The sequence below is a fragment of the Varanus komodoensis genome, unplaced genomic scaffold (assembly GCF_004798865.1).
Source record: "Varanus komodoensis strain SLA01 unplaced genomic scaffold, ASM479886v1 scaffold67, whole genome shotgun sequence".
NCBI lineage: Eukaryota > Metazoa > Chordata > Lepidosauria > Squamata > Varanidae > Varanus > Varanus komodoensis.
Genome location: NW_025336308.1, coordinates 2321127 through 2392052, shown reverse-complemented (window position 1 = coordinate 2392052; position 70926 = coordinate 2321127). Strand labels below are relative to the sequence as shown.

At 52.7% G+C, this 70926-nt stretch overlaps 1 protein-coding gene across 1 annotated transcript; it reads right to left on the bottom strand.

Annotated features, from left to right (window-relative positions):
• Window positions 1-14675: 14675 nt before the first annotated feature.
• Window positions 14676-64345, bottom strand: INSYN1 (inhibitory synaptic factor 1). Its single transcript, XM_044450640.1, has 2 exons — window positions 64181-64345; window positions 14676-15353 (listed from the first exon to the last, which is right to left on the bottom strand). Exons 1-2 carry the CDS (start codon window positions 64343-64345, stop codon window positions 14676-14678), a joined length of 843 nt encoding a protein of 280 aa, XP_044306575.1.
• Between the last annotated feature and the right edge of the window lie 6581 nt (window positions 64346-70926).

Below are 70926 nucleotides of genomic sequence, written 5' to 3'. Positions count from 1 at the left end.
AGGCTGTGTGGGGGACAGAAAGCAGCTTGCACCGTGCCCCTTTGATCCGGAAACACCTCTGGCCCTTCCTACCACCAGACGAAGTGACCAAATAACCAAACTTCCACGTGCTTGTCCAGACCCGGACGGCTTAAATGGTAGAAGCGGAACATCCTGTATGACGAACGCACCCTTGCTCAGAGCCAGGCATTCAAAGGCAGAGCCCCAGTTGTCTATCTCAGGCACCCCACATGATTCGGCCGGAGCGGCTCATAAACAAGGCAACCGCAATCACCGCCACCCATCTTCTTGGACAAGATGGAGAGCCAAAAAGCCAGCCGCTTGTCAGTGTTAAAGATACTGCTTAATCCAACTGCAGCTTCATTAGCTTGCTTGTCCTACTTCTCTTAATTGTGTTTTACCCCAGTTCTTTGTATCTGAGATTTCCAGCGCCTGATCCTGCCGAATCTTGGAAGCTAAGCGGGGTTGGGTCGGGTTGAAATCCGGATGGCTGACTTGTGTCCTGCGCTGAGCAGGCATCTGGACTCGACTTCATGATTCTCTGTTTATGCCTGAAAAGAGACTCGCGACCACGGTTTCGGTCTAGGTCAGGAATGGCCAAGTGGGGAGCAGGGCCAGCCCGAGATATTTTACCGGCTGAGGCAAAAGCACGCTCGCTTTCCATGTCCCCCTTTGTTCAGAGGGTGCAAAAGTCACCCTCTGAACCATGACCAAAAGTCAGTCCGTGCAGCTCGCAGCCCTCACCTCGGGCACCTCGTGGACACCCCCGGGCACCCGCTGCCTGAGACGACGGTTTCACTCACTCTACCGGCAGGGCCAGCCCATCCAGCGGCCGCCAAAACTGCGCCATCGGCCCTTCCTTCGGAGTAGCGGTGGCTCCGCGGTGTGCTGAATGACCTTCGGCCGAGGCTGAGCAATCAGCGACTGCCTCACGGTGCTGCTGAGAGCAAGCACACGAGAGACAACGTAACGTACCGAACTAGCCAGCCTATTATAGCTTCAAGATCTTCTGGCCAGGAACTGAGCCTTAGGAGAGAGATGTCAGCTTTGTAAAACTGGGAAAACTGCTACAGATTCCTGAACCATGTGATCGGGGTGGCGGCAATGGATAATTTTGGGCATGAGAAGCTGATAGATTTTGTAGGCTTGCAGGTTTCCTTAAATCTACCATTCCCTCCATAATTCAGTGGAGGCAACCTACCTCACAGGGTTGTTGTGATAAGGCTCACGCGGGGACAGAGTCATGCACAACTTGTGGAGAAAAGATGGGCCTAAATGAATAACGGCAGTAGCCGGATGAACCATCACGCCTGTTTTCCCAGCCTTTAAGCGGCCATTTAATTTGGCAATATTGTGGAAAGCTTTGCTCTGATGGCCGCTCTCCTGTTGCTTTTGCCCCTTGGTAAAGGCATTTTTAAAAACTCAGGCAGGCTTTTGTCTGCAAAGTATCTGCTGTTTACTGTAAAGGTTATGCTTTATCTCTGGTGTATGCTTGTGCTGTATTTTTATTAAATTTTATTGTATTTTTAATGTCTTTTTATTGCATTTCATGACACTGTGATTTGAAAGTGTTGCAAGCTGCCCCAAGCGGTGTGCAGGGCACCAGAAGGGCAGAGCAGAAATCTTAAACAAAATAAAATTGCACGGTTCGAGTTTCTTCTAGATTTCTATAGGAACACGAGAAGTTCAAAACCCATCTTCACTCGCTCTCTCTCTTCCTCTCGGATGAAAGCTGAGCACCTCTCTAGGCTTTGCAAGATGCAACAGACGAGGTAGCACCAGCTGGGTTCAATTATGCATAGTGGGATCACGAAGCCACGCAGATTTCTAGCCTAACTTCATGAAAAGGCATGTTGCCCACCTTGCGAGGAGATCGATACGGGGACGGTGGCACCGGCACTGAGAGTCTCCGGAACAGCAGCTGCATCGGAGAAGGGACTGAGCGGGACTCAGGTCCCTGCAGCAGGAGGACTGGAGCGGCCCTTCTCCAGCTCCGCGGGCAGCGCTGGAGGTCCCCTGTGTATCCCGTCTTCAGCTCCTGGGAGTTCATGAAGCAGTGCTTCATAGCCCGTTGCAAAGGTGTCTTTAATGGGTCGGGTTCAGGCCAGCCCATAGCGCCAGCCGGGACACTCCTGCCACTAAAGGACGGCAGCTGATTTTGGCAGCCGCTTCAGGGCTCGCCCCAGCTGACCGTGAGCCTCGCCGCACAGACGGACCGCTCCGGGGTCCAAGTGCCAGCCAGCCTGGGGAGGTCCAGGCTCGGATCCGGACTCAGCCATGAAGCTGCCCGGGGACGCTTGTCCTTGCTCAGCCTGGCCCACCTTGCAGGACGGTGCTGAGGGTGGCCCAGGGGTTGGGAGAGCGATGCCCCCGAGTCCTTCTCCCCACCTTTGGTGAGCCTTTGACGGCCGTGTGGGAAAGGCGTGTGCGGAGAAGGACCTCTTGGCAATGTGCGCATTCTTGATGTGCTTTTGGCAACCGAGGTGCTCTGAGCTGCCACCAGCCCGGCCGGCATGGGCCTGGCATCACCATCACCCCTTGGATGGAGGGAGGTTGCCCCCCGCCTCCGGCTCTGTGCACTCTGCCCTCAGCCGGCCTCTCCCTCCGCACCCCGCCGCTTCCCCGTTCACCTTGGGGCCGGGAGGGAACAGAGAAGAAACCGTTGTGGGGAGTCGTGGCTTGATTTACGGCCGACTGCTGCCCGGCAGGCCGGGGTGAGCCAGTGCGCAAGGAGAACGGCTCCTTGGCTGCCTGCCCCCCACATTTCTATTAAGAGGAGATTTACAGCGGCGCGAGCCTCGTTTCGTGCTCTCCAGTACATCCTGGCAGCGCGCGTGGCGGAGAGGGGAATTTCATGGGCAGTGCCAGGAGCGCTTGCACGAGGCTGGGGCGAGGAATCCGGGGAAGGGCACCAGCGAGGGGGGGGGGCTGCCCCCCTTCTTGCCCCTCAGCTTCAAAACGCCAGGCCGTCTCCTGGCAAAGCGGGTTTTCATTGGCACCCCGCAGCGACAGCACAAAGCTACCCGAAACCCCCCGTAGTGAGTTTGGAAGCCTAGCCTCTGCTCATGTCGAGAAAGCGGAACCAAGCTGGGGGCCTCTCTCCAAAATCCTTGCCTTTCGGCTGCTCTGTGGGCTCCCCATCAAGGTGCATCAGTGAAACAGGGCAGTTTGCCTCTCCGGACTCCTCATTCTGGGGTCGGGGCTGGGAAAGGCAGCTGCTCCCCCGCTTGGGTCCCTCCCAGCACACCCTGCTCTTTGGGGACCCGGGGGCAGCTGCCCTGAGGCTGCAGCAAGGACCCAGGCCTCTCCCTGGTTCCCAAAGCTCCCGTCGCCGCTTCTTCACGGTCCTCTCTCCTCCTCGTCCAGAGTCCCAGTCGTGATCGCCCTGCGACAGCTGCCAAGGTGGCCGCCAGCTCGACTTACCACAGGAAGAACCTTCTCACGAAGAGCGCGAGCTGCTCAGAGAAGGCGCAAGGCAGGGGGAAGGGACGTGGCAACCCTCTTCTCGCCTCACGAGCCGCTTGCTCCTCCTCACCCGCTCTCTGAGGGCAGCGTCCCAGCCTCGGAGAAGCAGCCGGCCTGGCACTTCCCACGCCAGCTGCAAGAAGGAGAGGGGACCCCCTTCCATTCCTTTTGCTCTCCTCTGAATTGCCCCCTCAACACTGCTGCCCCCTAGAAGTGGAGGTGGGGGGAGAAATACACTCAGCTGACATTTTTATGAATGTATTTCATGTCACACTTTCCGAAGAAGACGTGAAGCGAAACGCCGTTCTCCTTTGAAATCCACGGTTCTCCGAATTTTGCAGAAGGCTTCCCCAGTCAAACCATGCATGCAGAAAGTGGCTGCCAGGGGAAAACACAGGCACAAAGATGCGTCTGAATGGAAAGGACATCAATATGCCGCCTGCTCGGAAAATCGCTTGCAAAGTGTCATTATGCAAACTTGCCTACCGAACTGCAGGTGTTATGAGAAATGTAAATTTCATGTGAATGCTAAAAGAATGCTCTAAGGTCGAGACAAGAGCTAATTAAAGGTGAGAAAGATGGTCAAAGTTTGGGACATGTTAAGATAGAAAAATGAGAAAGAGAGGGAAGCAACATTGATAGAATTGTCAATGCTTACACAGAAGAAGCTGTTTCCACCCTGAATTTGCATATTAGAGAGCATTTGGTTCCAAAAATTTGGGCAGAGTGACCTGGCAACAGCTGAATGGCAGCAACGGACTGTTAACGCATGCAAAATGCTCATGGGCGCCATCTTGAATCAAAGGATGAATGTGAAAGAACAGGATTTGTTTGCTTTTAAAATTCCTCTTCATTTTTATTTTGTGTCATTGCACCTCATCTTTGGAATTCTCTTCCAAAAGAGCTGCAACGGGCACCCTCATGACTTGTTTTCTTGTTATTTAGCATTTTTAGAACCATGCTTTTATTTGGTTTTTGCTGCTGGTTTTATTGCTGCTTATATGATTGTTTATTATCCTCTTGTTTTGCACTTGGTATCAGTTGGATTTTATGTGGTTTTTAACGGCATGGCTTTATTTATGATATTCGTGCCGACGGAGCCCTGGAGCTGCCCAGATCCCGACAGCAGGTGCTTCAGGATGCCCTGCCCTCCACAGCAGCACAGGCTCAGCTCTTGCAGCTCCTTGTGGCTGCCCCGATGGCGTCCATTCGTGTCCGAGTCGGCTTCCCTCTTCCCCAGCTGCCTCCGACGTTCCCCAGGGATCGCGATTCTCTCCTCCGGGGAGCCTTGCCTTCTCAATGCAGGAGGGCTCTGGTGCCGCCGTTTTTGCTCCTGGGGAAAGTCTCGGGGGATTTGAGTCAGGACCCTCTTGTCCGTCGCTCTCGCAGTCCAGGGAATTTGCAAAGCTCTCCTGCAGAAGCACATTTCAGCCTTCACATTTCTTATTGCCCAAGAGTCTTGTCAGATACCGAGTGCTATAACAGTCCTGTAAATCGATCAATCAGTCCATCCATCCATCCATAACGTGTGACACTGAAAAGCATAAGAGCAGCAAAAACTGGGAGCGAAGACATTACGAGCGCCAATATTCTCAAGCTGTTGCATTTGCTTTTCATTCCATTTATGGTTTTTATTCTGGTTAAATGTTTTTATCTGTAAACTACCCAGGCAGCCCCATGGGCTAAGGGGTGCTAGGCAATTATTTCTTTATACTTTATTAGAAGCTTTTCTAACCCGTCCACTGCAGACGTCTCGGGACGGCGTTCAAAAAAATACAAATACAACAAATAAATAAAAATAAATAAGTCATGGACGTGGCCACGGAATGGGAAGCCTTCCCTGACATTTGGAGCATGAAACCCTGTAAGGACTTGCCTGATTTTTAGACTGTGCCAAAGAGGAGCCCCTGTCTTCAAAGGTGGGGCCATGTCAGTGGTCGTATTTATGGGGTGAAAGGGATCACGATGGACTTGAGATGAGTCCATTCACCAGGGCATTTAATGACTGGACTGTGTTTTCCTTCTCTGTTTCATTTTGTTCTTCTGGCCACTGGCTGATATTTCTTTCGGGCTTTCAGCAGCTCTATTGATCTGCTGGTGATTGCTTCAGCCACTCGATTGGCTTTGTTTGCCACTGTCGCCTTGGCACATTGTTTTAAAAACATGTCTGCACGAGTCATTTGGGGGGGGGTGGGTTATTGCGGCAGGCTGCTTTGGGTGCCGCTAAGCGGGGGTCTGTGGACCCCGAAGTCACTCCACTGGCTAGGCTGGGCTCAATTTCTGCCTGGCCCCTCCTCCCCTTGAACTTCCTCCTTCCAGAGTTACTCATCTGCCGGCACCCGAGGGAGAGGAGGAGCCCCGGCAGCCCCGGCAGGGACCCCTCTCAGCTTCTCCTCTCCGCCAGCCGTCATTCCACCCGGCTGCAGCAGAATGGCAGGCAAGACCGCTGAGAGCGGAACCTGCAGCCGTCTCCCCCTCATCCCTCTTTGACTGGCTCCTGCACCGATCGCGGGAGCAGAATGTGCGTCTTCCCCTCTGCCCTCCCCATCGCTTTCCCTTTCGATCCCACTCCTGTGAGATCGAACGCCATTGTGTTCCCTCGCAGTGGGCCTTGGATGCCGTGGCGGAGGAGCCAGGGTGTGCCTCCGGACCCGGCGTTCCAAGGAAGCTCCCAGGGTGCCGGCAACCGGGCCGGACCGACTGTGGAGGCTCCCCCTGGGCCATGCGTTGACCCTTCCCTGGTGCTCTGACCAACCCCGCCACCTTGCTCTTATGGCCGCTTTCATTTCCCGGCATTCCCCAGAGCACCTCTTCATGAGGATAGGGGCATTGTGGGAACTTAGCATGATGGTTCGAGCCATATATTTGGCCATGCCTGGGCCCTTGGCTCTCGTGAGGGGAGCGGAGCTGCACCAGGTGTCCTTTGCCCAGGCCAGAGCTGGCCCAGCTTAAACGCAGGAACCAGCTAAGTAAGGTTTGTTCTGGGGGAAGGCGGGGTGTGTGTGTGGGTGTGTGTGTGGGTGTGTGTGTGTGGCACAGGGGCAGCCCCAGCCAATGATCTCCCTGCCTTCTCTCACCCTCTCTGGGAACTGCATGCTGAATTTTCTCATCTCTTTCTGTGACTTGTTCAGCCGAGGCAGACGTATTCCTCTGATGTACTTTTTGATAAGGTATCTGGAAGGGAAAGGAGAAGCAAAAAATTTATCCTCCTGTGTACAGGCAGCGGTCGTGAACTGCCTGTCCTTGCTGCTTCTGTCAATCTCGTTTCTGCTTTGAGGAATTAAGCAAAACAACAGGGCCCGGTTAAGGGAAACAAATTGGCTTGAAGTGGGACCAGCCCTCGTCCCAAGCACTGGATGCGAGAAAGCACGGAATAAATAGATTCCCAGTTTGGGCAGCTTTTGCCTGGGCGTGTTTATTCACTATTTAATTCATCCACGAGTTTATGTTCATATATCTATATCTCTATCTCCTAGGCAGTGTTGCTACCATGTCTTCAAGGGTGGGGCCTGAGAAAAGTTCTCTTCATGGACAACCCCCTGCGAAGCTCACCCCCCTCCCTGATGCCGGCTTCTCTTGCTTCCTCCTTCGGACCCGATCCACATCCCTGCCTAGAAAAGAAGACGAGGCAAATGCTTCTCTTCTCTCTCATCGTCGCACATACACTTGCAGGTGGCAACTGAACGGGCAGGAGGAGGGAGGAAGAGGAGGGCCAAGGGGCTCTGGGGATCTACAGCGCCTCCCCCCCCCCCCCCCTTGCCCGGGGCCCCGGCGGGGGCCCCCCCAGGCCCCGCGCTGGGACCCCGGGGGGCCCCCCCCCCCCGTGCAGCAGGGGCAGCTGGGTCGCCCCGTGCAGAGTGCACCCCAAGCTCCAGCGCTCGGAGACGCACGTGGACCCAACGGCAGCGCAGATGGAGCAGCCGGTCCTCCCCAGTCCTCCTGCTGTGCGTTTTGCCGGATGGCTATTTTTGGCCGCCTGGTGGTGGCACTGCAAATGCGAAGGCGGTGGGTGCACTTTCAAGACGCCTCTGCATGAGGGGAGCGGGGAGTCAGTCGTGACCCCGGGGTTGCCGTGCTCAGAGCCGAGGGACGGGGGCCGTGATGGGCCCCGAGTGGGCGCCTCTCGTTTTGGAGGGTGGTTGAATCGCAATGTTCAGTCCTGCTTTGTTGCTTTGAAAAGCCTTTTGTGCGCTGGGTTGCTGAGACATCCAATAATTCCCAGAAGGGAAGGCAACGACAAAGCAGCTGATAAGAAAGCAAGCTGAGTGATGCCTCTCTGGCTTGAAGGCCAGAATCCTCAAACAGCTACCGGCGGGTTGTTGACTTGGCGAGAGTCTGTTTCCCCACGGCGTTGGGGCACCTCGCACTGTTATGTGCATGCACGCAACACACACACACAGACATGGATAGCGGCATGTGAGGAGCTGGCCTGGGGGCTGGGAATCCACCCGGCTGCCTGGACTCAGCAGCGCAGACTTGGGTCTGCTCGGCTGCAGCTCCGCGTGCGAGTCCCCGGCGCCAGACGACCGAGCCCCACAAGGACTGCCCGAGCGGCCCCGCTCCCACGACACGCGCAGCCACCTTGGTGCGGGCCGCGCATGGGCCAGCGCACGACGCGGAAGGCTCTCGCTGGTCCCGCAGCCTCGTTCGGCGAGCATCCGCGGGCGTCCGTTGGCTCGCTTTCTACGAGAGGGCCGGGCACGAGGGAAGCCCACCGATGCTAGATGGACTCGGAGCCTGCATTTTGGGGCCCTCTTTGGGGTGGGTCCCGAGACACGGCTGCATTTTCCTACCAGTTGGCCCTTCCTTGGACTGGACTCCAGCAAGAATGGCGCAGGGTGTTGGCAGAGAAACCGGGGGGATTTTGAGCTGGACCCTGGACAGAGCAGGAAGTCGGGCAGTTGGTGGGGGTGGAAGAAACGCTGATGCTAATGGTTCATTTTGGTTCTAAACTGAGACTGTTGCTAGGGTTCCTGTAGGCTCCCCCCCCCCCATAGTATCAGTTGAGTCATCCACTGGCATCGATAGGAAGGCTTGCCCGTTTCAACCCTTTCTCGATTCTAAGCAACACCTCACCTGCCAAGTACCTCCAAATGTCTCAATCGCTATCCTGGCTGATAGGTGTACCTGCCAAACAGTAGATAAAATGCTTGATTGAATTTTGTCAGTGATCAGAATTTCTTCTGAGGTTGCAGCCAGCCTCTCCTCTCCTCTCCTCTCCTCTCCTCTCCTCTCCTCGCCTCGCCTCGCCTCTCCTCTCCTCTTTTTTCATTTGCCATGCACATGAATATTTTATTTTCCCTTTCGAGGTGGAATCCATACCCGCCCCAGTGCTGCAGCTGAACCCTCATCCGCTGTGGGACATAACAGCAAGGAAAGAGACGTTCCCTTCCGGATTTGGAGCAGTGAAGCTAAATGCTGGAGAGAAGAGCTTCTGGGGCAGTGGCCATGACCACTGGGAATACAAGCGCTTTACTGGTCCTTGTCTTAGCCTTCTTTCAAACTGAGCCACCAGTCTTGGCTTTGGCAAGTGGAAATGAGAGCCAGGAGGGAGTGGCGACTCCTTCGTTGCATCTGTTATTCTGGCTTTTACCGGAGTGACACACGGTGCTCTGCCGCAGTGGACCTAATCTGGGGACTGAGCTCGGCACCACGGATAGATCAGGTGTAGCTCCCGACCGAAGCTGCCGTGGATAAGGAGCCCGGCCGACAGAGGCTGCAGCAGCTCCCGCGACCAGAAAGACACCTGGGTAAATGCTGATCCCCACAGGAAGGGCCCTCGTACGTCTGGGGGGCTTGCAGGTGCCTTGCACACGTCCGACGATCCCATGATAAAATAGGTGGCCGTGCGGCGCCACAAGCATTGCAAGAGCTCTTCAAACCAAACGGAGGCCAAGCGCATTGAGCATCCAATGTGCTTGGGAAGGACAGGGACGCTTCCTCCTCATTAGCGATGCTCTCCATAAGTCTCTCTCTTAGCACACCTTTCCTTTGTCCTCCAGGCGGGAAGCAGCTTCGGGGGCGTCGTCTTGTTTTCGCTGACATTTTCCATCAGTCAAATGCTGTCAAAGGGCCCTTTGCTAAATGCTGCGAAGGGAAAGATCGCCACCAATTTGTTTCTTTGACAAGTCAGCCTGCCTGGGAGATGGCAATCTGACATGTTGTTTGTTGCAGGTCTGGGGGAAAAAACACACCACCACCAAAATTCAGCCACGGCCCCTCCTTACGATCGCTGCTTGTCAGCTCGGCTTTGCTTCAGCCGATTCCTTCCAGAGCTCTCAAGGCGCTGAAAGAACCAGTGGACACGTTTCCCCAAGACTCTCCTGGAGCCTGCGCTTCTTCACTGCCAGTGCGTGAGGCAGCTGACAATTAAAGTGAGCGTCGGCAGGGCCGAGATATTCAATCCACAGATCCTCATTAAAGCTTCACACCAATAAAAGTTGGCAAAGGTGAAGTCAGTTTTACAAGAGATCGGCTACAGGTCAACCGAAAGCACAACATGGAGAGCAGGCGATGCATAGAAATGGCACATTCAGCCTTAAAAAAAGGTTAATTTGACTATTAATGAACTGACAAACTTGCGCACAGGTGAAACACCACCTCGTTCCTTTGGACGTAGGATTTAACATGGTTCAAACAAAAATGCCCATCTTAGTGTAGTTTACATGGATTTCATTATGAGCAAGGGCTGGGTTCGGTTGGGAACTTTTTGGGGAACGGGGAAGGCAATAAATATTAAAGGCAAGGCGCTAAATCTACCTTCTTTCAACTAACGTTGAGAGAGCAGCTCGATCTAAAATTTTATTTTCCAAGAAGTTGCCCCATCAGTATTTTATAGAATTTGATGTGTTCAACTCTATGTGAAAAGTTGCAGCTGAGAAACCCCTGGGAGCACATGCAGATCAGCCTCTTTTCAGAAACCATCTGACTGCCTGGGAAGTTTGGTGGGAAATCGTAAATACATATTAAGAAGAGACACAAAACCAAGAAAGCATCTTTCCTTCCTTCCTTCCTTCCTTCCTTCCTTCCTTCCTTCCTTCCTTCTGCTTTGTAAAAATATCATATGCTAAATTGTAGTGAACTGGCTAGAGACCATTGACTGGTAGGCAGTATATACAGGGTTACAGATATATACAGATATAAATACATAAATATCTGTACATCGTCATGGTTAGCTTTCTGCATCAACAAACTCTGGCTTGTCTTGCAGGGCATGGGATGATAAGCTGTAAGTGAATTGTTCAGCTGTTGAGTTTCATAAACAACCCAGACAGCTTTGACGATTGGGCAGTACAGAAATGAAATTAACAGCAGTAGCTTGTTTTTCTTTCTGTTGGAATAGGTAAAGTATGCATTTGGTATGGGAAGAGTGCCTGCTTTCCCCCTCATGGGCTAACGTGTGAAAATACTTTTAACAAAATCACTTTAAAATGCACATTAAAATGCGCATTTTGGAATGAGATGGCAAATTCAGGAGCACGCAATTCCCTCCACACACCTCACTCCTAAAAATGGTCTTACTTGTATTTGCACTCACGATTACGCCGGGGACAGGCTTGTGAAGTGAAGCAGCGTTCCTTAATGATATCTTTTGGGCCGGGCTGAGAGTGTTTTGACTCCATAAAGACTGGCACCTGCCGAACGGGTTTGCCATCATAATGAATATTGCAAAGTGTCTTGCATCGAACAGATGTCAACAGATACTGTGCAGGTCTGTTTCTGGATCCCTGTTTTGCCACCTGCACTCTTGAAGATGGATTGTGAATGCCAACTTGGCAGCCATCATAATGAGCTTTTAAAGAAGGCAGCACTACTAATTAATCTCCCATTTAAGCAGGCCACCTGGTGTCATGGGCTGGCAGGAGCAGCCAGGTGTTTTGACAAGAGAGGTTGCAGTGACTTATAAGAGAATCACAACATCTGGGGAGGCCGAAGTGACTCAAAATGGGAGCAAGCAACCCACCGTCTTGGGACTCTACAATGTCTGTTGTTCTCCAAGGGACACGCTCCACCAGATGCTCAGAGGATGAAATGGTCCCTTTTGTTTCCCCAAGTTCTCTCTCTCTCTCTCCTGAAAAGGAAGAGCTTGGCAAATTTTGATAAATTCTCACAAAGAAGTGAACGGAAATGTAGCCCTCACTCTCTGCGCCAGCCAGATTCAGTTGGTTTCCCGCATGGGGAGAACCCCAGCGAACCTTTCCGCTGTTCGGCTGACGAAGAATCAGCCAGAAAGAAAGATGGCTTCCTCAGTCACAAGCAGTAGTAGAATGGAACAAAAAAATTGAAAGGAGAGATGCATAGATCTAAGAAGTGGGGTGCTTCCTATCTCACTGTCCCCACTATTTCCTGGTACACATTGAGAAGCCACTTTTAAATGTCCTCAGAGAGAGAGAGCTGAGGGGTGTCCACAGATATCACAGAGCAGAGAAAAAGTGGTATTATTACAAAAGTGAAAATAAATTTTACACTTGTATAATTGTGCTATTTTGCCACACCACAGTGCCACCTAGAGGTCATGTGGTAGAAAGTTTCGAAAAAACATGTTCATTCAGTGCCTGGATCTCAATTCTGCAATGAAACCAAAGGCAGTTACAGCAGTTTAACAGCCTCGCTCAGAAAACTCAGTCTCCATTCAACACATAATTTTAGATAACTTCTAGGTAACTCTCCCGTGGGTGATCATCCCATTAATGAATTAGTCTGGTGGGTGACTTGGGTGACTTCAGCTCAAGTCCCCCCCCCCCCGCACTGAATCATTCACTGTTTCACAATCCTTCAGCCTCAGTTTCCCATCCAAAAAACTGGAGTAAAATCAACTTCCTTTACTACTTTTGTCAGAATGAGAAAAGAAGAGAAGAAGATTGTATAAAATGAACAGGCATTCCCCTAATTACTATCAGCAGTCCTATGCCTCCCGCATCCCCTGGGGGTTTCTACCTGGCTAATTTTAAATCAGTCTCCTGTGACTATTCTCCACCACCACTATCTGGAAAGACTTCATTTTGGGTCAGCTACAAATACATGTACCAGATGTCACTTATTTTAAAGGGAGAGGAATCCCCCACCTTGCTTCCTTTAAAGGCTATCTGTTCTTTCAAATCATTGCATCTCTCCATATGGCCAAAGTCTCGCCGGCTTTTCTTTTCTTTTTTCTTTCTGGGTGACATCCAGAAGAAAGAAAATGTGTGTGTGTGGGGGGAGGGGTTATTCCAGTTTTTTCTCCCCCCCCCCCTTAATACACTGAACTGAAGGGCATCCCCCAGAGCAAAGTGAGCCTGAACGATGTCCGGGGAACGGTGGGAGTAGAGGAGGAAAGGAGAGGGCCGTATGTGCCCAGCTTGTAGATCCACAGTGAGAAGGTCGGAGAAGCATCTACTAAGAGAAGGTTGTCTCCTGGGCAGTCTAGCTATGTAAACAATCCATGACAATAATGGTGACATGAAAATTTAAGCCCTTGGGCATGGAGCCAACAAGAAATCTTCCAAGCACCACTAATCATGTCGGTGGCCTTCAGAAAGGTTTGTGGATCGAGAGAGCCGAATCCTCTTTGCAGCCCCTCAGCTTATACGGTGGGAGACACTGGGGTGTTCCCAGTCCAGTGAAGTCTCTCATCGTGATCATCTGGTAAATTAACTCATCCATCAGCTGGGGAAGTGGGGGTCCCTGGAAAGCAGCCCCCCTGCCTTCCAGCTAGAACATCACAGCTCAGGAGAGACCAAGCCAGCCCTGAGCATCTTCCAGGGAAGGAAGAAAGGCAGACAGTTTGTTTCACTCTTCCCTGGCAGAACGGCCATCTAAAAGAACGAGGAAGTTAAGAATGGGAACCTGTATTTTGCTTTTTCCCTCCTCCCCCAATCCCTTTTCCTGTTGTGTCTGCTCTTTCGGATCATGAGCCAGAGGGTAGGGAATGCCTTGTTTTACTGAATCATTTCAAACCGTTCCAGGAGCCCTTCTTGGGGCTGAGGAATAGCAGGAATAGGCTCAAAATGAAGAAAATGAGGCTGACTGCCCCAGATCGCTCCTCACTGTACCAGATCAGTTCCTGTGTACCAAAGCTTACCTTGATAAATTGCATTGGTGCTGCTGCCGCTGTTTCATTATTAATCTTTATAAGCTTCTCCGAGAGCTTTTCTTGGGTGAAGAACAGAGTAAAAATACTGTACATAAATACATCTCCACATACGCTCCAGGAGTCCCAGCCAGATGTTCAACACCTGCACCTTTCCCAGTGCGGCAGCGCCAAGCTTTAGAACACGCTGCATTCACCAGCCATGTTGGCTGAGGAATGCTGGGAATGTCAACACTTCCCCCCCGCTAAACATGCATCAGTAGAACCGGCTTTCTTTGCCCATCACCATGTTTATCTGGCCTCAAAGGCAAATCCCATTTCCAAGGGTTTTTTTTTTTGGAGAGGACGGTTTGTTTCGTCAAACACCCCACTTGCAGGCGCTCGCATAATCATGCTGAATGTATTAAACAGTGAAAGAAAACAAGAAACAGGAAATCCTTCAAAAGCAAAAGATATGAGATGAAAACAGAATTAAGGAAGAAAACGCCCAAACCAGGACAAGAAGGCCCCTGAAAAGAGCACGAGTGCCGTACCATGAAAACAAGAACTCCCAAGCGTGTCTATGCACACACACTCATGGTAAGCCAGCAAGGATTCTTGCGAGCAAGCAAGCAAGCAAACACGAGCATTCCCTTTTAGAAAAGGCAACTCCCAGAGTGCCCCTTGCTTTTGCCCTCTGTGGGCGCTGTGTGTGTTTCTGGACACTGGCATACAGGCCTGGCATTGACCGAGCTGGTGCAGGAATGAGGACCCTGATGCTGGGGATGATGGAAGGCCAAAGGAGAAGGGGGCTGCAGAGGTTGAGGCGGGTGGGCAGGGTCACTGGGGCGGTGGGCGTGGGTGGACTCCGGGGAGGGTGGAGGACAGGAGAGCCTGGAGGACGGTTGTCCGGGGGGTCGCGACGGGTCGGGCACGGCTTTGCGACCTAACACAACAGCAGGAGGGAGGAAGCTGCTCAGAAAATGGAGCTCTGCGGACTCCCCGAGTCTGGCCGTGATGCGCAGGGAGCTCGCAATGAGAACCTGCCACCGCGCGTATCATATCAGTATTATTTATTGACTTAAATATAGGGAGCGATTTATATATCTACCTGCAGCGGCCCCACGTTCCCCGCCCCCCACGCCCCGCTCGCCGTCGGCCCTCAGTTCTTGCTTCTGGCCTTCTGCTCGCCGGAAACGTACGGCAGCACGGTCTGCGTGCTTTTGTCCGACACGGTCTGTGTGCTGCTGTTCCGCATCAGCTTCCGCTGCTGGGCGCCGCTGAGGTGCGGAGGCCGCCGGGGCGCCACCTTGGCGAGGGCCGCGGCCTTGTGGGCCCCCTCAGCGGGCTCCTCGGGGGGGTCCTCGGGAGGCGGGCCCCCGTCCGCGCCCTCCTCCTCCTCGTCGTCGTCGTCGCAGCATAGCGCGTGGTAGAGGACCTTGTCACTGAAACGGACCCGCTCCCTGGCGCCCGGCGTCCTCTGGTGTTGCGCTTTGTGGCGCGGGGCAGCGCCAAAGGCCTCCTCGCTGGAAGAGTCCGGCGTGCCCACCCGGGGCCCGTTGGGGACCGGGACCCCGCCGTTCATCAGCCGGTAGTCGGGCTGACGCCCCGGCTGCTCGGAGCCGTCGCCGGAGTCAGACGGGGTGGAAGCCTCCAGGAAGGAGCAGAACTCCCAGCTGTCGGAGAGGATGTCCATGCTCATCAAGTCCAGGTGGCCGAGGTCAAACACGCCGCCTCCTTTGTCGCTGCTGGACGTGCTGCTCACGGTGGCCGTTGTCCAGTCGTCCGGCTCCAGCTCGAACTCGAAGTCGGACGTCAGCTTGTCGATCTGGCTTACCACCTGAGGGGGAAGGCCAAACAGCAATTACACACAGGGAGTGTCGGAGCTCGGCGTCCCCTCCCCAACGAGCCAAGCGCTTGGGCAAGTATGAAATGAGGCTTTTTTCAGAATACAGAAACAACGTGTTCACAAGCCTCACAACACGCACCCCGGGTGGAATGCTGACCCCTCGCTCTGCCCCACTTTACCCAAAGCTCTGCTCATGGACCCTTCCGGGCCAGCCTCTGGGGGGAGGCATGCTGTGGAACCTGGCGCACCAATGCTCTTCCCATTGAGCCCCTAATTGGTCCAGCCGGTGGGTGCGTCGACGGGCCCTTGTGTCCACGTCTCCCGGGCGCCAGGGTCTCCTCCCGAGAACCCTTCCCCAGCTTGTTCCCCGCTGGCTTCTTCCCCACAATCCGGAGTGGCCACTCTCCCCTGCCAGCACGGCCACCGCACCGCGTATTTCGTACAGTACAGCTGCCCTCCTTAGTGAGAACATGGGTCCACCAGGCACAGCAACTGTCAGCTCTGGGAAGGACAAAGGGGCCTTGCTGGAGATGGCCTGGATTCCCGGAGCCATGGGTCACCTCATCCCTGATCCGATAGCCTTTGCAACGGTTTCTTACTCTCCAGGATGTAACTCACGCAGCAACCGAACCGGACATTCGCCAGTTCCCCTAAAAGAATGCCCATTCCTCACTTGTGCAATTCTCCACCATACCCTGACCCAGGGACTGATTCTGTCCACAGAGACAATTTGTGGAAGCTGAACTGGGGATCAGGAGCAAGACGAAGGCCGGCACATGTTGGCTGCTGGCTTGCGCCGCTCGGACACTCGGTTGCCCCCGCGTTCCGCGCTGGTGGCACGCTTCCGTGTGCGGTGGGGAAAAGCCAAACGCTCATCCGCCTCTCGGTAAGGCTGACTTGTGGGCCTTCTCCAGGATTATATAAAGGGTTCTTTGCCAGCTGTATCTACTGATGGGGCGGACCCAAGTTGTGGTAGCGCGGCATCTCTGAAGGCCTTCCGATTCGGGAAGGCTGCTCCAGACAGCCACAAAAACAGGAATAGCTCAGCTCCAGAAGTTCCCCTGCCTCAACCAGCACCGTTGCCTGGGGAACAGAGCTGGAAGGAACAAATGCCACCCGCACGCAGCAGCAAAGGCTGCGGAGGGAATGGACGGGAAGGCGGCTCCCCGGCTCCTGGGGTGAGAGACCCTGGGGCCTTCTGCAAGCCGAGCCGAAGCTCCGTGCCGAGCATGCTCTGTCCCCATTCTCTGGGGCGGCTTTTCGGCTTCAAAGCAAACAGTGTGTTTTTGTGCAGGTGCTTGAAACCCAGGTGTGGCATGGTGATGGGGAAAGGTGCCATCAGAGGCACCGCACTTTATCCAGATCCGAAAAGGCAGTGACAACAGGGAGAGATGGAGGAAGGGTGGCCCTGGGAGGAAGCTGGCCTGCACCGCGATGCTCGGCGTGTGTGTCTGTTGAAGAGGGAAGACTGGCGGGGGGGGGGGGGGTCAGGGGCAAATCTCATGTTCACCCCGTGTAAAACTGCACCTCCCCCCCCCGAGGGACAAGAAAACACAGTGGTGCTGGGCTGAAACCCACCGCCCTACTGCAGCCCCTCAGTTTCCCTGTGAAAGAGGCAGAGTTTTCTTCTGCCACTTTTGGTAGAGAGAACAAAAAGAAGAGAGAAATGGGGTGGCACAAAGGGGGAGAGGGAGAGAGGAGGAGGAGGAGGAGGAGGGCCTGACCTCAGCCCTTTTATTTCTGACCATGCCCAGTTTCATCTGCTTCCACCGCCACCATAGAGCTCTTGACAGATCCTCCCCAAGGGAATGTAGCCTTTGAGTGGAAAACGGTGCCCCACCCCAGTTTAAAGAAACATGAGATTGCCTACAAGCCTGCAATCTGATCAAGGCCATGATGAAATCACAACTGAGGCTGAAACGATGAACAGACCAGTTGCAGGCCGAGCCGTAACCGAGCTGGGGAGCATCCCCTCCCCACCTCACCTTGGTCCCTTCACTGGCCTTGGATGTCCCACCCGTGAGGGAGAGAAGCACCCCAAACGATGGCCACCGAAGCATCGCGACCGGCGGGCGCCCGTGCAGCTGCATCCCTCCAAATACCCAGCAGATGGAGATGTGATATGGCAAGTCAAGTGGAGCCGATTGCTTCTTGAGGAGGAATGCGGCTTTCCACAAATGCTTCAAGTGCACCCCGAGCAAATTCATTCTGCCTGTGAAGAATTCCTTTTGAACATCTCGCATCCCCTGAAAAGGAAGGCCGGTGAGCACGCAAGCAGCCGGGCCTCCTGTCCGTGCTCTGCTTAATGCAGCGCGACTGAAGGGCAGCACCGACAGGGATTAAGTACAGCCGCGAAGGCACGAAAGCAAAGCAGATGCGAGAAGAGAACGCCGTTCTCCAGGCAGCTCATGCCAGCCTTCAGCATTCCGGGACCCTCCGGATAGGCAGGCCTGCGGCTCACCCCGGAGTGCCGGCTCCACCTGGAAGACGGCCATCTGGGAAAGGTGCTCTCACGAGCTCCGTGGAACAGCCAGCGTGATGCAGTAGTCGAAACACCGGGCCAAGGCTCTGGAGATCAGAGTTGGCTCTCTGCCACTTTCGCATTCGCCAGGTGTTTAGAACCTCAAGTTCTTTCTCTTACGAAGAATTTTGTGGATTTCAGTATGCTCTAAGCAAAAATGTACTGAAACAAAATGCTCATTTTTCTGCCCCAACCCAGTGCAATAGTCCCCAGCACGGACGGAAGGCCAAAGTATCTGCCTGCCAGAGAGCGGGTGAAAAGCCTACGAAAAAACGAGGTGGCAACTCCTTCAAAGCACCAACATGGTTAAATGAGCAGGCTGGATGCAGCCGACGTTTAAGAACTCGGGAGTCAGGACCTGGTGCCCAGAGGAACTGATCCGCTTCTCTTGCGCTCATGCACTTCTTGTCCCAGAGATGGAAAACTTTGGTGACTGTGGGTAAATTAGTCCCAGACCTGAACTGAACGTCTCTGCTCCAAGGTGCCAGTGTGGTTTGAGGCAAAGCCTCTTCATCAGGGGCAATTAAAGCAAAACGATCCAGCGCATGAATAACTTTTGACGTGTGGCCACCAGTTTCCTACCATTCATGCGTCCCTTCCTTTAAAAAAATGACAACCCCCGTTTGCATTGCTACAAGATGAACGCGAGATGAGCACGGGAGATGTAATTTATGAGCTCTTGCTCTTGTGTGGAGTATATGGGTATGCAGTTAATTGAACAGGCAATCAGAGGGAATTTTAGTCAAATGGCACGCCAGTCAGAGCGTATTATGTGCCTTCCATGAAGAGACGGAGTGCGCAGCTCCGATAAAGCGGGGATTGCAAGCGTCTGCACTGAGGGCCGGCTGAGAGGTCCTTATACTTGCTGTGTGGGGAACATCAGCAGGGCAGCCAGTTTCTCAGGGCCATTCAGAGTGGTCCTCGGTGGCCGGAATGGGACACCCAAGAGTCCGACTTCAAGACAGTAGGACACCATTTTCTTTTCTGGCGCAGTTCTGATGAAAGACAGGAGGGAGAGAGGAAGTGAGAGAGAGGGATGGGGGCTTGCCCAGAATCCCCTCCAGGAGGGTTCCTGACCCTTAAGGAGACCCCCATCACTTGCTGGTAGATGACCAGGACGTGTGGCCTGGTGGTCACCGGGGCCCTCAGGGATGGATGCAGGATGGCGCTTGGGTTGCCAACTCCTTCGGTCTCCCCGCCCCCTTCGAAATCCCGTTCCCCCTCAGCTGAGCCGCAACCCCCACACTAGCTGTGTGTGTGTGTGTGTGTGCGCGCACGCGCATGCACACACACACACACACACTTGGGTCAGCGTCGCGTTATAGTGGTCATCATTTCTATATCGCCCGATAGCTGAAGATGCCTCTGATGTTTTCAATTTATTGTAAGTTCAGTAATAAAATTGGGTGCAATAAAACACAGAAACGCCATGTAAAATTCCAAGAAATGGATGTTAGCACAGTTTTAACATCTGAAACAAGTTCATTAAAAACTAGTCCTGCTAAACAACGGAATTTCTCTGCGGTGGCGCCCAATCTATGGAATGCACTCCCCAGAGAGGTCCGCCTGGCGCCGTCGTTATTTGTTTTTCGGCGCCAGGTGAAGACCTTTTTATTTAAATGTCATTTTAATTGTTAACAGTATTTGCTTATTTATCTGGCCAGGGCGACTTCTTTTATATTGTTATTTTTATATTGTTATTTTTGTATTTTATTTTATGTTGTGAGCCGCCCCGAGGCTTCAGCGAATGGGGCGGCATAGAAATGTTTTAATAGATAGATAGATAGATAGATAGATAGATAGATAGATAGATAGATGGTGGCAGGCAATTCTGAGCTGATGCCTGGCGGGCCTCAGCGAGGGTCATCCCAAAACAGAGTATTTTAGGATGGCTCAGCCCCACATGGGCCATGAAACTTTGCCAAAGAGCTGGGCTGGTGGAGAGGAGAGCTGCTGGAGCCGGCGTGTTGGGAGCGATCCGCAGAACTGCTTGCGACGTTTGGGTCCTGCGGAGAGGCGGGCCAACGGCCAGTGTTCAGCACCGGCACTTCAGCATCCGCCCGGGGGCTCTGCAGGTGGGGGCGAGGTGAGGCAGCTGCTGCACCTGGTCAGCATGGCTCGTCTCTCTAGGATGGTGACTTGACGCACCACCAAAGACTCGGGCAGCAGGCGTGCGTGGAAACAGCACGTGTTCGTGTTGAGGGCAGACGAGGGAGGGGTCCTGTTTGGGGGTGAGACTCTGCCAGACTTGCTTGGCTCAGCTCCCAGGTTCCGGCTTGCTGCCCTCTCTCTGCCCCAAGGCCAGCCTGCACCAGCATTCCTGTAGGATCCAGCAGGGGGCTCAGCTTGCTTCCTAAGCCAGGACTAAGTGTGGAGAAGCATTCTGGCGAGCACAGCAGAGCCTGGTTCTAGCCAGGTCTTTGCATCCTTAGCTGATGCTGCAGCTAATGAAAATTGAACTGTACATCAGTTCAGATAGAAGATGCTCTCCTTCTATTGGCCAGTCCAGAGGCTCAAGACAAAAGGGAATCTGAAACTACAGGACAATTAGCTGTCCCCTGGTAATGAGTTCTAAATTGTGACAGAATGCTTTTAGCATGAGGCTGAGCCTTCTGAATGCGGTGGCATGGAAATGAGCATCCGAGGGGACGGCTCGTCCTCCGTGAATGTGGCTGACCCTCTTGGAAAAGTCATTTATCCTACCAGCCCTCATAACATGCCCCTGAGTACTGTTGGTGTGTGTACCAACACAGCATGAAAATGCAGTGTCTGCCACGGAAAGGTGTCTTGTTAACTCAGCTGCCGGTATATTTTACCGAGTTCTTCCAAGGTCTATTTTTACGGGAGGAAGAAAAGGCCAAATCCTGGCTCCTTGTATCAGCAGCACAGCTAATGAACTGCTGATACCTTCATCAGTGTCTTTATTGCACTTGTAACCTTTCAGAGGGGAAAAAATCATTCTGCTTTTTTAAGACGTCTAACTAATGAATGGACTTAGCTTTCCATGGGCTGAAATAACGGATTGTTTGAGAGAGCAAAGCTTTTGAACAAAGTCAGGCAGCTGTCGGAATGCTGCCTTAAAATGAAAATAAAAACCTTGATTTATGCTGCATTCTGTACCGGAGGGCCTGGGTTGACCCGCCTGTGGAGAGCTGAAAGACACAGCGCAAAGTGTAAAAGGCTGGCAGGGTTTTAATTTCCTGTTCTTTAATAAGCAAAGTGATTAGAAGGAGGAAGCACAGCCTCCCAGAGAGCGATCAGGAAGATCAGTGCACTCTGTGCTGGCAAACCGTGGAATTGGAGGTGACCCTTCAAGGAGAGCCCGGCAAAGCGGCTGAGCTTGGCACCAAGGAGCTAAATCTGGGCAGGACCAAGGACAGCTCCCCGGCCCATCCTACTAATTCTGGTTTCGCCCACTTTCTCCTTGTTCCAGTCTCAGGCGTACGATCATCCAGCCCTTGTTAAACCAGCAGACCTCTTCGTGTGCTCAGCCCTCACTCGGGAAGATACCTGAGAGGAGGGCAAGTCCACAGATGCCTGGGGAAGATCCACTGCACAACCGGAGATTTTCTTCTGCAGCACACGGAGCATGGAAAGGTGGCGAGTCCAGCTCACTTGTGCCAGGGATTGTGGGGGCTGGAATCCTGGTGTGCAGCCCTGTGGACCTGTGGTGTGATCGCCAGAAAGACGGACTCACTGCTGCAAGAAAGCAGGCCAGAGTCTGGAGATCCAGCCACAGCGGAGCGGATGGGTTCTTCGTGCCGCCCTCATTCAGTTTATCCCTCCCCAACGAAAGTTTAATTCGCCTCCAAAGTTGAGCATTGCTTCTAATGCTTAAGTTCACATGAAAATTCATGTCCATTCTGTGCATATTTCTCCCAGCAGCCCTGGCCCTGTCACACAATCTTATCTAATATGCCCATTTTTGAAAGTAATTTTCCGGCCATAATGCATTCCAGTGAATAGATGCCCTTTTGTGAGCACTTTCTCCTAATAAACACATTTTGTATGGATTCATTAGTAACATTATTATCCCTCGGGGGTAAAAGAAGAGGAAGGGGAGGGCTACAGAAGCCCCATTACATTTTGTGCAGGAAAAAGTGGGCAATAAATAAAAAAATAAATAAAATAAAGAGCTGGGTCAGGCAGGCCACAAGGGGGAGCGTTCCGAAGGGATGGCTTCTGACCAGCGGGCCGCTCACGGTGAATTCCAGCTCCACCAGTTCTCCCTGGGCTGCTCTGGGATGCCTTCTCTTCCCTTTTAAGGCCTTTTTGTGCTTCTGCAAACCTTGAGGTTCCCCTGAATCCGCCACTACTCTCTCCTTGTGCATGAACAGATGGTTGGCGTAGTTTTGGCAACCTCAGGCAACCGTGCTTTGAGAACTGAGCTATGAAGATGCAAGCACGGGTGTGTGTGTGTGTGTGTGTGTGTGTGTGTGGCAGGGGGGAGGTTTAATAGGGAATGTAGAGTTAGAATTTATCATGCAGCTCCTGCTTTCACAACGTGAATAAAAAAGGCTTTTAAAAATCAAAACTAAAAAGCCAGTGATGCTTTTTCCTTTTAAAATGGCCCAAACTGACTTCTAAGATCTTATTTTATGTTGCTCTAAGATGAGGAATGCTCTCAAAACAGGGTGAACGGCCAGTTGAATCCATATTTAATGAATTCCTAAGCATGGTTACTCAGAAGTAAAGCCTGCCGGGTACAAAGGAAATTGCTCCCTGGGAAGGGCATCAAAAAGGATTGCAGCTTCCAGGGGGACGGCAATGTGTGGCTTCTTGCTTCATCCGCGGGGATTTACTCCCAAATAAGTGCATGTAGGACATGGGGCTATCATTCGCAGAATCCAGCGGGACATACGTGCTTCTGAATGTGTGAGCAGAAGTAAGACATGTATTTGAAAAGCAAAAGCAAAACTCGTTTCGCTGCATGCCCTCAAAATGTAAATGTGTCCTCAGTCAATTAGCCAGAATAATAATAATAATACTTTGCGATGCCACCACTGCCAATAATTATATTTAAGAAAAGCACCGGACGGCAGGCACCTTCTTCAAAGAGACATTTCTTAAATATAGGGCTAAGGATGGACAAACCTCTCAGTTTCCAATCTTTAGTATGGCTCATCCTGAACTTCAAGAGTTTATTTTTTAATTTGCACAAAAAAATCTTCATATTTTCTGCAGGTTTTACAGCCTTTTTGCAAACCATTTTCTGAATACACTTTTGAAACGTCTCTTCAGCAAGAAGGGGCGTTTTGACCCCCATGTCGCTCTCGTGCATGCCTTTTTGTTTGCATTTTGAGATTGGAGAATTCCTTTGCTATATTCAGAGAAGTATGAATTTCTACAGTTAACTGGGTTTCAGTTCATGTATTGGTTTAGAAATCAAGTGTAATTATGTGCATTCTCATTCAAATGCAATCCAAATCAATTTCGCCCCCATCCCTTGGCATCGCCGCGCTGAAAATTCCGTGCTCGTAGGCCAAGGCCTCAGAATACGAATTGTCCAGGAGTGAGGGAAGAGTTACCATAATGGAGAAATCCACAATGGATTAAAATGAGATTAAATTTCTGTGAATGCAATCCACAGTTCCTGCGGCAGACTGCCCTTTTCTGAGTGGTGCAGATTCTTGCTTCTACTTTCCAGGATTGTACACACAGTGAGTTGTTCAGAAATATGAAAAAATAAGAAAAAGAATGGCTGAAATGCATATTCCTTCGCACAGGTTTAGGGGGAAATGGCGCACAAGGGCACTTTCCAGGGCAATGCAAGCTGGAGAGACAAAAATCAGATTCTGACAAGGAGCAGAGGATGGAACGAAAGATGCCCGGGAACCTGTGAAACGGAGATGGGGCATCGCGGTAAATTGGCGCATCTGTAGCTTTCCCTTCCTGCTCAGACCATGGCAGGTTTCCTCAGGGCAACCTTTTGGCTAATCCAGGCAAGGGGATGCTTGGCAAGGGGGACCTTGGGTCGATCCAGGAGACCCCTCCCTATGTTCAGTTCTGGACTTGAAATGGTCACCATGTCTCTGCTCATCTTTAAAGTCAGACGCAGAGGGCAGCCGGGGGCATAAAACGAATCTCCTCCTGAAATGTCGGATCCTGGAAGGAGGTACTTAAGAAGGCAAAGCCAGGCCTGCTGGCTGACTGGCTCTCTCCGGCCATTTGGGAGTGACCCCTTGCAAGGCTTCTCCTGAGACCCCCACCTCTGCTTTGCCCAGGGAATAAGTCAAGCGCATTAACTTATGCATTGGCATGAAACACTTTAAAGGCTGAAACAAACACAGAGGGTCCGGGAAAACTGACCCTATCAATTGCCTTAGAAAAATTGGAGCTTTGAGTCATTATAGGTGTGCAAAATGATGTGTTATGTGGAGCGCACAGGCAGAGAGACATTTCTCTCCCTCTTTTACTGGGCTGGAACCCAACAAGGTCAACCCTTGAAGCTGATGGGGGGCAGGGAGATTCTGGACTGATCCAAGGAAGGAGCTCTTCACCAGTGCGCAGGGTGAGCTATGGAACTCCCTTCTTCAGGATGCCGTGCTGGACACCATTTTGGATGGCTTAAAACGGGGTTTCGATACGCCCGTGGAGGATGAGGGTTAGGGTTGGAGGCGTACCTATGTACGCACACTGGTTGAGGAGAAACACAACAGTGAGTGTGCTTTGCACACTTGTCTTATCTGTGGGTGTCCTGCTGGCCGTCGCTTGCAGATGGGTCCCCATCTGCCGCTCCCCTTTCCAAGTTCAGCATGGCAAAAATGGGGCGAGGGGGCATTTAGCCTCTCCCTGCTTGTCATCAAAACAAGTCCAGCCATGGGATTTTAAGTCCTCTTGCAACTCGCCAGCAGCTGCCAAAACATTTATCCTCCTCTTCCCCCATCCTCAAGCTCTCACTGACCAGCCAGGATGTGTTAACAGCTCATTCGAATTTTACTTTCCAAATTAATGAGCTCTGAAGCCTCGGCTCTCCATCCTTCAACCCACACCTCATCCCGGCCGCCCACAGTGCTGTTCACATCATAGATCCAAAATCTAAAATCTTCTATTTGTTGGCTCCATTTGGCTTTTATTGAAGCTGAAACAAAATCCTATTTAGCAAATAGGCCGCACAAGCGAGGTTTTCCGGAGAGCCTTTTGTGCAGGCGGTTTTTGCATTTCAACTTTTGCAGTACCAGGGATTAAAAAGTGTGAGAGTGGAGGGGGCATATTAATCCCCCCCCCCAACATAAGCACACACACAGCTGTTGAAGGGAGTTCTTGTCTGAGTGATTTGTGGGGTAGAGAAGCGACTGCTGCAAAAGGGATTAAGGTCTTTACAAGGAAATACTGCCTTAGATTGATGGTCTTCTGACTGATGGAGAAACACACCCAGGAACCGCTGCCTGCTCTGTAATGTGTGCATTTATCACACGTGTAGCCCGCCTTTTCCCCCAAGGAACCCAAGGTGGGCTATAAACTCATCCAGAAGATTCCCACTCCTCTCCAGTTTATCCTCACAACAACCCTGCGAGGGAGGTTAGCATGAGATTTAGTGACTGGCCCACCATTTCCCAGGGTGGCTCCGAGCTGACTTCAACCCCGAACGCAGATGTGCTGATCTGGGGATGTGGCAAGTCTCTCTGGAATCCGGTTCGTGCCACCCGCTAGACCTCCCCCGGCACGTGCCCCTCTCCAAGGAAGGAAGCCTAGCCGGGAAGAAGACTGTAAGCACTGCAAGCCCCCAGCTGTGCCACTGAGGCTCTTCCCAGCCGCCGTTCCTGCAGGCCAGCCGCCCTCCCGGTCCCGTTGCCGCTGCCGGCGGCATGCGAGAAAAGGGGCACGGAAGCGAGTCCACCGGCTGCCACCCCCACGGAGCCGGAGTGCCAAGCACCCAGGGACCCAGTGGATTCTCTGCTCAAAGCACAGCAGATGCCTCACACGTCTCTGCTCACACCCCCTGCCCACAACTGTTTGTGTGGTTGCCGAGAGTGCGCAGGGCCCGTGTGTAGACGCACCCATGTGGGGCCCCTCTGGACGGGCAGCCACTTCAGTGCTGGGAGCAGGGCTGTGGGGTGAACAGCGCTGGGCATCTCTCCACATCAGTTGCCCGTCCACAAGCGCAGCTGCAGCCAGCTCCGTCGGGCTGAGGGACCACCCCGTTCGCGACCAGGACCCCCACTCAGCCGGGCTGACTCTGGAAAGAGAACAGAGCCCCAGCCCGAAGTACAGCAGCGAGGCGAGCGAAAAGGGTAACTCCACAGCGGAGTTCTCATCAGGGAATCTTTGCACCTCCTGGACGCACACGGGCAAGGATGGTCCAGTTTAACGTTTCGACTCCTGGCTCGGCAAGTCCCTGGCTGCAGAATCTATTGCGAAGCCTACAGAATGTCGGCTTGGCAGCTCACCAGGCAGGTCTCCGAGCACAAACACACACAGCCACCCTTGTCATAGTGAATAATGGATGCCTACTTATGTCCTTACACATCTTGTTTGGTTAATAAATATTCATGCCTTCCCTGCACAGCGCGACGTGTGGCAGAGAGGTGGCAGGGGAAGGTACGGGCGACCACAGAGCCCAGCAGAATCGGAGCAGCCCATCAGGGACTCGGCACTGGGACGAAGGCCAACTGGAAAAGTCTCTCCCGTTTAGGCAGAAGGCGCCTCAGCGAAGTCAATTCGACAGCCCGTTGGACCAAGATGGCAGAACGATGCCATCGTCGTGCCAAGAATGACCGGGCCACTCTCTTTTCCGAGGGGCCCGATGCCCTGATGCCCACAGCGGCTGCGTCTTGAGTGACGCCCTGAGATACTTAAAACAGTACACAGTCATCCATCCAGGAACTATCATCATCATAAAACTAGGAATAATATAATAATAATTGTAATTTCATCATATTAAATAAAAATAAAATATTTTTTAAAAATTGTTGCTGTTATCATTTTCCTATAAGATATCTCTCAGTAAAGTGCTTACTGGGTTAGTATGTCATGCTGGACTGTATGCCAGGGAAGCAGGCGGAAGAACGCATTAGTCCATACAAAAAGCGAGACTGAACGGGCTGGAAGAGCTGATCGCGTGTTCTTAATGGCTCGGGCCTGCCTTTTGATCCTTGCTGTGTGCTGGCAGAGAGGAGGAAGGGAGGGAGGGAGGGAAAGAGCTATTAATGGTGCTGAAATCTTCGCATTGTAGGAAGTGCGCCAGTATCAACATTTCAAACAGGCTACCAGGAAGGAGCTGCGGTCGGGTTGGAAAATCTTCGAGCACAGATGTACGCCGGAATACATGGAGGAGAAAGAGCAAACATGACGCATGGCTCTCCACGCGCCGTTTTCCTTCGGGGAGGGAAAGAGGACACCGACTCCCAGGCCTTGTGCTGACCCACATTTCGGAACAGGGGCGTGCAGGGTTGGCCTCGCGGAAAACCCAAGCCCAAAGGTAACCCCTTGTGGTCTCCACCAAGGGGCTTCAGACAAAAGCGCTTGCTGAGCACCGCTTCTGGCCAGGCTCCTGGGATGGGGGAACGCCGCACGCAAGCCGGACCCCTTGATTGCCTGGTGGTTTCAGGAAAGGCCTGAGAAAGATGGAGGGCTACCCGGGGATTTGGCCAGGAGAGCCAAATCTGGTGCAGGACTTCCTGTCCCCCGAATTTATGGGTATTCAACACACAGAAGGAGACATACTGTGCACCCACACATACACCCCCCCTCTAACTTTATTTCCTTTTGGGGATAATTTGCATCAGCATAATATGAGGAGTTATCCTTGATGAATTAGCTCAGCTCAGCAATCACGCTTCCCACCCGCACCCCCATTAGGTGCAAATACAAACCCCCTTCAGAAATCATTGAGATGGTGAGGATCCCCATTGTCTAAATATGAACACTGCATCGGGCCAGGCGCAAAAACACACGGAGACGGGTGAGAAGGGGCAAGTCACTTACAAAACTTGGCACACGTCGCCAAGCCCCCCACCTACCCGGTGGGTTGCATTTGAATGCACGCCATGCAAAGAATCCATCGCATTTGGATGTTGCTTTGAATATTAATTCCAGCTCAAAGAGTGAAAAGAATCATTAGGGATACGAAAATGAGCAAGATGGACCCGGAACTGGTGCAATTATTTCCTACGGGAAAATTGAGCACATTCTCCTGCCTGGGGCTGCTAAAGGGGAGAGTTAGGCAGTCCTTAATATAAAAGCATCGGCCGGGTAATTCTCACTTTAGTCAGTGTGGACAAGAAGGAGATCTGAAACGGTCCAGACATGTACCACGACCAGAGAAACGGGATGCCGCCGAGGCGCTGGCTGGCAGTGCTGCCGTTCCAGGGCCCTCTGATGCCGGGCAGGGCTAGAGTGGGGCACGGCCGTACTTCCCCGGGGAACGGAAGGCCCCAGTTCCCATGCCTGGCATCCCCACCAAGGCTAGAAAGATTCCCACCTGAACTTCTGCAGCGTTGCTGCCAGTCAGTGTCAATCAGCTCACCCAACCCGGTTGACCTATGGTTGGCTGGGGAGGATAGGCATTGTAGTCTGACACAACGAGAAGCTGCTGGAGTGGGGCGGGGACTGGTATGGACAGTACTGCATACCAGAGGAAACGCCTCTTCTAAGATAGTCTTTGCCGTCTGCAGCTCTTCCAGTTCCTGCTTCCTTCCTTCTTTTTAATTCATGGCTATTTATTTAAATAAATAGCAGGGCATCTGTCTGGACTTTTATCAAAAGTAACCACAATGTTCCCACACTGGAGACATTCAAGGAGAAATGGGGCAGCCCTCTGAGTGGGATGCTGTGACTTGGTGTCCTGCAACAGCAGGGGGTTGGACTCGATGGCCTTCATGGCCCCTTCCAACTCTCCGCTTCTAGGATTCTCTAGGATCTGTTGACAAGCCAATCTGGGGTTCCTGACGCATTTCTACTGCGACAGTTGATCCATCCCGTTTGCCACCGTTTGCATCAGCCTTTTCCGACTCAGGCCCTTCCGGCGGGGCTGAGTCCTCCTCAGCCAGGAACGGACCCAGCGGGTTGGGAGAAACGGCAAGCACTCTGCTTCCAGGTCCTCCTGGTCCCAGCAGAGATCCATCTGGGTCAGCAATAAGCAGCTTCCTAAACCGATTAACCCGTTCAGACATTTCGATCAGCTCAGGGGCTCCAGGTTAGACAATCAGCAGATTTTAAAGATGACCCAGGAAGGGGTGCTCGTGGACTTCTTCTCCTGGGAAGCAGTTGCGGTAGCTGACCTGAGCCTCTCTTCCAGCTCTCTGATTTTATGGCGACGGCTGTGACCTGTCTGGTGCCATATGTGGAAAACCTTTTATCATTGCCCAGCGTGTTTCGGAAAACTTGCTTTCTTTCATCGGGGCCACTCACCTTCTGTTAGATGTATTAACAACCCCCCCCCTTCACCTGTTTCTTTTACACAAACAAACCCCACCTTCACCTGTTTTTGGTGAAGTGTTGGGAGCACTTTTGAGCAAAAGGACTAAGTGACGGCTCCTTCACAACTTCCTCCAACAGGCGACAACCAGCCCCTGACACATGGAGACATCTTTTCCCAAACGTGTCAACCAACAATAAAAAGCTTTTCATGAGGACTTTGCTTCCCTTCCTAGTCTCTCTCACTGACTGTTTTCATATATGCGCCTTCTGCTCCCGTTTTGTCACGTGCGGTCTCGAAGAAAATATTTTCCCCTTCAGAACTGCTTCCCGTGTACAGATTTATGCAGGTTTAATGGGCTAATTAATTAATGGGCTGATCCGAACTCTCACAATCAAGCCACAAAGCTCCCTCTAATCAGGCAGCCGTTCTAACCTGCAACCTTTCTCTCCTCGCGGGGTGCCACTCGGTCATCTCAGCCAAATGCCACTTGATCCAACTGCGAGCTGTTACTCTGCCTTCCCACTTGGGCCGTCACACCTCATGCGAAGGCACTCCTCGCGTCCCGCGGAAGGGAGACGGCTAGCTTCTTCCAAGTAGCTGGGGGAGGAAACGAACCCTTGCTCCAAACCTCAGCCCCTCCGTGTGCAGTTTGTGCATTGGCTTGTGTGCCGAAGGGGGACGAAGGCAACACGGGGGGTTTTCTGGCCTCTTCCAGGGGCCAGAGGTAGCCGAAGGGAGGCGACTCGGGAAAATGACAGGCAGAAAAGGGTTCAATGCGCCCTCCTTATGGCTGCATTTCAGGAGGAAAGAGGAGCCGGAAAGAGGGAATTCTCTGATCATAAATGGACACTCAGGCTTCCCAGGGTCCCCCAAGTATCCGCTCTCTGTCTGGATTTGCCCTTGCAATCGCTGTCCCTCTGTGCCAGCCGGACAATTGCACAGATCCAGGAAGCCTCAAACGTGAAGCTGTGAAGGAGACCCGGATGCGTGCACATTTCTCCCACAGACGAAGACGAGCGTGATTTGAAAATGTGTGCATTTGGACTGGGCACAAACACATGCTAGTGAGCACACCTGAGAATTTGTGGATGCTTTTGGCGGAGGTGTCCTTCCACCTGTGCGTGAGTTCAGGGTTGCGGCTAGGGCACGTTGGCACACTTTGCGAGCCAAAATGAGATCCTTGCACATCCCGACACGCATGTCCCGTCCAACATGGGACGGGCTGAGATGTAAATAAAAATAAACTGATTGGAAAACGACCGCCGTTGCAGCACTGCTTGGAAGCACACCTGCTCTTTGCCCGTCCTTCCGGCCAGGGCATAGACCTTACCTGCTGCATTTACAGGTGTTGTCAAAGATCTGTTGCTATGATTATTATTTCTTCCCAGTTGACATCCCTGAGACTAGATTTCTTGGCTGGTTAGTTATCTTCTCCATCTTCCATAAAGATAGACTTACTTTCAGTGGATTTTTCCCTTTGGTGAAGGCCTGTGATTTGATTTTCTGAAATCATTTTCTCTCCTCCTCTCTTGATTGATTTAGAGAAGATTGTGCACAGAGTACACCCGAAAGCTTCCCCCAGCAAAGGTGACTGAACAGCATCTTTGGGGAAAGGCATGGTTATTAGATTGTGTTTACTGGAACAAAGATTAGAATTAGTGATGTGCTATCCTTCGCTGGCTCGCCTTGAAAAATGATTTGGGCTTTCTGAGTATTCTCACTGAACTGTATCTATATCTATCCTTAAAGAAACAACCCCCCCCCCCAAGGTTCTTTATTTTAAAGCTTTCAAGGAGAAAAATTCGAGGCAGTAGCACAGCTGGGTCAGAATTTCTGAGATAAGGCAGAGCTGGAACTTCAGAGACATAGTTTGGCTTCCTGGTTACAGGTAGGGACATGCCGGGAGCAGCCGATCCTCTTGCCTTTGGCTGGCGCAGAAGGATAAGGAGGAAGGCCAGTCTCAGGCTGTCAGTGTCTGAAGTTAAAGGGGCGCTGATGCTTCCTGGCTTTACTTAGGCCTCTTGTGATGTGCTACACACTCACTTTTAATTGATTTATTATCACACTGGTGGCTTGTATGATTTCCATGTAAACCAAAGGTCAGCATGGGGCCCAAGTCACCCAGAAGCTTCATGTCTGAATGGGGATGAGAACTTGGGTCTCTCAAGTCCATGCCCAGCACTAACCACTAGGCCACACGGACTTCCTTCAGCAGGAGTTTCCTCTTCCGAGGAGCACCGAGCCTCGTTCCTGCCAGCACCACATCATTTGAGCGTGTGCAATGACACAGTTGGATACTGCCCAGTGCATAATAATGCTGCTTCCCATTAGAGGTGTTCCTTTTAAGTCTCTGTGAGCTGCAAAGCTTTTTAAAAAACGGGATAATAAATAGCAAATCGGTTTGTTCTGCTTATGATGTTCATGCAGCTTTTTATGGATATGAAAGATGCGCTTGCAGGCACAGGTCTTTCGGCTTTGATACATTACAATTATCTGGGCATTTGAAGTTGCAACCACATCATTATGTTTCAAACTCAGTGCTTTTTTGTGGAGGGGGTTGCGATGCACTAAGCTGCAGCCAACTTTGGGGGGATGTCCAAACAGCCCTGGTTTATTCCCACTTTACTTGCATCCGTCAGGATATTATTTCAGTAAAAGTCACGCAGGCCCACGACACACAAACATTGCTATTTTAGTGGGTGCTAAATTACGGCTGTGGGGGAAATGAGGATCATCCAATTTCCATTGCATCGATTATGGGATGGTTCCCTTGAAAACGGAACTCTACCCAGCTCTTCATGCCTAGAAGGAATTAAATAAACAGCATTCCAAAATTGTCGCTTTCAAAGTCCCGAGGGAAACGGCAGATGATTCAGCAGTAAATTAATGGCAATCTATAGCTTGTGAATTATACAGTCGGAGAACATCCGAGAGTAATTTGAGAGGCAAACCGTCCTTCCTTGCCTTCTACTGCTGTCCTCAGTTGGGGTGCCTCAGCTTGCAGATGTTCATTCATAAGTCCATTCCTGTCTCCTTTCATATTTATCTGTATTGTGCGTGTCTTTGAAAAGTACACACTCCTACAAAATGCATAAAACTCTCCCTATTCCAGCATGGAGACACTGGTGCACCGTACAATCCAAGTGAGAGCAAATGCATAAAACAATCTGTTACGAACAAAATCAATCCATTTGTTCAGGAAGTTGCTGAAATACACGGGTTTTTGAGAGGCACCGAAGGTGACAGTGTTGCTGCTGGTCTGGCTACAAGAAACAAGGAATTCCATAGAAACAGAGCCATGGCGCTGGAAGGCCTTCTCCTGGTGGGCTTCGGGCAGGCCAGAGGTCCACGCGGGACCCCCAAAACATGCCTGCACTGATCTGCGTGACCCAGGAAGTCGGTAAGGGAGAAAGTTTCTCCCCTTTGGTATCCTGGCTCCAGGGCTTTCTGTGCCAGCACCAAAAACTTGAACCTGGTCCAGCAGTAAATCATTTGAATGTGTATTAAAATAAGGGATGGCTGAATCTTACTGGTTTCATATCCTCCCACATCTGACTTTTAAAAATAGCACATTCTTTCCAATCTGCCTGGGAAGGGACTTATGAAGTCTGATGAATTCTTAAGTCAGGTCCTTGCTCATTTGTAAATGAAACGAAGGAAGAAGGAAGAAAAGCCGAATACGCCATTCAAAGCAAGTCGGGAGACGCGAATTCGCTTCCTGTGTGCCATGCATCCTGCATGAAGATTTTAGCTTACCCTGCCCCCGCTTTTTTTGGAGCAAGATACACACACACACAGGCCTTACCAAATGGAGGGGCCGCTGGTTCAATGCCCTCATTTCCAGCAGCAACCGAGTTCCCTTATTTTGTCTCTGCACTGCTCCTAGTCCCCCCCGGACACAATTATGCAATTATGCCCTGGCCGGGAAGAAGAACACAATCTGTGTTGCAGCTTTCCTGACCTCATTCGGAACATGAAATGAGAGGAATAGGGAATGAGGAGCAGAGCATGATTTAGGACAGCGGAACGAGAAGGAAGGAAGGAAGGAAGGAAGGAAGGAAGGAAGGAAGGAAGGAAGGAGTCAGCTGGCCCAGCCCCTCGCTCCAGAGCTGTTTCTCGATTCCTGAAGACTTCCAAGTGGATTTGTCCTTTTAATCGGATAATAACATATCTGTACGTTCACCGAAATTACAGTGTACCAGAGGAGTGGATTAGGCGGGACGAAGGTTTCCTCCCAGCCAGGTTCCAGTTGCAATGACAGGGAGAGGCAGAAATCTTTTTGGCTGCAGCCTCAGGCCTCTGAATTTTAGAATTACAGAGCCGGAAGAGACACTGTAGCCCCTCCTGCCTTCTGCTCAATGCAGGGCCTGGAGCTGGCACCTGGGAGCACAGTTTCAAGGAGAGTCAGAAGGGGTCTCCGGGGCCATCTAGTCTGACCCTCGGCTCCAGCAAGCTCCACTCATGTCCAGCCTGTCCTCGAGCACCCACACCGTTGGGGCCACACACAGACACACCTGCTCTAGTTTGGGGCAGACAGATCCATTTCTTTCCCTTCCTATGTACTTTGCATGGTATCAAGAACATTAAGTTGCTCTCGTTCTGTTCAGCATCCATTTGTGAAAGCTTTTTTTTGAAGTCTGCACACAGATGTGTATGCTTTGCAAGTGCATGAAGATCCACACGCCTGTATTTTTGTATCCCGTTTCCCAAAATATAAGCCTGCTTCCCAAATAAATGACTCAGATGTTTTCCCTACTGGATGCACTTCTGTATGCTATTTCCCCCGGTCCTGCTCATTTCGTATGCATCTTTTGATCATAGAAGAGCACTGCAAAATCTGCGAGGCTCTGAACACCAGTGGATAATGTATTCTGGTCTGGGTATCCATTTAGGAAGTGCCAATTAAGTCGGTTCATATTCAAATGGGAACCAAATGAATTTTGCCCCGATGCCATCATGGATGCTTGTCTATGTTACTGGACATACAAGATGTCCAAAGCTGCAATTAGAAAAATGAGCCAGGGAATGTTTCCCCCCATCCCTCCGAACCCCAAAAATGAGCCAAGCGAGAATTTTAGGCTCAGTTTTAGTTTCCTTTGCGGGCTGTTTAATCTCTGCGTCAGGATCATTGTATTCATTTTGACACTAGGTGCTCTGATCGTCTTTTTGATCTCCAGAAGCAGGTAAGCATGTTGAAAATGAATAAAAATCAATGTTGCACCAACCTTTTCACCACTGACCTCCACACACACGCATTTTAAGCTCCAATGAGCTCCCGTGCTGGGGGCGAGGGGGTGGCTGAGAGTTTAGGGAGCATCTAAGCAGTATAAGCTCCATGAAATGAATCATGCAGCCTTAATAATTGGCCAGTTGGCGGATGGGGGGGTGGAGAGAGAGACGAAACACACCCCGTAGGGTCAAGGCAAGTGAGTCACTAAGGACTGTTGAGCTCAGAAGTGATTAGAAAGGATTAGAAAAGACCCAGAAGTGCCTGCCAGGGGCTTCTCTGCTCTATGATAAGGGAATACATCGTCTTCTTGCAGCACCAGGCAGAAGCTTTGAAGCCGGCAGCTCCACATCACCTGCAGGGGTCAGGTGCCAGCTGGATGGAAATGAAAGGTCTGCCATGAAACATTTTTTTCATGAGGACTAGAACCAGGAAGGTAAGGACAGACGCCCTCTGCAGCAAAAGCTAAGCTGCCAACGCATGCCCTGCTCATTCTGTGGTGTGGCATCCTGGAGGTCCAACATTGTCCTCTGCAAGCTCCGCTGGACCCCCAGGACTTGATTCTGCGCACGCATGCACAGGAGCTTGCTCTGCCGGAGCTGAACGCACACCCTGAGATTAGCTTTGCATTTAACTTTGGTACTCCCCTTCCACCCTGAAGCCGACGGGGCCGAGAATCCAGGAGGGAACATCTGAGAAAGCAGGGCACAGGCACCCTCTGTGGTTCAGAGCACAGGCCTAGAACCAACGGGTGGAAGTGGAAGGCCAGCAGGTGGCGGTGAACATTTAGGAGGGGCGTCCCGGTGGCTCCAGCTGTCTGGGAACCGCGCAGGCCGGCCTGAGAGGTGGTGGGCTCTCCTTTGGCGGAGCAGAGGCTCCATGGCCTCAGCGGGACATGTGGGACCCTGGAAGTCAGCCTCCAGGGCAGCTGCATGGGTCCCCAGGACGGAAGCAGATCGAAGAGTTTTCATTGTCTTCCATGAAGCAAACAGGTCTTCACTGCCCCTTGACGACTTGACCATCCCAAAATATGTGACGTACGGTGCCTTGGGGCTGGGACCCCCGAGGAAATGCCCGGTTCCATATACTCCCACCAGACCACTAAGATCTTCATCAGAGGTCCTTCTCTGAGATCCACCCCAGAATGAAGGGGAGGAACCCCAACAGTCTGAAGCAGCCCTTGGAAGGCTCTCCCTCCTCTGTCTGTGCACAGAGCAGACATGCATCTTGACTGCAACGAGTCTGGGAAAACCTTTGCAAGCTGCTAGTCCTCATGCCAGGAAGCCAAGTTCTGCCAAGTGCCAGAGCAGAGTACAGGTTACGGAGACTCAGGATCCGGGCAGAGGCTTTGATGAAGGCCCACACTGGCTTATCCTTCTATTCTATAGTTGATTCCCTATAAGGAAATGGTTACAAATAAGAATGTTGGCTAGGGAAAAAAATCCAACGGATTACTAATGCAGGGTGCGGGGACATAAAAACCTGACATTGCTTTTAAAGCACTACGCACCAGAACGCGGCATAAATATAAACCTCAATTAAAACTTGAGGGAACGGTTGAGTGTTGTGCAGCAGCCTTTGCTAAACAATGCCGGGGGAGAGGGTGGGGGGCTTATTTTGTAAAGAGGGGACTGGAATCCAAGTGGGAAGGAGCAAAGACACTGCGGATTCTGGCAAGTTAATTATGAGTCTCTAACAAAGGCAGGGGAAGAAGGATGGAACGAGAACCCTGTGCCGGTGACGGCGGAAAGCGGGGCTGGTGCATGGGCCATACACAGGTTTTTCCCCCCAAGTGCCAAGCCCTGCCCTCTCAGCCTCTGACCTCACAGCATCCAGCCTGGAGACCACTCTGCCACCAGGAACCCGGCCTGCAAGCACTCTGACCCGTGTTCAAGCGAGAGGGAGGGCCAGCCCCCTTCAGGCCTCCTTGCCCAAAGTGGCAAGGCTGGGAGCGTCTCCTTGCCCGTGGTAAACTTTCCTGCCCTCTCGCGATCCGCGGCTTGTTGGCTCATTGCACACGTCCCACGGAGTGTGGTGGGCGCATTCACAAACTGTCTGGGACTCGACCATTCGAGGAAGGGTGTCCGCGGCAGACACAGCAAGCCACAAAATGGTCATTTTCTAGAAGGCAAACTGTGAAACGAAAAGAACAGCGCCTTGGTCAAGAGCCGAACAACGAGGAAGGGGAAGAGCTGGAGCTCCAAAACACGAAATCATTCTGAGAAGCCCTTTATGAGACGGTAGGAAAAGTGCTGCTGGATCGGACCCAGGGACCATCTAACCCCACCGGGGAAGCCAGCAGCAGGCCGAGCGCAGTGGCACTGCAGGTGTCATGTTCTCCGGCAGCCTTTGCCCGTGGACAGAGCGACTCTCGTACCGGAAGTGAAATTCACTCGCTCGCTCATTGCTTTCATCAACCCTTCCATATCCATGTATGTCTCCCAGAATGGAGCCTTCAAGCCGCTGAGAGGTTCATCCTCCGCTGACTTTGTCCGTGCAAAGGGGACTCCCTTGGGTCAGCCGCCCCACTGGTGCGGGGCAGCCCTCCCCAGCTGGCGCTTGTCAGCTGTTTTGGGTTTCAGTTCCCATCATCTCCAGGCCATGTTGGTCTAGGGTCAGGAATGCAGGAAGCTGAGGTCTCCAACATCCTCAGGGCGGTGCATGGAAGGGCTTGCTGTAAAAGGGCCAGCGGGTCTCCTGGGCTGTGAGGCCCAGGCGGAAGCTCCCTCAGCGGCTGACAGACGCCGCCCGTGACGGGTTGGTGCCACATATGCTGTGCCCACCATCCTGGCTGCGCTGGTTTGCCTGGGCTGGCACAATCCGCATGGGAAGCGGTACAGTCCCTCCCAGAACTGTAGGTGTCGGAAGTGTCATTCATGAATGAATGAACGCATAGGCAGCTCTCCAGGGAAACAAGACCATTCAAGTCAATAGGAAGCTGCATCTTCACAGAACAAAGCCGGCCAATGGCGTCGCTGAGGAGCAGGGCTAAAAATACGCTGGAATCACACTCCATCCAGCGGCGTCAGCGAGGACGCGAAGACGGCAGGGGCTGGGCTGCAGGAACGGCGGATTCATGCTGGGTGCCGAGGCAGGGTGGCCTCGGGCGCCGTCCTGCGCCGGCTGCGGCACGCCGGGAGCTGGAAGGCTTTTTCAGAGGTGCTTGCACCCACTCGTCTCCTGAAAGGAAGGGGATCATCAGCGCTCCCTTGGTGGGCAGGCTGCAGATCCGCTTGATAAATTACTTGTAGGACTAGGGTAGAAAATTCCCCCCCACACCCCTCTCTGTGTGTCTAGTGGGTGGGTTGAATGGATCCGTAGACAGACAGACATGAGCCACCAATATGGCGCCCTGCACAGGCATGGGGCAACTCCGGCCGTTCTGCTACGGTGTGGTGGATAATGGGACTGGGGGCTTGGGCGCGTCGAGTTCTGGTCGCCACTCAGCCAGTTCCCCTGGGATAGAATGAGGCTCTCGAGGCACGGAGGGGGCTTTGCGAGCTGCCTCGGCTTCCTCGCCAGAGGAGGAAAGCCACGACGAGAATGCCGGCACTGATCACCGTTCCCGGCCGTTTGCCCCTTGTCCGACTACCTGGGATGGGAGGTGGGGGCACCGCTGCACACGGGGAGCGCGCCGGACTGGGCAGTGCGGGTGCCCTCTAAGTTCCGCGAGGCAAGGATTATCGCAGCCAGAACAGGAGGCAAGGGGAAACCCGCGACACCGGGATGGTTTCGACCTCTAGGAGACAAGCTGAACTAGATGGCTGTCGCTAGAAGGAGCAGGCCCCCTCTCTGCAGCGGACGCGGCCTTACAGCTCACACGTGTCCACGTACGCATGAGAGTCCCACCACCCCGGACTCACCATCCCCATATGGCTCAAAATCCCCAACCCCAGCAGCGGGGTGAGGGGTCGCGGCGGGCTCTTAGCGGAAACCTGGCAACCGCAAACTGGCAATTTATTCTTTTAATATATAGAAGGGCTTTAAAGCTAATTGCACCGGGAAATCATACCGTTCTCAGCCAGGCAAAATAATGCAAACAAGAGAACAACCAGTCAAGAAACCCCACTGACAGAATCATGGGCTCTGAGGGGAGCTGACAGGGAAAGAAAACAATTCCCATATTTTCCGGCCTACAGTCGCATGGTATCAGTGATCTTCAGCACCAGGGATGGGACCCCCTGCCGCCAGAATGACAAAAGTCTAGACTCATTTTGAAATCCAGAGGATTTGCTTTCTTTAGATTTTGGCCATGCATTTTGCAACCTGAAACGGATTTGCTATAAACCACAAACCACACGACTCCGCAGAATTTAAAGCAACAATCAAGCATTGCATGTCTATTGATCAAACAATGGATCTGCCAACCCTATGGAGAAGAGGCTGATTTTATCGTGGGGTGAGAAGCAGGATCTTCAGGTATGTTCACAAACATGTGATGTGAAATATTTTAAACATCCGATCTCCCCACCCAAGAATGCTATTGCAGCTTACAGGAATTTCTTTCCAAAGCCTAGTGAAAAACACACGCCAGTCTCCTGAAACTGTACGGCACGAAGCACAGACACAAGAAGCCCGGTATATTTTCTGTAACTCTGTATAGCTGGAAACATCTCCAGCAATCTGGTGGCAACCTGGCATTCTGCAGAGCAAAATTGCTTCCTTCCCACATTTCTGGCAGACGTGCCAATGCAGGGAGGGGTGCAGCTGCTGCGGCACTGGCATCTGTAGGTACGACCCAGATATGCCCCGCTGGCAGCCGCCAGAGCCCAGGTGCAAATCCCAATCAAACAGCGAGGGCTGTGCGTCTGCCTGAAATCGGCTCCCTACTCTCATTGTAATACAGACCTCATCGTGTTCTTGTTTGGGGAACATTTGTTCCACGGCGAGCATTAAAGTCCTGGCCTCAGCAACCTTCCGTATCGAACGGCCCCATCCGTGCATTTTGAGGACAAAGCCGATCGCAGCGTCGCCAACGTGAACCGCATCCTCACGCTTCCAGAGTAGCCGGTGGGAGGGATGCCAGATAATTCGTTATAGCAGAATTCTATTGTGGGATATGCATTTGCTTTGAGGGCATCCAGAATAAGTGGCAAGCTATTCGATCAAATAGAATAAAAACCACCCAAATTCCCGGAGTGGGAGCAAAAGAAATTGGTATCAGTGGAACTGGCTTGGCTTTTCATTGACCTTGTCAGTTTCTCAGGAAATCGGAGAAGGGAACAATCAAAGGACTGACGGTATGGCAGGTGGACGTATATAGAAATGTTGCCCATTTTCCAACAGTCATCACCGGGTCTTTATTGGACTGCATCCCAATCTAGTGGCAAGGAGGGATAGATGGATGGATGGATATATTAATTTTTCTTTCTTTAAGTTTCTCATTTTTACAATCTTAAGTTCAGTTCATTCCAAACTATGAGAGAGATTTTAAAGTTCGGGTGAAAATTTGCACTAATTTTGTGTGCATTTTCCTAATACATGTTTTTAGTACAATTTTGTCTGATCTACGCACATTTGTAAGTCATTTTTCAGAAGAGAATGCATTTTTAAACACCCTCTTCCCTAATAGTTCTGTTTTGTATATGCATTTTTGATGAGAGGATGGCATTGAAAAATTTGGAGGCGTCTCAATTTCGAAGGATAACCAACTTTTGGGTCGTGTCTTGGTTCTAAAGAACAAAATTAGATAAATTTGCATCAGTATATGGAAAAGTTTCTGCACCAATGGTAGTATGCAGGATGGAAAGGCAAGCTGAAACGGTATCTTTTCCTGCGCTACCTGGAGGTTTTTATCCTGGGCAAAGTTCTAACAGAGGGGCAATGCAGAAGAACTGAAACAGGGAGAGCTGTTTTATTGAGTGATCAATAAAACCCGAGAATGTGCTTGTCCTTTTGACAATAGAGTATTCCAAGCTTCGTGAATCCTTTTCAGCTTTGAAAACAATATCATTTGCTGGTCTTCTCATTAAGGCAGATTTTTATGTTCCTATAATGCCTGCTTAAAAATAATTAGAAAAGCAACCGGTGCATTGGGTTGTCTCGTAACCATGTTAGTTAATAGCCGATACTGTATTTCTTCCTTTGATGAAATTCTCTAATCTTTTCTTTGGAAAAGGGTTGTGAAGTTTGCTCTTATCTTCTCATGGAGCTGTTCTAAAAAGGATGCCTTAGCCAGGTGAAAAATAAACCTTTAATGAAGTGAAAGAGGATTTAAATGCTGGGATGTGACAGAGTAGGAAACAAACAAACAAACAGGCCCCATTTTCAATCAAGAAACACTGGTGTTCAAGAACAGGAAATGAGAATGTCTTTTTCATAATTCCTGTAGGAATTAAGAGGGATTTAAATTCCTGGGATTTCCCAGGAGACCGGTGCTTTTCTTAAGCACCAGCACAAACAGGGATGGGGAACAGGGCGGCACCACGGCCGAAGGAGGTCGGTTGCCTGTCCTGGAACTCCAGTCCGGGAGTCCCGCTGTCGGCACAGCCGCACTCAAGCCAAGTCCACAGCTGTTGAGGCAGCCTAGATACGGGAGAACCAGCAACGCAGAGGGCGCTTGGTCCTCCAAAAGCTCGCAACTAAAATCCTCATTGGATTCTCTTTGCACAAAACTGCACGCGAGTTTTCCTGCGAATTTCCCAAATATGCAGCCGTGTCACACACCTTTGGAATGCACGCATTCCTTCCCCATGAAGCTCAGTTTTGCACACTTTTCAGACGTGTCCATTTTTCATGTCCTTCCCAGGTCCGTTTTTCACATATATGTAACCTGCCAAACACAATTGTTTTTGGAGGGCAGCAGAATCCATGGATTCCATTGCAAACTTGGAATGCCTGTACGACAGCTGAGGGTTGCATTGCTCAGTGCAGAAATGCAAATACTGGTAAAACACGAAGTGAAACAAGTTTCTTTTGCATTGCTAAAGCAGGCCAGGCCACTTTAACTGGAAAGCACCACTTCACAGAATGCAGGGCTCCCTACTTGGACAAAGCTCTTTTCTTAGTGATCTCCAAGCATCTAAATTCTCTAAAATCACATTTTAGCTCTTTTCATCCCTTTCCTGCCTTCATTCTTCACCTTTTTCATTTATTTGCTTGCATAAATGGCAAAAGTATGCTTCTCTGGGCACTTTTTCCAAAAATGCCCTCCAGTGACTAAAAACCTGAGCGTTTTTTGCAAGTTGAAAATTTCAATATGCACACTTTTTAAAAAAAGTATATTTAAACCTGTGATTGTAAATCCTACCATTTGCAAACAGACACTAGTGGTGGACAGGGTAGAAAAGCTTTTAACAAACAAACAAACAAACAAGCAAACATTTCTAAGAAAAAGTACCCTCGCTTGTGGTCCCTTTCAGATCATGAATGAAATGTGCTCACGTGATTTGCAAAAAATCCCCAGCTTTTCAGCCACAAACATCTACAACACGGTTAATACAACAACCACAACAACAACAATTCTACCTAGCTGAAGCTGCAGTGCATTAGGGATGACATACGGGGAGGTGAAATTCAGTGTGGATGTGAGGGTCCCTGAGGGTCAGAAGACAAGTTCTGATGACTTTCCCGACATGGCGAGGCAAAGCCCAGCTGGTCCTGGAGATGCTTGCAGGGAGGATGGAGAAGCGCAGCCAGTCCGTCGTCCTCTGGAGAGCTGAAGCCGGCCAGCTTGGCCCCCATCCACGCAAGGCTAAGCACTCTGCTGTTCCGCTGCGAAAAGGATTCGGGCATGCCTGCACCATGCGCCGTCCTTTCTCATGCTCCAGCATTTGTACGTTGTCCTCCTCTTGGCTACATCCTGTTCTCAGCCGTCCTTTGGATGCATTTGAACACAGTGTCCTTCTGCGAGGAAGGCCGTTGGCCAGCATCCTGCCTGTGGGCAAACACTTGACCACTGCCCTCGAGCCCCCCCCCCGCCCCCCGCCCGCCCGCCAGCGGGAGCTTCGGTGGCATTACGTATGTGCAGAGTGTCACATTTCTGGGCAGTGGGTCACTGCATTTAAGCGAGCTTGTACAACTGACATTTTAAAGATCCCTTAAATCTGGCGCCTTCCCCCACCCCTCAGAGTCCCCCGATCCTTCGCCCTGGACTGCTCTCCTCCCAGCAGCAAGGTGGGAAAACGCATTTCTCCAGCAGCCAGGCAAGCTCTTCTGTCGCACGCGAAGCATTCTGGGCAGCTGGAGCTTGACTGGAGAATCAAAGTCCGTTAGCTTTGCAAAAGGTCTGCTCTGGGTGGGAATGGAAGCTGCTACAACTGATTTATCGATGCGGATCCACACAGACGCCAGCGTTCATGGACCTTGCGTGGTGGGGAAGGAGAGGGCCACGCGGCTTGCTTGCACCCCGCAACTCAGCCACCGCTCCTCTCGGTCAAGGTATTCCAGCAACCAAATACGAGCACCGCCTCCGCGGGGAACATATCGCACATACATGGGCACAAAGGCCGCATTTTACGTGCATTAGACATCCAACTCAGAGGAAGTCGAATCTGGTTTACAAAAGCCTGTGCCGTAATAAATTGGCCTTTAACCTCATTCGACTCTCGTAAACTACAGGTGCAGAGATGTCTGCGGAGACTTTTACTATCCCCAAGCCATTTCCTAATGTCTCACTGGGCAGTTAAACGCCCCACAAAGAAATATGTGTCTGCACTGTCAGAAGAAGTTTATTTCGCGGTGCTCCAGAAAACCTGGACGAAAACAAACGTGCCTGCAAGAGGTAGAGTTGTGTCTCAGTGTACGGAGAAGCTCAAAGTCAGTGCCTGTCCCTCTGAGAGGAGGGGCTGCAGCTCAGAGATGGAGTCCCTGCCTTGCATGTGGAAGGTCCCAGCCTGGATCCCCGGCACCTCCAGGTCGGACTAGGAAGAGAAGCTGCCTGGACCCCTGGCGGAGCTGCTGCCAGTCCGTGCTGACGATCCTGGGCTGGATGGACCCGTGGCCTCCTCTTCTTAGGAGGAGGGTGGAAAGGAAGTGCAGCTAATGGAAGCCACTAGAGGGAGTGGAGCAAATTGCTTCAGGAGATGGGAAGGTTCTCCTTGGCAACGTGACCTGAGGATCCCCGGGCAGAAAGAACTGGAGGGCGCCACAGGTCACGTCGTGAGTCATGGGTAAACCTTGGGCCCATCACAAAATGGCTGCCATGGGGGGTGTTGCAAAGAGCAAGCAACCTGTCCAGAGGACCGAGTCATCTCTGAGCACCCACACATGGGCGCTGAGCCCGGACATTTCATCACGAACAGGATCCAGTCTCCCAGGAATCCCGGCCGCCGGGAATGGAATGTACGGATTGAAGGGTCCAGTGGAAGGGGCACTGGGAAAGGTCTCCATGGGGGCACACCGGGGCCCAGGGCAACGTGCTGGCTGCCCTCTGAACGGCAATCCCTGCCCTGGAGTAGAAGTCCTCCCAGGCCCCTCCCAGGAGTAGCCTTCTGCAACGTAGGAAGAGGAGGCTCTGGTTCCTTTTTCTGGAGAAAAACCCATTACTGTGGGGCCAGCACCCTGCCTCTTAAGTACGAAGCCGAGTAGATGGCTGCTTGGCCTTTTTCTCCTGCTCCTACTGCAGAGCCGGGGCTGTCTGGGAACTTTCATTCGAAATGCATTAGAGTTCATTGGACAAAACTGGAGTGCATCCAAACGCACTTCATGGCTATTATTTCTCCCTCCCCTAAAGCTGACAGATGAAATGTCCATTATCTCACTCCACTCCACTGCTGCGCTTGCTGCTCTGTAATATTTCCTGCTCGCCGGCTCAGGGCCGGGTGAAGAACACTTTGCGGAAACAAGTGGCGAAGCCGTGCCAACTCGCCCGCCGACGTTCCACGAATGAGGACGGGGACATGCCTACTCTCACCCCAAGGACTGCCGTCGAAGCCCCGGCCTGGCCTCTCCTTGCCGCACACACCCACAGCTCCACTCTGCGGACAACCCCTTCTCTCTTGGCCGCATGCTGCGATGCGTTCACGCCACAGCAACTTTCCCTGGTCTCCCCGAAGAGCCAAGAGAGTCTCTGAGTCCTGGGTTAAAGAGAGCCTTTAAAGAAGGCATCGTCTCCCACCGGCGATCAACAGTGCCGTATCCACTGACTTCTTTTGTTCTTTCTTCGGATAGATGCGTCACCCTTCCATCCAATTATCGGGGCAAAGTTACAAGGTGGCCCACTTTTGTGCAAATGACTCACGAAACTTCAGGGGAGGGAGGGGAGGAAAGAAGGGTGTGCCCAGGATTCGGGTGCTCCTTTAGAAACAGTTGCCGGATTTGAAATAGAAATCACAGAAGCGTCGAGTCGGAAGGGGCCATGCAGGCCATCGAGTCCACCCCCTGCTGTCGTCACACCATCCCACGCAGGTGGCTGTCCAGGGTCTTTCTGGGTGCCTCCAGTGTGGGGGAGCCCAAATGCTGTTAAGTTATTTGGGCCGCCCTGTGAGTGGATATTCTCCCAAATGCCCAGTCCTTGACAGGCCCGCTCAGCAATGTATGCTACTATTATTATCGTCAACACATTTACGCATATCCCACTTGTCTTTGCCCTCACAGGACCCAAGATGGCTTCCATCAACCCTCCCCGTTTCCGTATCAATGACCTGTGCACTTCGTAGGCTGAGAGTCGCTGGCTGGCCCCAAGTCACCCAGTCCGTTTCAGGGCTGAGTGGGGACTCAAACCCGGATCTCCTGCTTCCTAGTCCGACACTTCAACCACTTTACCACAGTGGTTCCCAGTGAGAACCCAGTTAAAACTTGATCGCATGCAGCCAGATGCCGGAAGGCAGAGGACGGTCTTCACGCTCGTCTCTGGCCTGTCGTTGTGCCTTTGGCATCATGCGAAGTCCTCCACTGCCCGCCTTCCCAGGGGAGGCTCAGGAGGGGGCAACAAGGGGGAGGGCCTTCTTCGTGTTGTCCCCCCCCCCAACTTGGAATAAATCCCCCAGCGAGGCCTCCCTGGTGCTGATATAATCTTTTCTGGCACCAAGTTCAGACCTTTCTCAAATCTTAAGCCTCTGGCAGGCTATGATAAGGTCTTTGTTAGGTCAAGTATTGTTTGTGGCTGACGGCTAAAATTATGTGGCTCGGTGTGTGTGAGAGAAGGTGTGCATCTATTTATATGTTTGTACATAAACCCTGCTAGCGTTACGTACAATAATGTACGTTAAGGCTGTTAATCGCTGCAAATGACCCAGAGGACTTTGCCAACTGGAAAATATCAAAATGAGAAGAGATGGAACAAAACACGCACCGGCACGGGGGCACAACAGCCATACCCTTTTCTTGGAACAGAAACCCGACCCGTCCCCAAAAGCGCCCCTGGAGGAGGTCAACATGTGTCCGTAACTGGGAAGGCCCTGCATGACGAACGGGCGCGTGCTCCCATCCAGCGGCTGGATGGAGGCGAGCAGAAAAGACGACGGCGCTCCATCGTCTGTGCCGGCACTCGCTTTAGACCATTTGCAGCATAATCATCTGTTAACGCGTTTCAAATCGTTTACACAGATCTCAATAACGCGCCATTAGAATAATAACTCTTCTTCTCCGCAATTCTTTGCCTCCCAAAACATTTTTCCCTCCTCATTACGAGGATGCTTGATTATAAGGATACGGTTTTGCAGTAACTCTGGAAGCAGCGACCTCTGGGATTGGGGACAGGAAGCGGGAGAGGGGCTTGGCCCAAATCGGAGGGGGCAGCTTGGCTCGGAGTCCTGCACTGGGCACGGGGCTGGAGGCCCTCAGGCCCCTTCCCACTCCGCCATTCTAGGATTCTCTATGTGTTGTCCGGGGTAGTGGTGGAAGGGAATTAGCTGACGGGGTTAGCTGGCGCTTGAAAAGAGAGCGCCTATTTTCCCCTGGAGACGTGCAAGAGCCATTTCAAGCTGGATTCTGCACACCAGTTCCCTTTTCTGCAATCTGATGCTATGGATGTTTGCCCGGAACCAAAGGAAGTCCGGCGTGGAGCTCTTCGAAGTGATGCAGGTTTCCTCCGTAGGCCAAAATGAGGCTGGTTCAGCGTGCGGAGGAAATTTCGGCAAATTGTAGAATTTGAGCGAATCATTGTGACTGCAATGAACACAAGCGCTTGTTTGGCAAAGTGTGACTGTGGTGGACGGACACGGTGCTTTAAGCAGGACTCGCTTGCATGTTTTGCAAGGAAGCGTGAGATTCTCACACATCCCTCACAAATTCCAAGAGGGCTCAGGGAAGAGGTGCTTCGGCTAATTTCAAAAGTGCTCTGGAAATGCTCATTTCAGACCTCTGGGGAGAGCAATCTGTCCTTCTGGTCAACTTCCAGCTTTACCCATGAAAGATTAGCCCAAAGGAAAATAAAAATCCCTATTTTCCAGACTGAAATATCATGGCCCTCCATGGCACTAGGATTCCATGGCAGAAAACCATAACACAATGGTAAATGCAGATATGTAAATCTGTAATAGTATGTGGGTAAATTTGGATGCCTCCCTGTCTGAATAGCTTTACTTTGTAGAATTTGCTTCTGTTTGTAAGCTCTGATTTGCATGCATCTTGGCTGAAGACCGATCATTGCTCAAAAGCAGAAATGGTTGCCTTGTGGATCACAAAAAGTCTGAAAATGTTTTGAATACAACAGCGCACTTCAGGACCACATGTTTCAAATCGAGGTACCTATACGAAGTTGCTTTCAGTTGGATTTTGACCAGAATTTACCCAAATCACACCTCTGGGAGCCAAAGACCGCCCCCACCCCCCAAAACCCCCACTTGCATCTCACATGGTCATGGGTTCAAGCTCCATGGTAGAAATCAGAGAACCTCAGTCGGTTTTCCGGATTCATGTATCCCCATTAACACACACATGGACAATGCCACCTCTCTGGACTGGCTTCGTCTTGGAGAATGCTCTTTCAAAGGAAGGCTTTACAGCGTAACCCCAGGTTTTCCCTCACCACTGGGATGTCCACGCATCTCAGATAAGGACAGTGCTCTACCAGGAATCTAGGATTGTCCCAGGTTAGTAGGGACAATCGGCATACCTCCCATATCTGCGCTTGCCTTTCGTGACACTCCTAGCCTTCCTGGCCTACAAGAGTTTGAGGCTGGAGGACGTGTGCAGCTCTGCAAAGGTGGATCAGGGCACACGTACACGATACATTTAAACAGGTTGGAAAATGAGTTAATTTTCTGGTACGTTCCTTTCCCCACCTACACCCCAAATGCAGGTGATTGTAGTCTAGGGATGGTGCTGGGAATTTATTGTTAGAAATCAGTAGGCCCCGTTCTTCGCTCTGAAATGCCTGCAATATAGCACACTCTGGGAGTTCTCTGGAGCATAATTATATACACAGAAGCAAGGCAGGAGAGGAGAGGAACGGCTACAGTCAAATCAGGAATAACAAGGGAAATTCTGCAGAGAGGAGAAGACAAGCCGGCTGCGCTGTGACAAAAGGGGAACTTTTTCTCATCAAATAAGCAAAGTTTCATATTCGCTGTGCCAAATGTGCTGATCCAGGAGGAACCAGAAAATCTTCAAGGTCAATGAAGCCAGAATGAAAGGTCCACGTCGCTTCAACAGCAGGATTATAACATAGGGTTTTCCAGGGCTCCCTGGACCAAGGTGCTAAGACGCAGGGAGGTGGAGCTGAGGGCTGAACTTTGCTCAGAGGAGGAGCCAGATGGAGCCGAAGAGGCCTCCGGGGTATTATTATTAAAATTTGCATTTCTATACTCCCCCCCACCCCCCGCCACCAAAGGTCTCTGGGTGGGTCACAGCATGTGAAGTCACCCATCCATATTTCAACTAGGCTGCTTAGCTTCCGGGATTAGGCAGGATCAGGCCCTCGGGCTGAATGGAAGAGCCTCATTCTGCCAGGTGACTTCAGGGTAGAGACTGAGGGTGGGGAGAACAGCAGATACTCTCCTCTGGCCAAGCAGAAAATAATCAGTCTCTTCTTTCATGCTCCTTGCCCCATAAGCATAATCCTGTATATTTAGTCATTTATTAGATTAATATCCTGCCTTTTTTCCTTTAAAGAACTCAAAGAGGCTTATCTGCTTTCAGTCTTCTCCCCGGAACAACAACCCTTTGAAGCGAGTTGGGCTGAGAGTTTGCAACTGGCCCAAAGTCACCAGGTGAGCCCTGGAAGGTCCCCTGCGTCCCAGGCCTGTGCGCTTAACCAGCGCACCACACCGGCTCTCCCTGGCACGGGTGGGCACAACCCCCTTCCCGAATCTGGCCCTCACAAGCTGCGGCACGCATGTGACACGACGGGCTCCGCACAGCAGTGCGTTTCGATGTCCGCGAGCGCGTGTGTGCAATGAGGACACATGCACACACCCTTCCATAATGGACGTCTCGCCTTCCTGGAAAGGAAGCGAAATTCCGGCTATCGGCGTTTTTCTGGCTGAGGGAGCAGCCACTGGTCCATCAGCCACCCCAAAAGGCACGACGCACAGGGCCTGCGCCACGGCGAGGTCTTTATGCACCTGAGGAAGAGAATCTCGCTCTTCCCTGGCCGTAAAAATACCAGCACCCTAAATTAAGAGAGCAACCCTGTGCTTTCTAAAGGGATGCTCTGAATATCCCATGCAGGCACAAGCCTGGAAGAGCAGAAGGAGAGACGGAGGTCCTTTTCGCCTCCTTGTCATTGTTTTCCCCACTCCAGATGGGGCTCCCAAGCCTTTCTAGGTCGGTCATGCTGCTGCAGATGGGACTGGAGCCAGGGAGGTTACATTAAACGGCAGATTCCAGCCTTTTCCCTTCCCTGCCACAAGAATATCACCTTTCGCTTGCCCCCAAAGGTACGTTTTGTCCTTGGGAAGCATCCACGTGGTTCTTTCTGTAGAAGCTACAAGGAGAAATCAGCTAGATGAGAACACAAAGTCTCTAATTGAGATTCCAGTGGTATCTACAGCCTCAGGAGAGGGATTCCAAAAAAAAAAAAAAAATCCTATGGCCCCCAGGACCATGGGAGTGAACCCTAGGATCTTTTCCAGGACCATAAGCTTGAACCCCAAATAACTAATAATTTGCTGCATTTTACTACACTCATACCATTCTGCTGCTTCGTTTTGCTTCATGGAGGGTTGGGAACACTGTTAATCACTAAATCATAAGGAGCCATGTTTGCGATTGATTTGGGCTTTGTAAATGTGCAGGAGCCTCATCACCCAGGCACTGGCACAAGCCCAAACTGGGGGACGGTGGGGCTGTAATGATTTATCGGGGACCAAGACTGGGGGCTGTCCTTGGTAAACAAGAACAGGATGAGAAAATTAGGCTGGCAATGCGTCCTACTTTTCGGAGGTCAGTCCTCCCTTTGAAGGATGTCTGAGGCCGGTTGAAGAAAAAAGGACCCCTGGAGGGGATCATGGGGCCTTGGAGTGGCCAGTCAAGCTGGGCAGCAAGAGAGGAGCAGACTCATGGGCTACTGGGTCGCTGTCTTTCCCACTCTGGGGAGCCGTAATTCTATTTGAACCATACGCCATTCGCGCTAAAGCCATCGATGCACGCATCCTCCACATATGATATGCGCAGGTGCGTTGTCCCTTTGGGGATGCATTTCCATGTGCAAGAGGGCGGCCGAGATGCTTCGCATGGGCATCGCGCACCTGAGGGCCAAATCCTGCCCCCCTCCTCATTTTTGCTTTCGAAGTGGAGGAAGGGCCCCACGAGCCGGACCTGCACCTGCCCGTCACCTGCCCGTCACCTGCCCGTCACCTGCCCAGGCTGCCTCTCTCGGCGTCGGACAAGGGTCCTCCGGCCAAGTCTGCATCTGCAGCAGATCTTTGCAGCACCTCATGATGCTGCTGAGAAAGGGGAAGTTCTCCGTACGAGAGGCAATAATTTAGGGCAGATCCTCAGCCATCCAAAGAGAAACCAAGACTTTTCTTCAACCCCTGCACCCCCATGGGGAAAAATAAAGATGGCCGGGTTGGAATCTTTGTATATGCCTTTTAATTCATTTGACCTGACTTCTGAGGAAAGAGTCAATTAAGATGCTGCATTTAACACATTTGAGGAATCCTGGGAATATAAATCATGCAGTTCAAAAGATTTGATATTTGCTTTATGCTGCCATGCCGTGGTCACTCTGATCACCATGGCAACAGCTGGAAGAGGAGCCCGGCCCCCCCTTTTAAAGAGACAGGCTTCGCCACGGAAGCAAGCGGAGGCATGGGGTCGGCACGGGTGCCTCGAGGCGGGTGGGGGATACCTGGGTGGGGGGCGCAGCTGAGCGGCCCCCACACGCCAAGGCATGTGCTCGCCGGAGCGCGGGACAAAGCGCTCCGTCTCTCACTGCTCAGCTTCCATGCAGCGGCCGTTTCCCGGGAACCTTCAGGCCCCGATATATGTAATTTGGTTTTAATGACGGTTTACTTTTAATCTAAGCGAGCCCCCAGCATCACACAAGCGGCTTGGCAGAGGGACTGAGCCCTGCCTGCGAGGATCCGGCGGGTGATGCGTGCCATTTGGAACGGGTCCCGGCTCGCTGCGGCGGCAGACCATCCCCAGGGCATTGGGACTCGGGAAGAGACGGATCAGCAGGAGGCGGCCCTCCTTTGCGCCGGGGGGCCAGATGCATCAGAGCCGAGCCAGAGACAGGCAGTGGCTCGTCCTCCGCTGCATTTAACCCCGCAGCTCCTGCAGTCCTGCGCTGTGCTGCAGGGACTCCTCAGAAAGGCATCGGGACAGGCACGGCCGGTGGTTCGGCCCCCTTCCTGTGCGGGAGACATCGCAGGTTGCCCGTCATGGGCAGAACCGCAGTAGAGATTTCCACCCACCCCCCCAGTCTCCATCTGCCTGGTGCCCTCAGATGTTTGGGGCGCCACTCCCCGAGACCCAGCCAGCATGACGAGTGGCCAGGATCATGGATGCCACTGCTCAAAGCACCCGCTGGCCCCCGGGTGGCCTCAGCCCGCTCCAGAGGTTTCATCCTGACCCCCGACAGGGGTCCTCAAGGCAAGGCCCACCCCTCTCACATCGAGGTCTGGAAAGAGCTTTGAGCCCCGGAAAGCGCTATGGGTTCAGCTTTTATATTCACAGCCGGTGCTCTGGCCCAGCCTCTTTCCTTCCTGATCGGTTGGACGGCAAGTCCTACTACGGGCGACGGGATCCAACACATCAAGGGGGAATCAGGCTGGACAAAGCCGACAGATAATATTAACATGCGTCCCTGATCGTTTCGAGTAACAAAACACAACCGGATTATAGCAAAGGAGCCCAGGCAAATCAGGAAAGCTTGGGTTTTTGTGACCTTCTCCACCTGACCTTTCCTTTGCGTTGATCTTTGACTCGTTCGACTCCACCTCCCCTTTCTGCTCTTGCCATGCCCTAGGCATGCACGGACGCTGTGAAATCCATTCCACCTATTTTTCATGGATCGTCAGGTGTTTTTCATTCCATTGCTTGCTCATTGGCGGAACGGCAGGTTTTAAACCAGAATTGCATCCTCCTTTCACGAATTCGCATCGGTACGAATGCACACGGACACAAATGTACATTGGCGAATCCACAGCAGTGCTATTTCACATTAATTATTACGCATGGGCACACACGTGCATTCGTGCTAAAGCCAGCTGTTCATGTGACTTTGTGCAAAACCCCACAAAGAAAGAAAAAAGCCGAGTTTGCATGTTTGAAGAATTTCTGCGAATCAGAAAAAACCAGTCACCTGTGGATCCTGCAGGACCGATTCACAGGACTCCACACTCCCTGGCACCCACTGCAGGTTTCTCTCGCATCCTTACCATCCTCTGGCTCTTTTTTCTGCCTCACTGCTTCCCCGCTCATGTCTTTGATGCATATGAGCAGCCCAAAACACAAATTCAGACACGCAGCTACCTTGAAAATAATGTGCTTCTTGTTCTTTCTGCAAATGACAAATATCTCAGGTGGGTGGGTGAAAACCATCCCCATCATCACACAAAATAACTGCCAGATAATTTTGGAAAGTGGGAAAAAGATGGTTCATCGTTTTCTGTGCATTCTGTTGATCTGCTCATCACATTTGCCATCAAGGATGTTCGTAACCATTTGGATGACACGAAGCGATGCATTCATCAAAAGAGAGGCACCCCTTAGTGGTAGCAGATGAAAATGTGACAGCGCCGTACAAATGGCATTGCGGGACTCTGGGTGGGCAAAGGACTTGTGGGGAGCAGCTTCCCTGGCTCTCCTAGGGGGCAGGGTCCCTCGCGCCGTTTCACGCCAGCAGGGCCACAGCAGGACCCTTCTCCGGACGGGCTTCTGTGCGTGCTGCCGCAGCAAGTGCGAGGACCGCTGAGCCGGGCCGGCCTCCTCCCCAGGCAGGTGTGAGGCAGCCGGCCTTCCTTCCGCCCCCCAGTCCCGTCTCCAGCAGCTTGCAAGAGCCACGACGTCCCACATTCCGGTGCCAGCCCCGCGGACGGCGTCACCGGGAATGCCTCCCATGGGGCTCTCCGAGCTGCAGAGCTGCTGTGGAGGAGCCTCTGCTAGGAAGGAGACGCACGCACCGTGCCCTTGGCTGCCGCACAGGGATTAGATAACACCAGGACAAGACATTAGAAAGCACCCGAGAAGCAGCAGGGAAGAGCAGCTGCCTCTCTCATGCGGGGGGAGTTGGGGGGCAGATCCAGGCCGTCCCCTGGAGCTGGACTACACGGCCCACTCGCTCACATGTGCATGGTAGTGGAGGCAACACGGGAGGGGGCCCTGCTGCCGCTGTTCTCCATTTCCAGAGCAGCACCAAAAACTTCGAAAAGCAGGCGGGCAGACGCTCTGCTGGGGTGAGTCCTGGCAGCGTGGAAATCTTGCTGATTTCTCCTTTCCTGTCCTCGGCTGGGAAAAGAGAAAATTCCCCTCAGCAGGGGCTTTGAACAGGGGCAGCCTTGCTACATTGATTTATGCATATCCCATCTTGTTTTCTGCAAGGCGTTTTGCATAATCCTCCTCTTTCATCCTCACAACAACAGCCCTGTGAGGTAGGCGAGGCTCAGTGTCACCCACTGGTCCAAAGTCACCCAGGGAGCTTCATGGTTTGAATAGCCCAGCTCTCCCGAGTCCTGATCTAAAACTCTAACCACTTCACCACGCTGCCTATGAACGCTAACTAAGCTTAAGGGCAATATGCCACTGCAGGGTGACCGCTTTTGCATCCATGTCCTGCTTGGGAACATTGGAAGACCATCTAGAAGATCGTGGATCTCTGCCCGATGCAGCATGGCTCAGTTTTGTGTTCTTAATATGCCGTGTTGTGTGTTACAGGGGAAAAGGCAGACCGAGCAGGAGTCGCGCTCTTCCTGGAAGTCTAGTGTTTCTTTCTTCTAACTTCTAAGTGTCTTGAGCAGTATAAAAATCAGGCTCTGGGCTAAACCCGGCTCTAAATGGCAGTAAGGGGTACCTCTTTGCCAGTAAGTTGCACCTTCTGGCTGTGTGGTAGCTCAGGCTTTTATGCAACACTATATAAATGATCTAAATTGCCATAAAGTTATATGGGAATGTTATTAAAGTTGTTTAGAAGTTGTTAAGCTTTAGAGACAGACTTCTGTCCTCATAACCAAAATCCTTGTAAAAAGAACCTGATGAGAAGGGAGGGGGAGAAATAGGTTTCCAAAGTCCCTTATTTGAGACTTTCAAACCAGCACACACAGAAATAGCGACTCAAGGTGCAGGCCTGCACCTGTTTAGGCAGAAAAAATGGGAGAACTTCAGGAATTCCTTAGCCACATGGGCTGGCTGGGCAACACGAAGAGATGCACGATCCCTCCATCTCTATATGCCTAGGAATGCACCTTTCGCTGATATTCTAACTTCTCCAAATTTTGCAGTAGATTCCCACACGCCCCGAGTACACAAACACATATGTCTGTGAAAACAGGCTCCAAACGTGCCTCAGACAGAGAGAAACCGCTTGCAGAAATAGATTCCAGTTCTGACAACAATGCATGCAATTAAGGGAATGGAGCACAGATGAATTTTCACGTGAATTTAAATGTTTCCAAAGTTCCGCACAAACAGAAGTTAAGACTGGAACACTGAGTCCTTGAGCTAAACTGGCATTCACAGGTCTGTGTACTGCAACGGGCGGTGGGTTACCTGCAAGCACCTTTCCTAGGTATGAACCCAGGTCCATCTAGGCCAGCATTATGGTTCCCACAGGGCCAACCAGAAGCTCCTGGGAAGCCCACAGCTGCATAGGAAGGCGGGAGTCTTCCTCTGATGAAGCCCTCCAGAAAACGGTATCCTCTTGGTTCGGCAGCTGGGGGCGCCACTTGGAGCCCTGGCCACTGGCCTTTTCAGAGACCTATTGTCCCTGCCTCTCCACTGCCCCCGTTAATGACCCCTAAGCCAGTGGCCACGGCAACCCCCCCAGCAGAGGGCCTGCAAGTTAGCTGGGTAATTATGCTTTCCAGAACGTGACTCTTGGAGCGGCTACCGGGCGCCGTCCTGCCGCAGGGATGAGGGCGTTGGACTGGCACAGAGCGCAGCCAGTCCAGGTCCCCGCTCAGCCTCGGAGCTCGAGGGCCGTCTGGGCACTCAGCTCGCCTCCCCAGCAGTCAGCCCAGCCTCCTTCGCGGGGCTGCTGTGCAGCTGAAATGCAGAGGGGCAGGATCCAACGCGCCACCTCGGCAACCTTGGAGGGCACAGCAGGACGGAACACAGGCAAGTGCACAGACGGGGCACACGCACTCCCACGCGGGAGCGTCAGGACCTTTGTGTGCTTGTGTCACACAGCTGGGATCCATCCCATGGCTTCCAGGCTCGGTGCGCTGGCAGTCGGGTCCTGCCGCGGGAGAGGGAGCGAGCGCGGCTCCAGGCACCGGGTCACGGATGCCAAGTCCACCACTCCTCCTAGTCGGGAAAGCTCTCTTCCGGGCTGTGATTTGCACTCGGGAGGCCGGCAACCGCCCCACCCACAGGCTGTGGGGCAATTTACGGCACTGGGCACCTCTCACGGGGATTGCGGGCAGAGGGCGGCATTGCTGGTAATAAATACTGCAGCCGATTCCCGCGCCCCACCACGCCGCAGTTGCAGACCTCCGCCTTCTCCCAAGGAGATTTGCAGGCATCCGGAGCGGAATGCAATCATTCCTCTGTTGCTGACATGCCCCCCCCCCCCCCGTGAACTGGCACGGGGCGATTGCCGAGCAAGGCAAAGCACCAACAGGGGAGGCGCGAAGGGCAGGGGTTGGAGAAGGCGAGGGAAAGGCGGCCACGTCTCCCTTCGGGGGCCACGGAGCCCTCCGGGGGGCTACGCCATGGGGGCTGCACAGCAGTGACTGGGCCAGAGCCAAGCCAGCAGGATCCGCCCCCTGCTCTCTCTCTGGCAGCCCTTCTCTTTCTCTCTCTCTGCCACCCCCTTCTGTTCCCCACCCACTAGATTGACTTGGCAGGGAGAGGAAGCACACGGCTCTTGCCAGAAGCTGGATTTTGCACGGGGTTTTTAAATAAGTCCAAGAGCCACATGGAATTAGACGGAGGACGGCAAGTTGCCCCCTCCTGGATGGAGATCACAGAAGAAAATCTTAGTCATGAGTTAAATGCAGCCTGTCCAGAGCAACGCACTGCAAGCCACGAAGACCTGAAGGGAACCGCTCTTTCCGGGCTGGGAACAGCTTGGTCTTGCTGCAAATCCTTTTCAGAGGCTTCCACTTCAGCCTGTGCATATTATAAAGGTCCTGCAGAGGCATATTTTCAAACCCCAAAGTACTCCCTAGACAGTGCTCAATCTTCATTCTCCGAACATTGCAAAGCACGCTTTAAATGTCACTCGTGGCAAAGCCCTCCAGATTTGGTCCAGCTGCACAGTAGATCAACAGATCAGATGGCAAAGCAACCCTTGTTGGACAGGAGGGGTATTAAGTTCACAGACTGTTCATGGGTGCCATTATCTTGGCTCTCGTGCAGTTTCATTTCGTCCAATATATCAGATGCAAAGTGTCTTGCTTAGGATGAATCACCCGGATATAACAACAACCTCTCAATAAGCTTCAGTCTCCAAGATGCAGTCAAGAGGCCAGGCTGTGAGGACTACTCTCCGTCAAGACTCGCTGGCCGCTTTTCAGGAAAGCGCGTGTGCTTCCAACTGAGTCCGGGAAAGGGCTTAATGTTGGGGGGTGGGATGGTCCCCCGGCCAGCACAATCCTCGGCCTTCTGCCGCGCTGCAGGTCTCCTGGTTCCTGCCGGTGCCACCCAAGGTCCCTGCTTCCAGTCCCCTCCCCACCTTCCCGCACAGCTCTGCCTTGCCCGTCTCCGTTTCCCCAGTGCAAAGCCCCACAGAACTGACCCTCCTGGAGGGAGGTGGCCAAGGGTGAAGAGGGGTGGGGGCTCACAGCGACACCCCACCAGCATTTTCCATGTGGTGGCACCCCATGGACTCTGGAGGTCGGGCAGCCTCCCGCCTGCTGCAATTTCTAGGACTGGCTGAAATTTGCATTCCAGAATCCCTTCCTTGCAACACAGCGGTCACTTTAACGCTACCGTGCTTTTAGTGCATCGTGTTTATCCGTGTGTCATTTGTATCTTTTGCCTGTTTCCAACTCGAATCTGCCTAGATATGGAGCAGTATGCAAATACCAGAAATAAATAAAATGAGTAACTCTTTAAATTAATACACATCCGAGCCTTGCCCCCCTTCCCTCCCAAAAGGACAAAAAGACGTATTGAAGATTGGAAGAAGACAAATGAGAGAGATCAGAATTCAAATAACCGATGCCATCCACGGAATGTGTTATGAGGGTAGGGAGATGCTCAACTCGCACACGGGAGAAAAATAATGCCATAGATCCTGTTTAAAGGCACAACGGCACGGCCCCTGAATTGGTAAGCACCGAAAAATGTGGATATCGACAATCTGGCCAACAACAGGCCGTGCTAGCCTGGGCTTTGAACTGGTGTCTCCATGATCTTAGCAGCTTTTAGGAATAATCCAGTTATTAACCTGTGAGACGCGTGCCAGTGGAGGACAAACCCGATCCTTTGAAGTACGTTGCCAGTCCGGATCAGTGGCTAATAGATGCTGAAAGTGTCGGCATTCCCGGGTCGGATGGGGACGGCGACAAATGGTGAATGGCCAAAATACTGAGGGTGCCCACAGATTTTGACCAAAAGCTTTGCTGCCAGTAGTCAAGCCTTGGAAAACCATTCCAGCCTTTTAGAATGGGCACGGGGCAATACATCCCCAAATGACTGGTTTTGCGGAAAACAGGGCTGGGTCAGGGAAAGGGGCGCTGGGCCTTTGGTGTACACCCTATATGCACCTCAGGAGAGCCAGAGGTGAAGTTCAGCCCCTTGCCTTCCCTCATGTGTGCAGGTTGTGAATTTCAAGCACGCTATTTCACATGGAGGGGGGCCTGAATGGAAGCAGAGACGGGAGGCTCCCGCCCTGCGCCACAGCTCGGTGTTTGCCGTGTCTCCTGCACAATCTTGCAAAACAATCCCCGTGTTTCCAAGACTGTGGCGCAGATATGCCAGGAAAGGTTGCCCTGCAGTTGCTCCGGGGGTGCATCTCTTCCGTGTATGGACATGTGCCCCCCCCCACCTTCTGGGCAGGGTGCAAGACACCGCACACCTCTCTCCTGCTCCACAGCAGAGTTGCAGTGGCACCACCAGTAGACATGGTCGGGCATCTGCCAAAGGTCCACCACCAGGCAGGGGCCTGCTGACAACAGGAGTCACTTCTCCCCTTCAGCAGCACCATGTTCCTGTTCACCCGCCTTTCGGCCTGGCCTAGACCTGGCGGTGGAGAGAGGCAGGGGCAGGAGAAGCCGCTGCCCCTTGCCCTCTGCCTGGCTTCAGGCAGGGGGTGGCAGTGATGAAGCAGGTTGAGGAGCAGGAGCGGCTGGAGAGGAAGGTGGCGGCCCCTCTGGAAGGGCTCTCTTCAGGGTGGTCTGCCCAAGGCCCTCCAACCCGGAGCTGGCGCTGGCCGGCGGGCTGGGGAGTGGCCAGATGGCCACCACCAGGGTCCTGCTCCTCGGCCGAAGCCTCCGCTGGGAGGAGGGAGGGAGACGGAGCAGCAGCTTAGCTGGGAAGCACAAAAAGCCGCTGCGAGGGAACTGGGTGGACACGGAGGCTGGGAAGGAGACGGCAGCAGAAGGCAGGGCTGAGGACGCTTTTCCCCACCTAGGGAACATTTCTGGGCCGAGTCTTTTCCTTCCTTCTCCCGCAGAAACAGGAAGCCATTTGGAGCCCCCTGCACAAGAGCCTTGATGGTTCCTGGCAGGGTGGTGCCCACCGTGTCTCCCTTCTGCACACCGCGCCCTGTGAGGGTGCCAGGCCCTGACCGTGGCGGAGGATGGGAAGCGGCGTCTGGTCTGCCAACACAGTTGTCACTTTCAGCAGGAGCGAGAAGGGAAACGTAAATCAACGCGCGAGAAAAAGCAAAGGAGCGGTTCCACTTCAGGTGTGAACGGGAAGCCCCTCCATGAGATGACTGGGTAGCTTATTTCCTGACCCACCACGGTGCACACGGAGAGGTCCCCATCCGCGGGCCCCTCTCTACATCCAGTGCAGCGTTCAAGGAGGTTGCGTGCACGCTGTCCGGAGCCCAAGGACAAAGGAAACGCAACAGGGCAGTGCAAAGAGGCTGGCCAGAGAAGGGGCGAGGGGAGAGAAGCTGAAGGAAAGTTGAAGCTCAAGGCCGAGGAAAGCCAAATCTGAGGGGGAGAAGGCTGCAGAGCCAGGCTATAAATGCAGCCAGACTGCCCTTCCTCCAACACAGGGGGAACAATCTCACGCTCCGCCATGTTCCTGGGCCACATCCCCTGTGGCGTCCCACGGTGCAGCGTGCTGGCGTGAGCGCACTGCGGCTGTGGGAGGGCAGGCACTGCTGTGCACTGAAGCCAGGTCCACAGAGGCCCCGCTCGGGCAGCTTGGCTCAGCAGCGGCACGGAGGTCATCCGCTCCCCCGTGGCAGACAAGGCCCGTGGGACTTGGGATCCCCAGGAGGCCGTGGCGGGTGCCCCCTGCCCCCCAGCCTCGTGGCGGGGCCTTCTGGCTCTTCATTCCCCTCCATCAGAGCCGGGATGTCTTCCGACGTACCGCCCATGTTTGGAGCTTTCTGTGAGGAGCCTGCCGATTCATCTTGTTTTAGATGGTCCTGGATTTCAGCGAAAGGTCAGCAGAGACCTGGGAGGGTCACTCAGCTTTCCGGTGGCCAGACGTCAGCCGTTACTCACCGCTTAGCGGGCTTGTTCTAGAGACGGCCTGGGAGCACATGGGCCCTGGCAGCATCTCAGCCGACTTGAAAGGGCTGCTTGTCACCAGGTGGACTTGGCCAAGGCCAACGGCCTGGTATCTGAGTGTCCAAGCAGAACACGCAGTTGCTTGCTAAGATTCTTCCCAGATTAATTGCATGCAAACTATACGAAGAGTGTCTCGCTTAATGAGGTCACGTAAGGTTAGGGTAAACACCCCCAGGCCTGTGTCAGGTGAGGGAATCTTCCTGCAAGCAGGACCTTTAATGCAGAAGCACCCTATGCTGGCTGGGGAACTTTCTTGGATGCAGGAAAGATGAAAGGACCAGTGAATTTCCCGCTGCCAGTGCAGAATTACCCAGCTGCCCATGAATTCTCTGTTCCCTCTGAGCTTAGCGCTGTTCCTCACTAGCTGGGACTTGGCTGTTGTAATGCAAAGTATTTTGGGATGGCTCAGTCCTGAATGGGCAACTAAGCGCCATTAACTTTGCAAAAGACCTGCTCCGGGTGGAAATAAAAACTGTCAGAACTGGTTTGCTGATATGGATCAACGCGGCTTCCTGAGTGTTTGTGCTTCTTCGGGAGGAGACTACCGGCACTGCCATCCTAAAAAGGATGTTTGAGGAGTTCTTTGCTGCTTACACAACAGGAAAGTACCCCCGTGCGAAACCCCGAGTGGGAGCACAAGCAAAAGCATGTGCGTGACAAATTTTTTGCAATTTTTCAAACAGGTGCCTGCATTCTTCTTGCTCCCAGGGCCCAATTTGATGGGTTGCAAATTTCTTTTTTCATGTGTGCAGCTTTCCTAATTTCGTCACTTAAATACACAGACCTGCCTCCCCCACTTTCTCTCTCACTCCACCCCTCAGATCCCAGTTTGGCCCAAGAGACTTAGTATCTGCTCTGATTAGACGACACCAACACATCTCCCAGGAGTTGAGCTTCACACATCCAGCCATCCAAGGATCGTGGCTCCAGCCCTTCTCCCTCCGCTGAGCCACCCGCTTGCTGAAGGATCCTGAGAGTCCACACTCCTTTTTTGGAGGGTTGGGGGTGGGAGATGAAACGGAAAGACTGAAAGCAGACTCCACTGTTCTTGTCCTCGGAGCCCAATTTCTGGAATGCCCTCAGGACAGCCAGGATACTGGAACCCTGGTTCCTAGGATGCCCCAGGGATGCTTCTAGCCACCTCACACTGGATCACTTGCAGGAAAGGAGGGAAAGGTAGCGGAAAGGAGGGGGAGGAGCACTCTAGGAACAGGCTCGATGGTCCCTGCTACAGCGAGATCCCATTCCTAGCACTTCCTAAAAAGCCGCCAGGAACATTCAGGTACTGCTTCCTGGGATGCTCTAGGAATGCAGCTCAGTGATGAGAAACACACAGACGTTCCTGAAATGCTTCTCCGCTCCTGCTTTTTTTTCCTGGGTGGCTACCACAGGGGCTGGGCTGGCTGCTGCGTTTGTGTTTCATAGGCTGCCTCTGTGGCTCTAGGGTAGACCTTTCTCCCTCTCAGACCATCTTGTGCTCCCTACTAGTTTACTGTACCCCAAAGAACACGGCGGATCTCACTCATCTCCCCTTTGCTGAACCCAACACCAGGCATCCCTGCCACCAACATGAGCCGCAAGAGAAACCAGGGTAACCAGGCTCAATTCCTCTTGCTGACAGTGACTCGAGTGGTAAATACAGGGAGTTGCATCTCTCCTTCCTTGCTTTCGGACAGACATGAACAGTGTATTTCCTAAAGTGACAGACAAGCTTCCTTTGCTATGATTTAAAAAAGACCTGCCGATTACACATAATCTTGGACTTTCATGGCTGGGTGGAATTCCCACCCTTATCGAGAGAAGTCTCAGCTCCCAGTTTCTTACGGCACTCAGAGTTTTAAAATCGCCGGTTCTTTCCATCTGACTTTACGAATACACCTGCAAGTTTTGGCAAATTCCTATTGAAAAGAACAAACAAAATTCTTACCCACCTGCACTTGAAAATTCAATTAGTGCAGCTATTCTCAGCCCGGAAAAAACAGATTGCATCTGCCTGCCATGAAGCTGTTGAAGCAGGGGAGCTTGTCAGGGGGAAAAGATGGTGACTCTGTCTGCACAGCAGCACAAACATGGTTGAAAACATGGGATTCAAGGCCAGGCTTCTAAAGACCTGCTCATTTAAAACCCTCTGCGTGGACTGCCAATCTGCCAGTTTTGGTTTCCCTCACATTCACTTAAAAATCCATCCCATTTTTTTAAGAATTTTGAGAACTTTGGCAAGTTCTACATATAAAATAAAATCAATCGCCTGCACAAAAGAGTCAATCAATACCCTTTCTGGGATGGACAATTTATTTAAAACAGTAATAGACCTCCTTTAGCAATGATCTAGAGGTGGGCTGCAACTTATTAAAACCAGTCAAGAGCGAAGAAGAGCAAAGGCATCGTTGGCCAAGCGTCCCCCGCAGAAACATGGGAGCGGCGGTGCAGGCAATTTTGATCTAGATGGGGCGTTCCCATCCCTTCCCCTCTTCTCTGGGTGAACCTTCAAGGGACCCCATTCAGTCGCGGACTGTACTGTTCCTAGCGATTTGGTCGGAAGCCGTTCCCTGAATCGAGACCCAGTAGGTTCCATTAGGCATCAAGAGTATGTGATGCCCAGGGGAGCTTTGGCGCACCCGTAGCTAGTTTCCCAGAATTAATCTTTATCACTCCGCTTCTTACACGCAGACCTTTCAGAAAAAGATCATCACAAAAAGGGAGAACATATTCCATATTGTACGGTTCTCTCACTTGGGGATTTCTCAGTAAAAACAAACGAGCAAACCCGGATACTCCGAAACGCCCATCCTGCCGTACCCTGGACCACAAAGTCTCCCGCTGGCATCATCCAGCACTACTCCTGAGTGGGGTGGTGCGGCTTGGTGTCCCGCAACAGCAGGGGGTGGCCCCGATGGCCTTCTGGGCCCCTTCCAACCCGACTCTTCTAGGATTCTGCGATGCTTGTTCTCGCAATGTCTGCTCGTGGCCGGAGCAGCTGCATTCTCGCAACCATCGCTCTGCTGTCGCCTCACAATTTCCCAGCATGATCAGAGTCAGTCCAGCACTGGGGGCTGGTGCCACTGGGGCTGGTGGAGCAGAGGGAGGCAGCTGATGGTGGGGAGGGGGCAGCAGCTCCTTGCACAACAATTGTGTGAGAAAGGAAACCTGCACACAAGCACACCGGGGCAAATTAACGGAGCTCCCGCCTGCAAAGCAGAGAGAGGGAGGTCACACGGCAACACTCAAAAGTGGCGCCTGAAGCCACAGAAGAGGCAAAGCATCACCCGGAAGACGGGAATGGAGGCGAGTCGGAATAGCAGGGCGGGAGGTGGAAGGAGCCGGGAAAAACAGCCAAGTGCTGGGTGCTACCTGGGCGGCCGCCCTGCCTTCACTTCTACAGCTCCAGGAGCCATGCGAAAGAGCAGGAGAACAGACAAGGAACAGCAAGAGGGCAAAACAGGCAGACGGGCTGGGGGGGCCACGGGGAACTTCTCCCACCTACCACACAGCTATTGCTTACGTGTCGCAGGTCTCCACAAAGGGCTCCCATGATCCCTCACACACACATGCGATTCCGGCACACACCCTTGCAACTTTTCAAGGAAACAACCCAAAATCCAGTGGCTGGTGCTCTCTTCCCTCCAGTCTCCGTCCAGGGCCCAGCAGGGGAAACGCATGTTTAAAAACCAAGTGCACCTCTTGGGTACGGGAGGCCCATGGGCTGCCCAGTTCACCAACAAAGACCAGGGTCCTGGTTGGCTCTGGAAGAGCCAATCAGGGCCATGTTTGGAAATCTAGCAGGGTGCCTGCCTGCCTGCTGATCACCTATGGAAATTAATTAGTGACTGTTAATGCCTCAGCCCAAAGATGGAGGAGGCAAACCGAGCAAGCAGGCAGGCAGGCCAGCTCCCACGAGCTCACCCGGCCCCACCTGAGCCTCTCCTAGCCACCACGTCAGGAGCAGCCTGCACGGGAACTGAGTAACTTACTCTCTTGATGGGGAGGGAGTGCTGGATGGCAGTCCTCCACCCCGACCAAAGAGAGAGAATCCCAGCATCCTCCAATGCACTGCACATGCCCAAGTTCAGGAAAGAAACATTTGCACAACATTCAGACTACCAAGTCGATGGTGCAGCACCACGGAGTGGGAGAACACCCCCACTGAACACTGCTGCCACCTGGAAATCACAACACCCTGGATGCAGTTCGCTCACGAACGTTAAGACGCGCGTCCAACAACTGGGGCCACCAGAGAAGATGAGCTGAGATTTAAAAGAAAGAAGCGAAAGAGGCCTAGGAAATGGGCCGAGACAAGTGACGAATTCCCCCAGCGGCCGCCCTCTGAAGGAAAGCCCGCACAGCTCACGACACGTTATCCCGGCCCCTGTGAATTCCGGCACACCGTCCTCCTGGCCCTGGATCCAGTTCCTCCACAGCCAGGCCTCCGACATCCGGAGAGCCCCTGCTTCAGACCACCGGCCCCCCCACCCGCAACCCCGGGCGGCCTGCACGCTCCCCGCCCGCGTCTGGAGCAGCACTTACTTCGCGGAGCTCCTTGGCCACCTCCTTGAGCTCCTGCAGGATGCCTTCCAGCTGCCCGATCACCGTCTTCATACGCCCCCGGATGCGCTCGCGCTCGCCGCTGCCGTGGCCGCAGGTGGAAGCGTTGTCCGTGGGCTGCCTATCCCGCGAGCCCCGGGTGCTCATCCTTCACACGGTGCCAGGGCGCTGGGGCAGAGTGCCGCTTCGCATTCTGCTTCCGCCCAGCCAGACTGTGCCTCCACGGAGCCCCTCTCGGCTGGGGAGATCTCCACATCTTAACACCCCCCGCCCCAGGAAGTCCCAGCCACGCGCTCACCTGCCCCCCTTTGACCTCCCCGCCCTAGCTGGAGGACGGCAACCAAGCAGGAGCAGAATCAAGAAAGGGACGGCTCCACCACACACGCCGGTTCCCACCGGAGCACAGAACGCCACGTGGGGAGGAAGCAGCCGGGAGGACCCCGTGGCGGTGAAGCTGCTTGGGAGAAGTTGCCATGAACAAGCCACCGAAGAATCCAGGCCTCCCGCTCGCTCGGCTCCGCCGGCTCCGGAACGCCAGCATCTAGATAAAGTGCAGAACGGCGCTGTGGCTCGGCCACCGAGCGGGCATCGCCACCAGCTCCTGCGCCGCGGTCCTTTGGGAGCTTCTCCGGGGACGGCGCCTCGTCCCTCTTCCTCACGGCTCTCTCCACCCCTCGTCCGCAGAAGGGTCCCCCTCGGGACAGGAGAGCTTTGGCATGGCTGCCTTTGGTATTGCCTGGCACGCGTCGCGGGGCTCTGGAAGACTTCCGGCCTGAGTGAGGTTTGGAGGTTTCTGGTCAGGGTGCAGGGGGGACTCTTGCAAACGACAAGCGTGGTTGTCAGCATAAAAAGGGGGCATCCGCAAGATGCTGGAAGCACGGAGGATCCCACACCATGTCCTGCAGGCAGAGCAAGGGACGGGGGAGGAGGAAGGGGAGGAAAAATAAACCAACAAAAGGCGTCAGAATTTCTGGGGTGGTTGTACAGACAGTGCCATGAATGCTAAGCTCTGAACTCCAACTTGACCGGGGCTTTCTTGCGGAGCCTTTCCAGGCTCCTGGAAAGCTGCTTTCTCCAGCAAAAGCCACTGGGGAAGGTGCTGCTTTCATTCCAAAGGGTGGATCACTGGCGCTCTCGGAGACAAGCCCTTCTCTTGTCCCACAAACTCCATCACTTTCCAAACTGGGCTGGATTGCCCCCCAGAGGAACAGTCATCCAAGCAAGAAGGGCCTCTGATGGTGAAACAACTGCACCAGCATATGACAACTCCCCCCTTCCCTCCCTCCCTCCCTCCCTCCCTCCCTCACACACACACACACACAGAGACGAAGCGAACGCGTAATATGCTGACTTTTGGCACACCTATCCATGCAGGTTCGGACCTCCCCCCCCCCTCTTTCCGGGCTCCTGGGGCGCAGGGCCCACGCAGCCTGGGCAGGGCAGAAAAGGGGCCAAACTCAACCTCCGCAAGAGAGAAGGGCTGCTCAGGTTCCGTCCCCCAGTCATGCAACCCTTATTGCCGTCTCCTCGGACTGAAGCCCCGTTGTTCACAGCGCAACTTACTCTGAGGTAAGCGTGCATGGATGCCTCCCCCACCTGGGCATGCTTGTTTGTGCCGGACTGCTCATTGCCCATGCTGGCCGGATCGGATGGGAATTGTAGTCCAACACATGGAGAGGAAAAGGTTGGGGAAAGCTGCCGTGTAGGGCTGCAGCTGAAGAAAACTTAACAGGCCGACTTACTCACAAGGTAACCCTTTTGGAACCCTGTGGGACTGTCTTGCTCCAACCAGAGCCGTGTCTTCCCTTCCTCCTCCGGATGTTACAGGCAGATTTTGGATCCTCTTCCTTCTCTCCAAGGCTGGGTGAAGCTGTACATTGGTGTCGAGCCATCAGATACATCCAATTTTTAAAGCACAATCATAATGCAATCCAAGGTACGGTCCCATCCCTGCTCAGGTTAACTCTTCAGTGGCACCACGGTGGTTGCCCTTCTGGCTTCCTTCAAGTATGGAGGAGAGAAGAGGAAACTGTGCCCACTCCCTGCTAGGAGAGAGAAAGCGCCCCCCCCCCCCGCCTGCAACCAGCTAGCCAACCAGCTGGGGAGATTAATTAATTCAGTTCAGAAGCTCTGGCTTTGCAGCCTTTCCATCCGCAGCGCAGAAGGACGCATCTCCACTGGCCCGCGGGCCCCGCTGCCCAGTCCACAGGTGACATGGCCCCAGCTTGGGAGATCTTTGGAAAGAGGCGGGGAAGGCGGGAGGGGGAAAGGCAGACCGTGTCCTTCTCCCCACATCGTCTGCCTAACGCGCAGGATGTCGCTAGGTCGGCATCTCACCGGCAGCCTGGAGCGCTTTAGCTGGGCAAAGGAGGAGGAGGGGAGCGAGGGGCGGCTCTTCCCGGCCGGGCCGGCGGCCTCTGCCAGCCCCACCAGCAGCTGATCTCGGATGCAGCTCACATCCTGGCGGAGCCCCCTGAGCTGGGCGGGGACGGGGGACGGCGCGGGGCGGCCGGCGGCGGGGAGCACGCGTCCCCGCAAGGCGCTCCGGGCGCCCGCCGCTCCATCGGGGGGAAGAGCGGCGCAGGCACGGCGCCCTCGCCCCTCGCAACTCCGGGCGCGGGCGGGAGCGCGTGCTTCTGAGCGTGCTGCGCGGCGAGGAGGGGCGCGGGGGCGCGCGGCGCGGCGCGGGCGCGCGCGGCGCTGCCACCGAGCGCGCGAGCGAGCGAGCGGTCCTGGTCCGGGTCTCCTCCGCTGGCGAGCGGCGGGGAAGTGCGCCGGTCCCCCCGGCAGCTTGCTCGTCTGCCAGCTCGGAGGCGATTGCTCAGCGGAGGGATGCGTGGCTTGCGCTGTCTCAGAAACGGGGCGGGCTTCCCCGGAACGGGCGCACTTAAAGGAGCAGCCGCGCGGGCGCCCGGGCGGCTGCGCAGCTGTGCGTAAAACCGCGGAGAGGGTCTCGGCACGGCGATGTCGAGTTGCCGGTGCTGCTGCGGAAACACAACTCTGCAGGCAAGAACTTTGGCAAGGGCGAGTGGGTTCGGCAGGGATTGCAGGATCCGTCGGCTCGGAGACTTCCGCGTCGGATTGTATTTTTCACCGTGTTGGTGGAGCAACTTGGCAACTTGGCTCTTTTTGCAGCCCAGTCCGTCTCGTTATAAAATGAGACGCTCGCCCGCCCGCACTGGGCCAGTTCAGTAAGTGCTTTGCAAAGATCACGTGGTGCCTGCATGCCGTGTGGCTCTGAAAGGTGAGGCGCACCTTACAGAACGAGGGGGCGACCCTGATTCAACAGCAGCACCACTGAATGCGCAGGACCAAGTCCAGACTTTGTAATCTGGGTTCACCAACAGGGGCCTGGACAGACGAGGTCGCCTGCGTCGCGTCCACCCACTCCCCCACCCCCACACCACTCCCCGTGGTCTTAGGTACGGTGGAATATGAGAATTCTGGTAAATTCTAATGAAAAATAAATTCCAATAAAATTCTCACCCATTTCTACTCTCCATTGTTGTTTTTTATATTCTGCCAAAGCGACTGAGATGCAGGGCGACCCCACCCATGAAAGCTCCTCCAAGTGGCCTTCCTTGGCTCTTGTTCATTCCAGGCTGTCCTGATGGACTTAGGGAGTCCAACCATCTCCTCCTCCTCCTCCTCCTCCTCCTGCTGTTGCTTTCGTGGCCTGACGGTCTTCTACAAGGAGTTCTCCCTTTTCACAATGGGCCCAAAGTAGCATCACCTCAGCACTGCCATTTGCCTCCAGAGAAAGCGCAGGCTTGGTTTCTATTCTCTATTTCATATTAAAAGTGTGCACAGATTATTGGGGTGCAAAGTCAGCTTTGCTACACTAGAAAGGTGCTGGCCTGCAGCCAGAAGGTGGACCACATGTGGCGGTAGAGAAGGGAGTGGGGCTCAGTGGTCTTCTAGACTCCTTCCAGCCCAGCTCAGCCCGTCCTCTTTGCACTGCAAATCACACCACCCTTGACATAAGCTGAGTTGGAAATAACCCAACTGCTGCTGGGGAGAAATACCGACACCACTAACTGCTGAAGGATTTCCTCTGTTCTGCTCACCCAGTGCCCGTCCATGTTATTTATCAATCCTCTGCCAACCCCCATCCTAAAATATAATCCAACAAGCATTACCTGCAACCCTGGAAAACCACAGAGTCACTTGCATGAGGTTCTTTCATGTTTAATATCCTCTAGACATGATGTGAAGTTCTCAGAGTTATACTGACTTCCCCCTGTACACACATCACTGTCTTTTCAGCTCATGCATATAAATGACCCGGGCAGAGGAGAATTATCCACAGCAATGGAGAAATGACTCCCGTTTTGGTGCGGAGCTCTTTCACATGCATTTCGTCATAGATCTGCCTTGCCCGATTTCTGTGAATTAAGGAAAACACATAAACACAGTGGCATTCATATGCAATTTCCTTAATATATTTTAGGCATATTTCCTTCATATCTGCATTTCTGTATAAAATATTTCAGATGAGGACTGCAGTGTAACATGCTGAGAAACGTGCAATCAAATCCATGTTAGTTCAGAAATTGTGTAAGAGGTCAGACTCCTTCAAACTGCAGACCAAAAGAAATTCTTGCCAGTCAGGCACAGAAATGGTCCCGTGATGCCAAAGGGATTAGTCTGCAAGGTGCAAGGGTCAGCTTCTGCAAGGACCCTTGATTTTGAACTGTTGATCATTGTTCTCAGAACTGAAGGTGATTATTTCTTTCCTGCAGATCTTTAATGTTAGCGAACACCTCACCAGCCAGATAAGCGAATCAACACCACAAGAAGCACTGCCTTCTAACAATGTGGGTACTGGAGATGGGTCTTGGCCAGAACCCTTGACGTATGGACAGAGGTGTGAAAAGTTTGTTCCCCTTCTAATATTCGTCTGTGCTGCAGGGGATGAAAAACCAGGCCAGGTCTAGTTTCAAGGAACTGTGCAAAAAATGAGGGCAGTTAATCTAATATTTATGTGGATTCAGTTCATCTTCCAAAATGAAAAGCAAGAACAAACAAGCAAAGATGCTTAATACAGAAGTCTTTAAGTCTTTAATTTAAGCCTTTATTATTCTGTGGGGTAGGCTTTAGTTCCAGAACTGGTGCTTAGGAAGCACCGATCACTCGGAATTGCTGTGCATTTTATGTCTGCTCATCGCAGGATTTCTCTCCCCACGCCCTTTCTGCCATGTTTGTTTATGATTTGTGTTGAACACGATTCACTGGATCTTGCCAGAACAAAGAGTTCGCAGTGATGCTCCCAGCTCCTTCTTCCTTTGCCTCCTCCAAACTGACAATTGGCTACTTCTTTCTCACACATCCCATCCATCTTTGCGCTGCGGGAGGAGAAGGGCAAATATTTACCCTCGCCCTCGCCCCTCGCCAACGTTGACTAGGGGAATTCTGCCTGTGTGAGTTTCAAAGGATGATCGTTGTGGCTGATTTACAAACATGTCCTGTTTGAGAAGCCAGGTTAGGACAGGTCCCGGCTAGCTAAACAGACCGAGTGTTGCAGCCCCAAAACCGTGGCCGTGCTTACTGTCGGAAGATGAGAGAAGATCAGGGTCTTTTAAGCAGCCAGGAGTGCCCCTGTTTTCCTCTGTGACCTTGTTGTCTTGTGGACCACGATGCCGACATCCGTGGCGATTGCTGCTCGCTTCCTTCTTCACGGCCGGATGCTCACTTTTTAGCTCTGTCTTGACCCAGCTGTTTGAACCTGTTCCCCCACGTCTTGCTTGCTTGTTTCTGTTTTGGTTGCACTCGCCATGGAAGCTGTTAACCTCAGCTAATGATGATATATGGGCATGGATCACACTGGTGGTCGAGCATCGTTTGGTATGTTAATGATTTCTGATGGAGAGAAGCTGGGCGGTTTTTGCTATGCTCTCATCTCTGAGTGGGTGGGATGCGCCATTGATGTGGCAAGAACAAAGCCACCACGGAGGCCTGCCTATCTTCAGGGCAGGGACGGGAAGGAAAGGGACTGTCTCTCCATGGTAAGCACCGTTTTGGGTGCAGAAGGCCACCATTTCGACACTTGGTGTCTCCCGGGCAGCTGTTGCCGGTCAGTGGTTCGACCCGGCCAAGCAAATCGATGGTTTGGTTCTGTGAAAGCAGCTTCCCATGCTTCACATGAAGGAAGGCAGTGATGTCTCTCTTCTCCAATTGATGGGTGAGCCCTCAGTCGAATCCCGGCCAAGGATGGCAGAGAAAGCCTGACTGGATTCAAATTACTTTGGATTTCCGTTCATGTATTAATGGAGCCGGCTGGAGCCAGGGGTGAGACTAGATGGCCCCAGGCATGCCTCCTGAGTGGCTTTTTTCCTATTTTTCTAATACACACATGCTGTCAAACACTGTTGTTGTTGTTGTTATGTATGCAAATCATTGCAAAGCTCAGAAATGCATGGACTACAGATTTTGTTTTCAGTCGGTGTTAGGTCTGGCAGTTGTGAGCTGAGTATGTAAATCCTGTTCAGAAATGGACCGAAATTCATTGTTCACACATTCCTAGAAAGATCGAACAGCAGAATGCAGGAGACGGATGGATAACAGGCAGGACTGGAGGTGAGAGAATTCAGGATTGCATTTTTAAGTTGCCGCCACCACTCTGGGGGTCCTTTTAAAAAACAAGCGGCCAAGAAGAGGGCATCCCAAACGGACTCTCTAAGCAGGCAGGGTCTTTGGCTGCCCCATCAATGGCTCCAATGCTCTGTAAT

Excerpts from the sequence above, each read along its gene's own strand:
- INSYN1 (XM_044450640.1), bottom strand. The coding sequence starts at position 64,345 with ATGAGCACCCGGGGCTCGCGGGATAGGCAGCCCACGGACAACGCTTCC. Across the intron at positions 15,354-64,180 it reads TGGCCAAGGAGCTCCGCGAA|GTGGTAAGCCAGATCGACAA; the intron begins GTAAGTGCTGCT and ends CTTCCCCCTCAG.